The 66,870-nt window shown below is 32.3% G+C and overlaps 7 protein-coding genes and 3 non-coding genes across 10 annotated transcripts in view; 4 read left to right on the top strand and 6 right to left on the bottom strand.

Annotated features, from left to right (window-relative positions):
- Positions 1-3,487, bottom strand: part of LOC111624760 — a 107,762-nt gene extending 104,275 nt beyond the window's left edge. Inside the window, exon 1 of the mRNA XM_023367699.1 lies at positions 3,331-3,487. Within this exon, the coding sequence (XP_023223467.1) occupies positions 3,331-3,439 (109 nt within the window). The 5' untranslated portion in view covers positions 3,440-3,487. The remainder of the gene's footprint in view (positions 1-3,330) is intronic.
- Positions 3,488-25,512: 22,025 nt separating this feature from the next.
- LOC111624752 lies at positions 25,513-26,618 on the top strand. Its single transcript, XM_023367691.1, has one exon. It carries the CDS (start codon positions 25,528-25,530, stop codon positions 26,548-26,550), a length of 1,023 nt encoding a protein of 340 aa, XP_023223459.1. The 5' UTR covers positions 25,513-25,527; the 3' UTR covers positions 26,551-26,618.
- Positions 26,619-30,232: 3,614 nt separating this feature from the next.
- On the top strand, positions 30,233-31,590 carry LOC111624759 (zinc finger BED domain-containing protein 4-like). The gene has a single exon (XM_023367698.1). It carries the CDS (start codon positions 30,397-30,399, stop codon positions 31,588-31,590), a length of 1,194 nt encoding a protein of 397 aa, XP_023223466.1. The 5' UTR covers positions 30,233-30,396.
- Positions 31,591-33,282: 1,692 nt separating this feature from the next.
- Positions 33,283-34,432, bottom strand: LOC111624738. Its single transcript, XM_023367662.1, has 2 exons — positions 34,336-34,432; positions 33,283-34,077 (listed from the first exon to the last, which is right to left on the bottom strand). The coding sequence occupies exons 1-2, from the start codon at positions 34,389-34,391 to the stop codon at positions 33,723-33,725; spliced, it is 411 nt and encodes a 136-aa protein (XP_023223430.1). The 5' UTR covers positions 34,392-34,432; the 3' UTR covers positions 33,283-33,722.
- A 6,869-nt stretch (positions 34,433-41,301) lies between these two features.
- On the bottom strand, positions 41,302-44,759 carry LOC111624758 (protein kinase C iota type-like). Its single transcript, XM_023367697.1, has 10 exons — positions 44,745-44,759; positions 43,806-43,973; positions 43,552-43,731; positions 43,191-43,285; positions 42,976-43,112; positions 42,809-42,894; positions 42,664-42,739; positions 42,451-42,588; positions 42,299-42,378; positions 41,302-41,412 (listed from the first exon to the last, which is right to left on the bottom strand). The coding sequence occupies exons 1-10, from the start codon at positions 44,757-44,759 to the stop codon at positions 41,326-41,328; spliced, it is 1,062 nt and encodes a 353-aa protein (XP_023223465.1). The 3' UTR covers positions 41,302-41,325.
- A 2,302-nt stretch (positions 44,760-47,061) lies between these two features.
- Positions 47,062-48,039, bottom strand: LOC111624737. Its single transcript, XM_023367661.1, has 2 exons — positions 47,606-48,039; positions 47,062-47,464 (listed from the first exon to the last, which is right to left on the bottom strand). Exons 1-2 carry the CDS (start codon positions 47,715-47,717, stop codon positions 47,088-47,090), a joined length of 489 nt encoding a protein of 162 aa, XP_023223429.1. The 5' UTR covers positions 47,718-48,039; the 3' UTR covers positions 47,062-47,087.
- Positions 48,040-52,014: 3,975 nt separating this feature from the next.
- Trnaq-uug lies at positions 52,015-52,086 on the bottom strand. Its single transcript has one exon. It is a non-coding gene; the product is annotated as a tRNA-Gln (tRNA).
- A 666-nt stretch (positions 52,087-52,752) lies between these two features.
- On the top strand, positions 52,753-52,824 carry Trnaq-cug. Its single transcript has one exon. It is a non-coding gene; the product is annotated as a tRNA-Gln (tRNA).
- A 305-nt stretch (positions 52,825-53,129) lies between these two features.
- Trnal-caa lies at positions 53,130-53,246 on the bottom strand. Its single transcript has 2 exons — positions 53,209-53,246; positions 53,130-53,175 (listed from the first exon to the last, which is right to left on the bottom strand). It is a non-coding gene; the product is annotated as a tRNA-Leu (tRNA).
- A 10,837-nt stretch (positions 53,247-64,083) lies between these two features.
- LOC111624751 (serine/threonine-protein kinase Aurora-3-like) lies at positions 64,084-66,348 on the top strand. The gene is made up of 10 exons (XM_023367690.1): positions 64,084-64,141; positions 64,213-64,267; positions 64,400-64,564; positions 64,640-64,840; positions 65,059-65,153; positions 65,231-65,367; positions 65,451-65,536; positions 65,615-65,690; positions 65,773-65,910; positions 65,985-66,348. Exons 1-10 carry the CDS (start codon positions 64,128-64,130, stop codon positions 66,260-66,262), a joined length of 1,245 nt encoding a protein of 414 aa, XP_023223458.1. The 5' UTR covers positions 64,084-64,127; the 3' UTR covers positions 66,263-66,348.
- The last annotated feature ends 522 nt before the right edge of the window (positions 66,349-66,870 follow it).

The following is a 66,870-nucleotide window of genomic DNA, read 5'->3' as shown; positions in this document are numbered from 1 at the left end:
ATACAGTCGACCCCCCTATAATTACGGTCCCTATAATTACGATTCCTATAAAACTACGAAAAAATATACGTATTTTGGAAATGTTGAGTCGGATTAGTCTAGAATCGATTAATTTTATGGAAGAAAACCTTTCAATCAGCCGTAGTCCGTAAACTTTACACGTGTCGGGCTGTGATTGGAACGACTCGTAAGAAATCGGATTCCTAAAAAATGGAACGTATCTATGATCTTATAGGGGGTCGACTGTATTGAAAAATATAAAAATAAAAAATACACTTTAGAAGTTAATCTAGTATCAAAAACGCTCGATTCAGCATAACGCAGTCCTCAGAAAAACACCACACAAAAATGACAGTGCTGCCAGCTAAATCACATACACAAACATAAAAAATATTGGAGTAGCTCAAGATATAGCCAAAGATTGCAGCGCCACAGCACTAGCAAAAATTTAAATTTTCCAACTGGAATTATTTCGGATAATTGACGTTTCGGATAAACGACGCTCTACTGTATTGAAATAGAGTATAAGCCTGTCACTATATTTATATATACACTGGCGGAAATTGAAAGTGTTACACCCAGCCATTATTGTTTAAGACATATGAAATTGGCGCAAAAGAATCTCTTTTTGAAGGGTATTGAATGATCAAAAATTAGTAGTAGTGCCTAGCGGGACCAGGCCATATGTAATATACATGTAAAAAAAAAGAAATATGATCAAAAATTAAATAAAGTACATACAGTGGTATGGAAATTATGGAGACACTTGTTATGCAAAATTGCTATAGTGTTTAGTTTATAAGTTGTGAACTGTGTTAGGGAACATGACTTTTATTGGTCCACAGGTTGTTGGTGACCAGCTATGGCATATCGACAAGTGAGAACTCCGTACACCCAAATGTCTGACGTTGAAATCGAATAATTGGATCAATTGAGATAATCGGATAAGGTCGAATAGTTGGCATTTCATAAATGGGAGCATCATACCGTGAAATCGCCCAAAGGACTGACCGTACTGCCATGTCAGTACAAAGAGTAGTCACAAGGAATGGTCCAATACTCGCAGACCTGGCACAGGTCCATGCAGAAGGACGACGCTACATGAAGACCACCATGTTGTGCAGATGGCAGTTGCTGACAGATGGGCGACGGCAGCACAGGTTCAAGCAGTAGTTACTGCCAGAGTCACCCCACAGACAATTGTAAACCGATTGCTTGATGCTGGGCTGAGATCTTGGACCCCCATGCAATGTATTCCCTTAATCAGATTTCATTGCCAACAACAGCTGACGTGGTGTGTGCTATACGTAATTGGACATATGAATGGTGTACAGTTGTGTTTAATGATGAATACCAATTCTGTTTACGCCAATGTGATAGTCAGCAACATGTTTGCCGGCGTGCTGGAGAAACAGCCCGCCCTGCTGTAATTTCAGAGTGTTACTCATGTCCAACTCCTGGTGTCATGGTTTGGGAAGCAATCAGTTACGAGAGCAGGACCGAGTTGGTGGTTGTTGAAGGCACAATGACCGCCCGCCAGTGTGTGGACAGGGTGATCCAACCAGTAGTCATACCTTTCATGAACACAATCCAAAATGTATCTTCCAACAAGATAATGATCATCCTCATGCTGCTGCCATCACAAGACAAGCCTTGCAAAGTGTCGCAATCATGGATTGGCCCACCCAGTCTCCAGATTAATCCCCTATAGAGCATGTTTGGAATGCCATTGGTAGACCGATTATATCTCATAGCCATCCAGCGCGCACTGTACAATAACTGACTGCACAAGTTGTGCAGGCATGGAGGCATATCCCAACAAGTTGTGCAGGCATTAACCACAAGTGCAGGCATGCCCACAAGTTGTGCAGGCATGCCCCAACAAGAACACAAACATGCAGGCATACCCCAACAAGACATTCAAGCAGTTATTGATTCAATGCCTGCAAGGATCCAAGAGTATATCGATGCTCAAGATGGGCACACCACTTACTAAAACATGTACCAAACAGCGCTAAAACCTTGCTTAATTCATTTCATTTTGTGTTCATTTCTTCTAGGTATGCCCGTATACATGTTTACCAAGTTTCGTGAATTTCCACCAATTCCATCTGGGTGTAACACTTTCAATTTCCACCAGTGTATATGCGTGCATATGTTTGAGTGTGTAGGTGTATTTGAAGAAAACAGTAATTAGGAAGAAAGTAAAAAATCAAATAAATATATTACTAAATTGGTTTTTATTATCATGAAAGCGTAAAATAAGTTCTTAAGATATCTTCACAATATAAAAATGATTTACAAATAGAAATATCGTAATATTATAAAACGTTTTTATTCACGATTTCTGTTTTTAAAAACTTTCTATAGTAGTCGACTTTAAAATTCGTAGAAAATTAATGATTTTGACTCTGTAAATGCTGAATCAGGCCTTAATAAAAAAAATAAAAAGAAAATAAGTTCGATTGTTAATTGAGCAAAGATACTTTCCCATGAGGAAAGTATTATAAATTAAACCGCACTTGACAGAGATCGTGTGCATAACCAAAGAAATTAGAATCTGACAAATTCTCTAAAATTCCAATATTTATTGTTTTCGTATTATAATGTCATATTAGGCCTCGATATACGATAATATAAACGCGTTGTTTTTATTTTGCCAAAATGTCGCGTAAATGACAACATAAGCAGGTAAACAATACGATACACTTATTAATACATAAAAATTAATTATGAAAGTAATTTTTATTATAAAGCGATAAACATTATCTAGAAAATGTTGACTTATAAGAAATAACAATCAATGTTTTCTCTTAAAATCTTAAGATAAAATAATCTAAATCACAGTTATAATAAAAATGTTATTTTAAATATTTTTCTAACATCGTCAGTAATGTAATAAAATATTTAATATAAAATTCTACATTTTCTAATGAACGTTGCAGATAATGTTACGTAATGTTTAAAAATAGATAAAAATATTATTTACAGTATTTATCGAAGAAAATTTTTTGTTTTGTACTTTAAAATGAGGCGTGTTAACTAATATTAAATAATAAATTTTTTATTATAGTTTTATGTAGTAGTTTTCTTAAAACGCATGTACTAGAAATTTATTTTATATATATTATTATTTTAAAAAATTAAAANTCTCGAGAATTGAGTTAAACATATGAAAGACGAAACCAAACATGGAATGCTTAGAAGGTAATTAACTATATACAAACGTCCGGTTTGGACCAAAACTTTCGCTATTTCAATTTGATATTGTTACATTTATATTATTTTTTTATAATATTTAATTATAATACTAATGAATATATTTCTTACCCCATGCATTTTGTAGAATATTCTGAGTTTCGTTAATTTCGATTTCCTTTGCATTTACAATTATGTAAATGAAGCAGAGAAATGAACTTAAGCGCAAAATATTGCTCATGATGCACTAAGACCGAATCTAATATTGATACAACATTCACTATTTATAAGTTTATTAGTTTCCTTTTCGTAATCTTTCGTTTATTTATCTTATTTTTAAACTGTGATATTAAACTGTTATCTAAACATAGATTATAAATAAATTACTTCTATCATTTTTATTAATGTGATGAAATTTTAGTTGAAACATCAATATCCATTCGTGTTATAATACTGATAAAAATTTTGCCATTCAACTGTTTTATAAAGACTGAAAGTAATAAATGTTTTGTTTGATAATACTGTACAAAATATTGTAATATAGCACTAGTTTTTGAAGCGCCAGTTTGTCCAGGGCTGTCCTTATCATATTTGCTGTTTAGATATCGTGTAATTATGCCGCCTTTCAACTTTAATCTAACGTAACCTTTAATCAATCCGAAATTGAAGTAAGAAAAGAGAAGAGTTTAATATCAAATTTTATCGACAGTGAATCAACCGTTCAACATGGTTTTCATAATTACACTTATTGGAAGTAATACAAGCAGGAGGTAACATTGTTTTGAAAATTGATAGTAAATTCCCATTACACTTCGAAATATGTATAAAAACACAATAATTTACAAGATATTTGCTGTTTCTGTGCTTGTACATTAATTTTCTTTAGGTAAACTACTACGTTAGTTTATTTTAATATATTCTGCGTAAGATAAAGAACAAAGGCAGTACTTAGCTATTGAGAGAGGGTAAGGGTCTACAGTAAAATATACTACCGAACGACGATGTGAATTATTATAAAATTTTCTGCATCCGTTTGTTATAAACATTATTTTATGATTCTGCTGCTATCCTTTACGTAAAATTTCAATATGTATCCGGTTCAGACACCGTTATTTTCTAGGAATTATCACATCCACAGACTACGATAATACAAGCCAATTAACAACTTTATTTTACCCAGATGCATTTCGGAAATCACAATATCTTCTTAATCAGTGGATTTTTACATACAAGCTAAACAACGCACAGACACTTTTTTAATACTCTCACACAATTGTTCAATATTCCAACAATTTTTTTACTAATTTTTCACAATAAAGCCATTTTTCCTGTATTTTTTTAACCTGACTCAACGTCTTCCAATTCGATTAACGGTCGACCGTTGACCACCAACTTCTGGTTCAAACTCACCTTCCAACTAACTTGTAAGAGGGTGAGTTTCAAAAATCCAAATTACTTATTGTAACATCGTCACTATGTCGGCTGCAATTTTTAATCACATTTTAATTTAAATAAGTAATATATGATCACAATTTTAATCTATCTATCTTTATTCTCGATACAAAGGATTCTCTTTAAATAACCGGTGCATATTTGGCAGAGAAACGGAGATCTTCCAGGTGCCTAGATGCCATATTACACTTTGAAGGACCTTTCCATACCAGCCATAATGCTGCTCTCCATAAGAAGATCCCGGATACAACACGAACAAGCGAAAATTGGACACAGAGGTATTTTTAGATTGATGTAAACTCTCTCAGAAATAATCAAATAGAAATATATATTTAGTTAGGCCTTCGACTTAGCTTTTATGTTTATAACCATCAAAATTTTGATCTATGCTAATTATATTTTATCCCTGTTTATTTAGTTTATTAAACATTTTATTATTTGTTAATTTGAGCTCGAAGTCGATTTACGTCATGTCGGACTCCCGTTACAGTACTTATGCACGACTCCGCCACTCAAGTTTAATACGACCGTCCTTTTTGAACGACATTACTTTCTATCGCTAGTTGGGACGTGATATTAAAATAATAAATTTTAACTAGTGTCAGGAAATAGACCCGTAAACTCATAAGACTTCCGGTCATCTTAAATCTTTCATCGTAGCCAATCACCGACCTGGTGAGCAGGTCTTAACGTCCCGACGGATCTAAGGATTCGAGTAGAATTCTCGAACCCCCGTATTCTCACATAAGCCCCATTTAACAATAGATAACAGATTATTTACAGACTTACCGTTTAACATTGTATTATTACTTTCTCGGCGACCGATCAAAAGTGACCTCCAAGATGTTTACATTTTTGACACAAAAGATTTTGAAACGTCAAGAAATGCAAAAATAGAAGAGAAGGATTTTTCTATACGTATGGAGGTTTGTTTGTGTGTGGGGAAGCCACGATTTTGTTCATCCAATTTGAGACTTAATTTCTGTTTCTTTTCTAAAAAATTTCTGAAATTTTGAGGGAGACTTCACGGGGATTTATGCTATAGTTCAAACACTGTAAGGTTAGAATAAGGTTGTCATTAAAATGCATTTAGGATTTATATTTTGTATTTTTTATGATCTATGCAATTAAATTTTTATGGTTAATGATCGAGGATGTGGAAAAACAGAGAGAAGTTGTGTCATATTTCCAATAGAGTCAGACNTAGTCTGACTTATAGCTTTGAAACCAATGGCAGAACTGGCATCTCCATTCGGACCTGGCCGAAAATTGATCTTAATGAAAGGCGTGGACTTCATAGTCCATACTATTAATTAAATCATATATAAGACATTTTTAGTAAGCTCATACTTTACAATTTCTTTCAGTGAAAAGTTTAGCTTTTATTAAATTTCTACTATGAAAATTTTCAATTATTGTTTACTTTTCTCTTTTTTACACTGATTTCTAACAGTGGAGCGATTTTCAAAAAACAAAAAAAAAACACTCACAATCGAGTGGTAGCTCACAAACTGTAAGCAATCCGTATCAAGTTAACTAAGGTAATATATACAACACAATTTTTAAACAACTATTGTAACACATAATTAATTAATTTTTGACGATATTACACACAAATGACACGTGTTGAATATCAATTATAATATATCCGACACATGACATTTGTCGAGTTATATAACGTACTAAAAGTAAATTTGTTACCTTTTCCAATTTGAAGAATATGCTGTGTTTCAATGATTGGGATTCCATTTACATTTACGATTATGAAAATGAAGCATATAAATAAACGAAAACTAACATTATTGTTCATGATGTACTATGAATCTAATATAATATTGATTATTTACGAATTTATTGAAGTTTCGTTTTATTACACTTTGTGTTTCTTATCTTTTTTTTGAATTGATATTTTTTACTTATCTACACGAAGTCAAATTATTTCTACAATTGTATCAATGTTAAGAAATTTCAGTATGAACATTAAAATAGATTTGCATTTTAATCGTCATAAAAGTAAAATTACATTGATATACCAGTGTTTTGTCTGTAGAAATGGCCACTAAATACTACATCCTATATAAATAAATGAATTTTAAAAAACCTTATATAATATTAAAATCGTTATCTGCACACAAAATATCTTTTTATCAGTCAGCAGCATATAGTTTCAGTTTCAAATTTAATTAAAAAACAAATCGAGAAATCCTTTACTGTATTTTACTGCACATTACTGTAGTCTTAGCTATATTTTAAATCTCAAATATTTCAGTGCAAACTATCATCATATATACTAATAATTTAATGTTTAAAATTGAATTTTTTTAAAAAAAAATTAAAGGTAGCCTATGTAAACTAAACATTCGTAATATAAAAATAAATTTATTCTGAAGGATGTGCGGATACAAAAAGTAATTAATTAATTTAAAGAAATGTAATTAATAAGAGTATTCTGTCCGCTTAAGAAAATCGAATCTACCCCCATTGTCTTTTGGTTTTTCAAAGATCTGTCTTCTCATGTATTAAAAGATTCTACAAGTTCTCAGTCGTAACTTAGCGAATGTTCTAAATTTTTTTACGAAGTTCTGCAATGGAATTAATTTCCCATATTTCTTTATACAATTTCAGCTTTAACTGGTGCCAAGAACATTCTACAGGCGTCAGTTAACATATATAAGACATATTGTTTACACAAAAAAGTTAGGTTTTGTTATGTATGTCAATGGCAGCAATTGTCTCTGGAGAGTAGTGAGTTGTTTCCATATGCATAAGTTTAGCTTTTATTAAATTTCTACTATGAAAATTTTCAATTATTTTTTACTTTTATCTTCTTTTACACTGATTTCTAACAGTGGAGCGATTTTCAAAAAACAAAAAAAAACCCACTCACAATCGAATGGTCAGCTCACAAACTGTGAGCAATCCGTATCTTTGTCAAAACAAACAATCTCTATTCGAACTAGTCTCTTCTTGGAGCACTCCGTGTTAACCGTGAGAACATTGCGTTACTTATGAACCTCAATTCTGGAATAATGTTTTTTTCATAGTACAAAGTGTCACGTCAAGCACATTCATTGATCATCTGCAGACTCAAAGTACTCTACAGCAAATTTATTGTGACTAGTATATTTAGTCTGACTTATAGCTTTGAAACCAATGGCAGAACTGGCATCTCCATTCGGACCTGGCCGAAAATTGATCTTAATGAAAGGCGTGGACTTCATAGTCCATACTATTAATTAAATCATATATAAGACATTTTTAGTAAGCTCATACTTTACAATTTCTTTCAGTGAAAAGTTTAGCTTTTATTAAATTTCTACTATGAAAATTTTCAATTATTGTTTACTNTGAAATATACGACATTTAAATAGTCATTATATTTCCCAAGAATATACCGGTAACAAAATCATTATAGTCTAGCCGTAATATAATAATAATATTTAAGTCAATAAACTAATTTTAATTTATTAGACTTAAGATCAGAGTTCAAGGAGAATAAACAAGATAATTAAATTTAGATTACTGCCGTCCAATTTTATAATGGAAGTAATTATGCATATGCATAAGTAAAGAACAGACAGAAATATGATTAAATTCTATTAACGAAATTAATGAGAATTGTGTATTATAGCTTTATTACTGACATGTTAAACATCATTATAACCCGTTTATTCTTTCTTTTTTTAAAATTAGGAACAGTTTAAATTTAAAAAGGGTTGTACAGTACAGTTCAACTGCTTTGAAATGAATGCATCTATTCATTATATCACGAATCATCAATAATGATGTTAAATAATGTTTTTACAATATTTTCAACTTAAAAAACATGAGAATTAATGTAAAGTTAATATTAAAAAATTGATTTTATCAATTTCTTACAAATTAATTATATAAAATTATCAAATAATAATGATTAATTTCGAATTGTCTCAGATTAATTGAACTAAATGCACATTTTAATTCAGACTAATTTGTACGAAGTTATGTCAGTATTGTTTATATATAATGTATATTCAATAAGAAGAAAAATCAGAAATTTTAAATTATAAAGTATTTACTTTTAAATGATAAAAAAAAATGCATTATTATATGAATAAACATTTATTTTTCCAAAATGTTTTGAAATGTCAAAGAAAAGTCTAAAATATAACGGCATAGTTCAAGAATATATAATTACCGTAATAAAGAAAGAATTCTCTAACTGAAATCAATGAAATCATTTCCGAAAGTTTCTATACATTATAAAAAGATCGTTTCTAAAAGCATCTAAAAATGCCCGAAAATGACTATTTTCGTTAGTTCGAGTTATTTATATGTTGACATTTTTAGGCTAATACTCTTACATTATCAGAAAAGATACTATCATTACTTGGCAATCGCATCACGGTTGTGTCATTTTATCGATATAAAAGCTCTGCTTTGTAAATATAGATATTTTATAACAATAAAATTTTTAAGATCGACTGACTTGCTTAAAAATATAAATTCAGTAACTATTCCAGCGTTAGTCATTTCACTGTACTGTACGTCTGGTAAGACAAAAAACATTTTTTTAAATTTGCCAATATTAGATCAACAGCAAAGAATGGCGATTTTAATAGAGAAAAACGGTAGGAAGTTTTTTATTTTCTCTGTTACTGATATACTTTGTTTCCCAGATGACCTCTCTGTCTCTTTCGCCCAGTTAACCGTGTTCCCAATTTTTCAAAGAAAACCCTCCTGAGAAGCATTTTTATTGAAACATTGCTCAATTGTTGTATTCGCGAATCCCATTGAATCAATCTTATAAATATTTCTTTCGAAAATGTCAATCAAACAAACATGTTCACAGTATTTTTACATTTACGATGTTAAAAAAGTTGTTAATAGCATAAAAATTCAGATATATATTGAAAAAATACAAATATAAATGCATAAAAGTGAGTGTCAAAAAAATTTTAATACCCAAAGCCTCTCACTACAGTTCCTCAGAGCATAGTCTCAATATTGCTAAATTAGTACGTTTATACACAATAATTAAAATATGTACTAATATAACCTATACCGAATATTCGAACTAGGAACGACCACAAAAAATAACCAAGTAGACATTTGTTGCAACAAAACTTTGAGTGCTTATCATTATTTCCCCCCTTTACATTTTTTAAATAAAAATTTTTTAAAACAAAGGCCATTTTGTAAAGAAAAGTTTATTTTAATAGTCATGATCATTACACTGAAAGGAACTGCATTATTTGAGCAAGGAGATAATTCCTCTAGCTCACTTTAAAATTGTGGATATTGTTTAGAAAATTTCACAATTTTTAGCATAATGACATCATGTTTAATATTTACTCCTATGAATATAATTGTAGATAATATGAGTAGAGAAAAGCCTTTTAAAAAACATGATTTTAGTGAAACAATTACTTTATAGTTGTTTCATGTTTTATAACTTATGATCCTTAGATCGAAATTTTGCTGTTTTCTTACATTTAACTTGTTGAATTATTAATTACTAATTTTTGCAATTCGGTTGCATTTTTAAATTTCAGACCTATAAATTCCCACTGGCGACTGTCTGTCTGTTGTCCACCTATTCTTTTTTAATCTCGAGAATTGAGTTAAACATATGAAAGACGAAACCAAACATGGAATGCTTAGAAGGTAATTAACTATATACAAACGTCCGGTTTGGACCAAAACTTTCGCTATTTCAATTTGATATTGTTACATTTTTAGAATTGAAAGATACATTAAACCAGAATACAGTATATTCATTACGAAAAATATTCAGTAAATTTCTTTTATAGTGACTTATTTATAATTATTTATTTCAGCATTCCAGTTTTCATTTTTATTGATTCGTTGAAAAACAGTATTATATTTTGCAGAAGATAAGTAGAAATTAACAATTACAAAATTAGAACAAATTATTTCAAATTAATAGTCTATGTCAGTGTTTTTCAACCTTTCTGAATACGCGACCCCTTTACAAGTTAAAAAATTCTGGCGACCCCCGTAGGGCCATATTAAAACACTGTATATCAGTGATTTTAAAAATTATGTATTTAATTTTCTTTCTGTTGAGAGAAATTATTGTTGCTTAAAATGAGAATTTAAGAAGAATCGACAATAACTTAAGACACGTATAGTATGATACTTCCTTTTCATAATAACATTGGGTTCGGAATGCTGTTGACCTTTTTTTTTTTTTCATGAGAGTTCTCAACTTCTACTTATTACTTCTTTTTACGAGTCAGCTCAACACTTTTTCAGCAATCATTTTCTAAGGTGGGCCGTACCCACCTAGGCCCCTCCCTGGCGACACCCTTCGTTCAGACCTAAATGTCAATCAAAAAACCAACTGTACTGTATAATAAACAGGTACAGCCTTCTCGCTGAAATTGTAGTTCTTTTAATGTAGTTTAGGACCTACAAACACTTGTCTTTTTTTTTACCCGCGACCCCCCTGGGGGTCGCGACCCACAGGTTGAAAGACACTGGTCTATGTATTAAGGAAGATCAGATGCGTATTGATATTTAATAAGTTTAATTCATTATAACATTCATAACATTATAACATTTAATAAGTTTTAACATCTTTTTATAAAATAATGTTTAAAAAACAATAAAATGACTTTTAAACCACATGCAAACGCTTAATTAAAATCTCATTCCGAGTTTCAGTTTATCCTACAAATAATCGCAGAAGGTTGAATGAGATTTAGAGTTCCTGGATAAGAATCTTCTCACAAAGAATTTAAACTTGACCAGGCTAATTATGTAGTTTTTTCTGAAGAACTCAAGAAGTTTTATTTGCTAAGCCATTTTATTTTTTTCAGTCATCATAAAATTCAACGAGTTTACGGTGAATGTTTCTTTTCGCTAAATCGCAAAAATCAACAGATAAGCAATGATCTATCTTATCTTCCACGTATTTTCCGAATTAGAAATGCTCAAAATGTCCATAAGAGCAGGCCGGCTAACTTTCTCTAACTCACTAGCAGTTTATCTTTATATTTATTCTTTATCGACATTTATCAATTCACAAGTTCGTCTGTTTCTCCTATAAATGTAGACTATACTTAATACATTGTCACTAAGTCTCCCCTGAAATTTAATTAATTCAGTATTGCCATCAACATTCATCGGAACGTTTCTTATGAATGCCTTCTGGCCAAGTTATTTTTCATGCGGCATTTTCAATTCATTTCCCGATTTCCAAAACTGTGTAAATATTAAGAGTAACATCCAGTATATTATACAAACCTCTAGAACACGGTCAGTGTAAAGCAAATTCAATACTATTTATAGCAGTTAACATTGCTAATGATAAATAATTCTAATGAGGAAACTGAATAGCATTAATGTGTAATTCAGCTTCTTCATTAGTATTAATATTTTATGTGTTAGACTCTTTACGAAATGTTCTCAATTATCCTGGATTAAGAAAAACTCTAACGCTACTAATAAATTGCAGTTCAAACAGTGATACAGTTGATGTACAATAGCGAACAATAGAAAAATAGCATTAAACAAAACTTATCTTAACTACAATATATTCATATTCTTTCTTATTGTCTTTATAATTTTACGGTTAATTTCCTTAGTTTCAAGAAAACATGCATCTTATTCTCTGCTTCCATATAACTTAGTTCATAAGTATTAATATGATAATGATGGTTACATTTCTTAACTATTAATCTTCAATTATTATTAGAATTGCTGAATTGATATAAGATTATAAGATAAGTACAGAGAAAACTCACGAGAGTCAGAAGAAGAGTTTTGTTTACATTAAACATATCCCAAGCAGAAAAACACGGTATTTCTTGCAAAGATTTTACGTATATTCGGAACATATAGTCCATAGATTTATCATCGTGCAAATTACACACGTTGAACAATGAAGAATAAAAGTCTTTTGTTTCCTTTGAAACACGAGTAGTTGAACAACAAATTTTGATGAAAAGGTAAACTGGCAAGCAAGAAATAGTAAATGACTCTGAATATTGAATCCAAGTTAAAGAATCAGATAAATACATCACACATTGAATGGGTATTACAATATACCCTACTATTACAATTGTCCACAAAAATAATGGAAATGAATAAATGTTTTGAATAACATTTATACATTGCATTAATTTGCTAGCTGTTGAGATTGCACAGAAGATGTTTTCTCTTTGGTCATTTCTTTTTAGTTCATTTTCATTCAGTCGCTTGAAGGCATTTTCTAACTCTTGACAAATCATATCGAAATGTGTAAACAGCAAATTCTGCGGCATGGTAAACAAAAAATTAAATATAATACCAGAAATAATAAAAGCAGTGATAAAAAAATTGTTATTTTCGAAGAGTTTTAAATTTTGATTATTTTTAATTTTGCTGTTATTAAAGATTGTTGAATAAATGCAAAGGATACTCCTTAGAAGAAAATGAAACCAAATTAAGCCGATATTTATGATTAATTTTTTATAATTTACTCCGCTATTAGACGATATCTGAAATAGTATATCCAGCTGCTTAAGAAGTGTTCGTTTATTGAAATGAAAATGATAGAAATTGATGATGATAATAATCTTTACAGCAATAATAAATATAGTAAAACATACAGTAATAAAATTAGTTTTTCTTATTATAATAAAAAGAAATATGCAAATATTAAAAAATATTATTGCTTTCATTAATATCAACACTACAACACTATGAAACCGAAAACCTTTCTCGTATATATTCAATCCAAAAAAACGTAAATTCCACAATAATGGATTCCAGTTCTTTAAATACTTTTTTGTTACGTTCCTGTTCGGTTGAGAAAATTCTCGAACTATTGAAAAAGAATTGAAGTTATTCATTTTAAAAATTTTAATTAAATGGCCTTTACACAGCAACATCAACGTTAAGGTAACTGCATAGTCCCGACGTCTTTGCACAATACCAACAGTGTTTACTTTTTTAGCTATAAACAATGCTTGCGTGACCAAATTCAACATAAGTCGATATTTTTTTAATATTGTATTATTAAAAACATATTAATAATATTCATTATCCTCGTTACATATTTGCTTTATAATGATGATCATTTATACTTGTTTGCTATCAACAGATCGAATTTTAGGAAAAAAAATTATAAACGGATATGAACATTTCTCAAACAATAATTTGGTGGAGATATATGTAGAGGTTAGAACATATTAAAGTAATAGATTATAACCTACAGCCTATATTCCAGTGCATATAAAAAGATAAGTTTTAAGGCGTTTATTAATAAAATTGTAAAACAGCAAATAACTTAGTTGATCGGGAATCAAAATTAAATATCGAATAATAATGTATTTTTTAAATTAATTTCCTAAAATGTTTACAAACATATTGGCTAAATAATTTCAAAGTGAGCCTTATACATTACAAAATTAATAATGTAACATATGTGTGCTTTATATACATTAAAAATTAATTTGAAGAAATAAAAAAAAATTATTAGACTATATATTATTGTTATTCCTGATTTAAAAGTGAATATAGGGTTGTTATTGTCTAAAATTAAAAACAAACAAATAATAATATTGTTAGCCTACAAATAATGGGAGTTGCTTGTATTTTTAACTATGACTGTAACTCAACTTACACCTATGTAGGCGAAACAGGAAAATTTTTAGGAATTAGAATTGTACAACATATTTCATTTTTTTTTTTTTATTTTCATTCTTAATGAATTTGAAGAAAAAATAACAATTTTTTTTGTAAAAATTGTGAAAAAATTCGTTACGATTTCCTCAAATTCATGCGACAGAAGAAATATTGGTAGAAGTTATATTTACATATTTCCACATAACCACATATATAAATGTAATAACATTTTATTCTATTAATTAAAATAGCATGTAACATGGCATTCGAAGGGCTCCTGGCTCTGAAAACTTTCTCTGGTCCCAAGATGGAGTAAAAGCAATGGAATTATTTGGCTAGACGAGCAGGATAATGTTCACGCAACGAGAAACAACGCCACACTGAGCAGGAAAACGCGTGGGTTGCCATGTTTTCCTAAAATTAGCAAGAGGTTACGTTGGCACTCCGACGAAATCCGAGGCAACCGACGGAACCGAGACACATTTTTCGCGAAAAAAATCGACGAAAAATCGAAACCGACGATAACCCAAGTCAATGAAAACCGAGATATTACTGTGTTAGTCTTTCTCATTTAATTAATAATGTTTTCTTTTTCATTACATGGTCTTCAGTCAAAACTTTTAGAAATAAATCTTCAATATCATAATTACATTCTGAATCGCTAGCTATGGTATAAGGACTAAAATTAAAAATAAAATTATAAAAACTTACTTAGTGATCTAAAATGTGTGATGGATATACTGTTTACACCCGGTACAAAATATTTTTCAATTGTATAAATATACTTTTATAGGAAATTATAATTAAATATAACTTTGTAAAGAAACGTGCATAAAAATAACAAAATATTCTTTACTTTTTAAATCTCAAAACAATCCATTTAATCAAATAGCTTCGTACGAGTGACTCATTACTGTAGGAACAATTCGCTCTGTAAATAAGAGAATCATTCGAAGCGTTATACGATATTTTGTTGGATTCACAAGTTAAATCACGTGGGGTTGCTGCTACGAACGATTGCGTATAATCTGGCTGCTTTACACGATTGAAATATTTTCGCCTGGAAGCTGTCCAGTATTCGAAAATTCAGCTCTTCTATTGGGAATATGCATATACGAATTTATATTCGAATATACAATAACAATCTTAACATTGTTTTTCACATGTAGTATATAAATTCGTAATACAATACATAATGCTGTTATAATAAAATATTAATTTTAATTAATTAAAAGTACGTTAAAATATGAAAATAATCGCACAACATGCATTTATATTTTAGAAAATACAAGGAACGGCTCTTCCACAGCTTCTGTGGGTTGCACGCCATCGAGTCATTGGGGCCGTGCATAAATTACGTAAGGTATTTTGGGGTGGGTGGGGATCAAGGATTCGTTACGATTTCTTACTCAGGGGTAGGGGGTAATAAATCTCGTCGTACGTAATATTCTTATTTTTATTTTTTGATCTCGTTGAGTGGTGGCATTTTGAATTTGGCTTCAATTTGGAGGTTTCTATTAAGAACGCTCGTTGTCTCGTGTGACGTGATAGACTAATAACGCTAGCAGAATCACGCTCTACACATTTTTTGTCACGGGAGAATGGCCGTGTGATGGTTTCTCTCGTTTTTTATTAGAATAAGTGCACCACTCCTATGGATGTATAACAGTAAGAATACATAAACCAAAATACATGATACAAAGTAAACATAAAATTAGTATTCGGCTTTTAGTGGAAACTAAAATGTAAATCTAGAAATTAAAAATTATAAATAGGCTTTTTTTCCATATTTTTTGAACCTAATTGTAAAAAGTATCAAACAGTACTTTCTGAACAAGCTTATCAAGTGGACATGGCCACCTGAAACCAAGCGTTAAAATTTCTAATTTCGGAATAAGTCTATCTTGATCGTAAATTATACAATGATAGATCGTATGATCGACGGTGTCTGACGGTTTTCTGTACAGCAAAAGCGAGAAGCGGTTTCTGCCCGGTTATACATCGCCAGGTAGCTTCTAAAATTACCATGCTCGGTAAGTAGTTGAGCAGATGCAAACGTTAAATCTCTAAATAGTGATAAGAACCTATATTCAACACTAGGAAATTAAAGTCTTGTTATTCTACCAGTTTTACTGCTCAACTACTTTTACTGATTCCACTTTTGCATAGCGTTGTCATGAATATAATTTTCAAGGCTGCTACCTGAGAGAGGGATGCGAGTATAATCCAAATCAGTGTCCTTTACAGCTAACTTAGCCTCAAAGTCGGTTTTTTCATTTCCTAGTATGCTAGTATGACCAGGAACAAATATAAAAGTTATCTTATTTACAAGATTTTTAATATGGTGCTGGATATATGATGGATATGCGATTTTATTGATATTGAAATTGGGATTTAATAGAGCTTTTAGGACAGACTGAGAATCACTGTAAATGTTGATAGACACAATATCGTTTGGTAATAAAGTAGCCCATTAAACAGCTTGGTAGTCAGCATCTTCTTCAGCATGATAAATGTAGGTATGTGGGAGGTATCTGTATCTTCTAACATATTTTTGGCAAAATATGTCAGTTTGGAAGAAGATACAGATACTTGAGCCGACAATAAGGGAGCTTTTGGACCTATCTGTGTAGATATTAATGTCTGCATGATTATGCATGGAGGAAGCAGATGACACCAAATAACCTTGTTTACAGGATGATGATCAGAGATAGGGTAATTGAAATGTTGTAGCATATGAACAGCCGTAGATAGAAATAGAGACCGTTGTTGAGCCTTGACGTTTGTAGTTCTGATGTATTAGTTTAGAACCTTCTCTATTAATACAATACATAGTGGCAAAGGACGGAGCTATGCTAGTATCAAAGAGGCATTAGTAAAAACAGTTTTGCAGCACTCTGAAATTCTGATGTTAAACTGGCTTTGAAGAGAGAGTAATTTACTTGCTAATGAATTTTTACTAGTTACATGACCACAGCCAGAGGCCGCGTAAAGTAGCATTATAGAGAGTTTTATAAGCTTTATTATTTAGTCTCCAGGTGCACCTAGCACATTTTAGCAGCATGTAGTTTATTATTTTGGCCTTGGCCAAGATGTTATCAATATGGCAACAGAATGTGGTTTCTCTCTAGTCTCTCTTGTTTTATTTTGTATGACGTTTCTGTTTACATGTTGGTCAATCTGGGAAAGATTTTTGCGTCTTTTGCAAAAATTAAAATTAATACAAAAATAAACATTATGATGTTGATAATAATAATATTAGTGTTAATAATTAAAAAATAAAGTTCTTAAAATAAATTGTTCGTTCGAATTCATTAAATTTATATAATTTTAAATTTCTTCACATAAAGTCTTTTATAAATATTAGTACATATTAATTAACTAATTAATAATTATATATTTTGGACCTACAGTTTTTAGGGTTTCACAAAAAAAAATTTTGGTTAAAATCTTTCTATAAAATCATGCCAAACTATTACGTAGGATAGGGAAGGGGAAGGGAAAGGGGAAGGGGAGGGGAATCAAAGAAAATATTACGGTTTCTTACACAGAAGAGGGTGGGGCTCTAGAATGGCCGAAATCGCCCTTACGTAATTTATGAGCGGCCACTAAATTGTAATAATAATTTTCGTCCGATGCACGCATGTTGTGTACTTTTAATCATCTTTCTGGAAAACATTCTACTTTTATATAATCATCGATAAACAAGCTTAAGATGAAATAACTAAATAATATCTACTCAGCGATTTTCCTTCAGTTATATTTCGCTCGAGTACCGTTCCTATCGCCATAATTCATTACTGTAAGGAACAATTCGTATTGAAAATAAAGAATTACTTTTAATATAAGTTCTGTTTGATAACTGACACAAATTTGCATGGAATAACTTCACTCTTAATTTTATAAATTACAGAATTAAACAAACTCGGTTATGGATAACAATAAACATGTTGGAAAAATTAACCAGAAGAATTGGAAACTGCTATTGAAGCATATGTCCCTATTTGGAATGAAGTTGGAAAAGAAAAGATTTACTATTACCAACTGCATTTTTTTACTGATTGCGAGTTCGTATGTTATAATTCGAGCAGTCAATGTATTTTTGCATAAAAATTTCACCCTTAGATATACTGATATTTTCCTAAAGTCTATTATAATATTCTTTCAGTTGATAAAGTTGATAACACTTTACCATTATCATATAAACAAAAGAAAACTTTGGCTACTTGTGAAAACAGTATTTAAAACATCGTATTCCAGTGCAACTACAGGAAAAAGTATTGTCGTGAATTTGTTACTAATGTGGTGCAGTTTGCTGCTATTTAACATCTATGCAATTCCACTATACGCGTATGGAGAAGAAGATGAACTATATCGTGAATTACTTATAAATGATATCGTTGGAATAAATATACCAAATAACGTTTCAAGAGTAATTTCATATTTTTTGGACTTGTTCATTTATATCTTCATATCAATGGGTTTTGATGTTGCTTTTCTTTTCTTTATTTTGCTTTGTAATGAAGTTGAAAATGCATTTAACTGTTTGCACGAGAGAATCATTGCACCGACAGATCTAAGCGAAAAAATATATTCGATATCTTCGATTTACTTTTATAATTTGAAAATAGTAAATTCCATAGTAGATATTTATTCTCCAGTTTTATTTCTTTGGACAGTTAATACGGGATGCGGTCTTACTCTAGGTTTTTCTTCGATAAGTATAGAAATTACTAAAAAGTCTATCATTAAGTTTATGTGTTTTATCTTTTTTCCATTTTATTTATTTTTTCAAATATGTCTGAGTTGTTCGCGAGTAACAGCTGCAGCAAAAAATATATCCAGTGCTATATACAAAGTTTCTCTATCCTCCAGAGATAAATGGGTTCAAGAATGGTGCTTTCGATTCTCAGTCAAATGTTTACAGGATCTACCAGAAATTACGGCTTGGAAAGCATTTTCTTTGGACATTAATGTCATTCTTAATATTATTAGCATTGCAGTCGGTTATTCTATATTACAATATCAAATGAGAAATTCATAGATTTAAATATTGGCTACCCATCTTATTGTTATGAACTCTAAATTGTAAAAAAAAAAAATTTTTAATTTCTTTGTTCTCTACATTTTAAAATAGAAAAAGAAATTTTTAAATGTAAGTACGTTTCACTCACAAATCACAATTCTGAGTATTAAATGTAATTTAATCACTTATACATTATATGATATAATAATATTACATTATCTTATTGTAATTCAAATAAAAGTATTTCCATTAAAAACTGCTGTTTAATTTATAGAATTGTTTGTATTATCTATTTAAAATTGAAATTAAATCAAATTTGTTACTGATAAAAATGTTATCTTCGTATTTTAAAAATATATAATATAATTTAATCGTGTATTTATCAAGGAAATTCGCATGGATACTGAATTGATAAGTTTTAATATGATTTTATGAAATAATGCTAAAAAAATCGAAAGAAAAAATAGCATTAAAATCACATGCAAATGTTTAATCAACGCCTTAATTTAAGTTCGATTTTTTCTTTCAAATTATCATAGAAAATTAAATAATGTTGATTTTCTGTTTATGAATCTTCTGAAAAAGATGTTGGTACTCGAAAAAGCTAAGGTTTACGATTGGTTCGTATGAAGAACTTAAGTAGCATTTACTGCTGTGCCATTCTTACTTTTCCTTCTGTTATATATAACAGAAGGAAAATATGGTGATCGACCATTCATAAAATATAGAAAAAAACTCTCGAGTTTCTGCATTTCTCGATGTCTTAACGTTCCTAAGTGTAATGATGTAAAAGTATTTGGGGGGATAACTTTTTGACGAATAAAAAAGTTTTCACTCTGTTATGTGCGCTATAACAGAGCCGGAAAAGTAAAAAGATAAAGGAAATCTCCGGAGCTATTGTCTGTCAACAGTGTTGTAAGTAATATTTTGTAACATGATCACGACATTTACTTTATTTCCCTATTTTATCTTTTTATTTTGTAATTCAATGCATAATGTAACTAATTATTATTACACTGACATTACTGTAATTTTATGTATGTTCTATTTACTTAATTGTACATAGCGGTACTAGGTATGTACTTACTTTGTTGTACCTAATAATGAATACAACACAATATTATTTATTAGTCGGTAAAAAATAACAAAATAACATTTATTGCAGTGAATTTCGGTACTTTTTTGGTACCTTGTTCAATATGTCCTTATAAATGGCTCATGATGAAACGTGATTCAATTTTGCATCTAACACGCACCAATTAATTTACTTGAATTTCATTATCGTCATAGAATTAAATGTCACAAACGACAGGACAAAAAAGCAAATTAACGTGACTATGTATGTACATATGTTTTCTTAATAAAGTCCGATTTTTTAACCGCAAGTGATCATCTTTCTAAAGCAAATATGTAACGAAGATAATGAATATTATTGATGTGTTTTTGATATTACGATAAGAAAAAATTATCGATTTATCTCGAATTATCTCACGGAACCTTAATTTATAGCTAAAGAAAGTAAACATAATTAGTAGTCTCCTTTCGCAAAGACGTTGGAAGCTAAGCTATTACATGGACATTAGTCTTGATGTGGAAAGGTCACTTATTTTAAATTTCTAAAATGAATAATTTCAGTGCTATTTCAACAGTTCGAGAAATTTCTCAACCGAATAAGAACATAACAAATATGTATTTAAAGAACTGGAATCCATTATTGAGGAATTTATGTGTTTTTGGATTAGAGATTAACCAGAAAGGATTTGGTTTTCGTGGAATTTTAGTGTTGATATTAATGAAAATAATGTTATTGCTTGATCTTTGCATATTTATTTTTATTCTTAAAAATATGTACAGTTTTATTATTTTATGTTTCGCATTATTTTATATTGCAGCAAAGATTAGCACTATCACAAATTTCTATCACTTTCATTTCAGCAAACAAAAAATTCTTAAGCAGCTGGATATAGTATTTCAAATATCGTCTAGTAGCGGAGTAAATAGTACAAGATTGAACATAAATATCGGCTTAATGTGGATTTATTTTGTTATAAGAAGTACATTTCATGCTTACTCAAAAATCTTTGGTAATAATCAAAATTTAGAACTCTTGGAAAACAAAACTTTTATTATTTGTATTTCTATTTTTACAGACATAATGCTTAATTTTTTGTTTATTATGCCACAGAATTTTCTGTTTATGTATTTTGATGCCATTTGCCAGGAGTTAGAAAATGCTTTCAAGCGACTGAATGAAAATGAACTAAAAAGAAATGACCAAAAAGAAAACATTTACCGTGCAATCTCAATAGCTAGCAAATTATAATTATGGAATGTATAAATGTTATTGAAAATATTTTCTCATTTTCTTTATTTTTGTGGACGCTTTTATTTGTAGGATTAGTTGTAATGCCTGCTCAATATGTTATGTATACGCCAGATTTTTTAACTTGGATTCAATCTTTAGATTCGTTTACTATTTCTTGCTTGCCAGTTTACCTTTTCATCAAAATTTGTTTCTCGACTACTCGTGTTTCAAAGGAAACAAAGAACTTTTATTCCTCGTTGTTCAACGTGTGTAATCCGCACGATGCTGAATCCATGGACTATATGTTCCGAATATATGTAAAATCTTTGCAAGAATTGCCATGTTTTTCTGCTTGGGATATGTTTAATGTGAACAAAAGTCTTCTACTGACCATCCTGAGTTTTCTCTTCACTTATCTTGTAATCTTATATCAATTTAGCAATTTGAATGGTAATTAATGATAATAATCTTAAAAATGGCAAAATCTTAACAGTTGTGCACCAAATACGTTTGCAAATAAAAAATACAAAGAGGATATTCTTGCAGCTGAAGATGTAAATCGTAATAAATTATACAGATAAATAGAAACGAAGATGAATAAATTATAGTTAAGATAAGTTCCTTTAATTTATGCTATTTTGATTGTTTGTTGTTGTACAGTACATCAACTGTATCACTGTTCATAATTTGTTTGTACTTTGTATTTAAAGTTTTCGTTCATTCAAGCTGATAGAGCACAGTTTGTAATGATATAACGTACACTATATCAAAACCAATATTAAAGTTTAATTTAAGTTACAGCTTACAGATTACTCACAGAAAAACTAAGCTGTGTCTATACCTCAAAGAAAATAATTAATGTTGAGTGTATGAACCTTTATTATAAAAGGTTGCCAGTAAGAACTTTTATTTAAAAAAATAGAAAATGATACCAGAAGAAAATGAAGATACCTTGCAAGATATCTTCATTTTCTTCTGGTCCATTTGTCAACTAAGGTTGAGCGTGTATTTCTGGATAAATTTCTTATGGTTCGTTTAATCTTGCTCAGGTACCATGAAAAATAAACACACTTTTGAATATAATTGGGTCAGTTTGACCTCAGCAAAAACCATGCTATTTGACCATAATAACAACACTTTATTACAATAATTTTTCCACGAAACAATATGGTATGACAATGTATTATGAAATCCTAATAATACTGCACAAAGCTCTACATTTTGTAGGCAAAATGGTGCAGTTAACATTGGTTGCACAGCCGTTTGGTATGCTCTTCGCACACAAACTTTGCATATTTTCAATTCTTTGGTTGGTCCATGTCACAATCTCTGTTATCATGGATTCATGTTTTGAAGGGTTTGTCTACTTGATAGCCATTCCCTTTCTGTCCTGATTTCTGTTTGACAATATTTTCCATCGGGGTTCTTCTGACAGTTTTTGGCTTCTGTGACTCCACATACCCAACTTTTACACGAATATCACGACTATCATTATATTTCGATTCATCTTCCGAGTATGAATTATTTGAACTTACTTCACTGTTGACATCTGTCTCTTCATTATTAGGTTCGTGGTCACTTTATCCAAGCTCAAATCATTTTTAATGTTATCCTCATTTTCACTGTCGACACCACTGAGCTCACCTTCACTGCAGTACATCTTCGCGAGAAAGTCCCCGTGGTGTCGCCACATTGTTATGCTACGCACGCCACACAACCTTCAAATATAGAAAAATATCTTTATCACATTGAAGTAATACAGGGTCAGTTCGACCCAAGAGAAAATAAACCTAAATAAAAAATAAGCGAAAAGATTTTGAAACTATCAAACATGTGTCACATATTTAAAAGTGCCTTACAAAAAAATACGTAACAGGCCAGGTCACTAATGGGTATCATAACATGTACGACATTTACCCGACGATGATTTTTAATACAATACTATACATAATGTTAACACGTATCGACTTCTGCACGTTCACATAATATACTTGATGTTATTCTTAATATTCAGACAGCTTGGGAAAATTAGGAAATCAACGAAAGATGCCGTTTGCAGTTATCCTGAAGAAAGTAGATGACAAAGCCGACTTAATTATAATTGAGAGCTCGCGTAGTGGTAAATATCTCATGCATATATGTGATATGAGAAACAGATTATGGTTGTGGAATTGATAAGTGTCCATGAAGAATAAATATCAACAAAAAATATTGAATCAGAGAAAGTTAGTTGGCTGAAAAGATTAGACCAAGGGTGGCCAACCTTTTGCATACCATGCGCCAATTTTTTGAAGACGAGTTCAGATGCGCCATATAACTCGAACACTTTTTATACAGTCTTACGTTCAATGTTAGAGGTTGATAAATAGAGATAAGAATAAATCTGTTTCGCTTAGGGGAGAAAAGGGAATAACTTAATCACACAGTTGAATTAATTAATTTACGACAGTTTATTGAAGCACCAATTTACAATAGTCAGCAATAATCTCCTGTACGAGAGGGTGATTGCTTGATGATGGTGCTATAGCTGCCAGAGTCTCGTTTAGTGAAGATTACTCTGCACCACAATTGTTGGCACTGAGAACGAGATCAATTTGGAATAACTTTAATCACAATAAATGTTTTCGGACATTTACACGCCTGTAAAGTGATCGGAAATAAAGATCGCAAGACTCAAAATACATGCATACACTGTAATTTACTATGTGGAGAACACTCATTTTATCTGCAAAATAGACTGTAACGAATTGTGCAACAAAGGAACTTGCCAAGACAGACTATAAAAAATTTATTTTTTTATATAATATTCTTAATTGCAAAAAGTCAAATCTGGCAATTTTGCTTAGAACTTCCGAAGCGCCACTTGTAATCGTTTAATGCGCCATGTTTGGCGCATGCGCCACGTTTTGGCCACCCCTGGATTAGACTGTGCTTGTAAAACTAAGTAACAAATCGATAATTTGAACGAAGTTTTGCACGTTAACAGAAGTAATATAATGGCGTGTTTTAACGGAGGCTGAATTTTAAAATTCGACCTCGAACGAGAAATATTGGGAGTCAAATGTTTCCATTCCCATGTTGTCATTGGGAAAATTTTGTTCTTTTCTAAGCTCATCTTGTTGCCTAAATATTTAGAAATTGTCATGCATTAATGACAAGGCTTTTAAATAATTAAATATATTCAAATAAAGCTTTAACATGTAGTATTAAGAAACAATTCAAATAAATAAAATAAAATCAGAATGTATGAATAATATAGAACGAGCAAATAAGTTTTTGAATTATAACAACTTAAAATTAATTAAAGCTGATATAATAAGTAATACTAAAGTTTTTTTGCTCTTTCCAACCTGTGGGTACTAAGTGGGCCTGTTATAGCAAGCCCATAATGGGACAGCTGGGTGGTGAGGAACAGACCATTTCCCGAAAAAACCTGGGGATTTCTTCAGGATTTGATCCCAGGTCACCAAGAGCAGTAGGCTACCACCTTGACTGCTCGGCCATCCAGCCTCGATAAACGACATTAAAAATTACATTTTTATATCCGTTATTCACATTTATTTCTCGGATTTCCTGAAAATTATGTGCCTGTGCACGCCAGAGCTGCTCAACGTAAAAACAATATACGCCGATTGATATATTTACATTGAAAAATTATCAAACGAGCCAACTAAGTAAATAATTTACTTAGTTTTAACACATTGTAATGAATATAAATTTCAATCTGTAATTCGAAAATACCACCCTTTTGAAAGTGCCCCCTTACTGCCTCACCTCACGCGCTGACCCTGATCACCAATGTAAACTTTAATAATTCATTGTCAATTAATTAAACGAATCATTTTGTTATTAATTGTTAAAATCTTTCGATAAATTATTGTATTGTTATAACATTTCTACATTGTTTTATCAATAATATTATAATTAACAAATGAAGATGGATAAGTCCTTAAACATTATGAAAACGTTACTTAAAGGAATGAAGTTATGTATTCCATGCCTTACAAAAGAAAATAAATGCAATTCTTTTAATAATGAAACCGAATTTCGGATGGCGTTTTATTTGAAGCAATTCAAAAAGTGGACACCAAACACGGGCAACAGATCTTTCGATTATCAAGAAAAAAGAAAGACCATTCGATATTTATCCGAAATTTGTTTTAAATGGAATATACAAGAAAAAAATACAATACTGGAATTATTACATCAATTATTCAAGCATGATATATATTTTTATAACCTTTTTACTAATGTTTCCACCGTTTTACAGTTTAAAAACGATCCAAATGAAAATGGAAAATATGAACACCTCAATTACTTTTTGTTGCAAACTAATAGATTACGCGTAACTTTTGGAGATGAAAATTTGCGAATAGCCGATATTGCATTCTACATCAAATACCGTTCACGAAATCCGAAATTTTGTCTCGGAGCAATTCTTAACTGTGATCCAACCCTCCTCCTACTTTTGTTGCAACACGGGGCGTTAATTAAATGGATGCTTACTACAAGACAGTGTAATATAAATCATAACGATTACAAATATCTAATTTATTTGATACTTTTATTATGGAGAGAAAAAAGATTTGGATACGATAATGTAGAATTAGTGAATGTGAAGAAGACATCGGGCATCCTACCTGAACTCATTTCTAATGCAAATTTGTTACTAAGAGCTGTGCCAAAGTTGAGGAATGCGTGCGGAATACGTGATACAGAAAAATATAAGCATAATTTTCAGTACGAAAAAATAATAGTGCCACATATCCTAGATAAATTTCATAAATTGTTACCATCGTTAATAGAAAGATACTTGAAGCCTGCTAAATTACAGCATTTATGTCGGTGCGTTATCAGATATCGTCTTTGGTTGAATTGGAAACTGCCACGGGGAATCGAATTATTGCCCTTGCCAACATTTTTAAAGAATTACATCAATTTATTAATTGATTAATAAGTTTTTATGCAAATTTATTTTTTGCGATGCAATAAGTGGAAATTTCTTTTTGTATGTTTGAAGTAACTGTTACCTGATGTTTCTGATGATGAAAATTTTTAATTTAATGAAAATAATATTTGTTTATGAAAATTCTGTTGATTCCTTATTTAATAAATTTGAATAAATTAAGGAATAAGAATAAATTAAGCGTTGAATGTTAAAACAAATAAAAGGTATCATTGTATAATTATGCTTATTTTTATTTTGGTGACTGAGATTTCTCTAAATATTTTTTGTATTTCCTTACAATCCATCCTGCTAAATATTATAATCTATCATTTTTTAATTAGGTAATAGATTTTCATCTACATTTTCCTGATATATTACACAAATCATCATGTACAGTTACACTGCATGAATTTTCAAATATTTATTGTTCTAGACGTATCTGAAACTTCTTGCAGTAAATTTGATTCTTCAAACATTTCATTCATTAAGTAATTTTCAGATATCTTTGGTGTTTAATTTATTTTGTAATTGTTAAAATAATGATTGAACGGTATTTAGAAAATTTTAAACTAAGTTCGAAATAAAAATGTAATAGATTTAATAGATATAAACATTTCTTTTGAAATGTTTGACGTGATTGTTTAAATACACGCCTCATAATTAAAATTATTTTATAAGTATTATCAAGTGTATTATTTTGTTCGGTTATGTTAATGTCTTAAGCAAATTTAGGAGAATAATCAATTTTGTGATGAAAATTGGGAGTGTTCAACTCCCAATTTTCATTGAACTATTGATAACATCAAACTATGCATTAATTAATTATATAAATTCAGAAACTGCTAAGCATTCATTTTTTAATATATATTTTAATAGTAATGGCAGTAGAATTAAAAAATAATTCACAAGCTAATCTAACATTTTGTCGTTAAAAATTTTGACATGTAATATGCTCTTTTTTCAGTTCAAGAAAAACTTTAGTTCATTGGAATCTATTTGATATAACTGTTGTAAGGAGTACTTGTTTATTGACTTATAATCTGAAGTTAGAAAACCCAATTTCTATTGAGTTTTTACAAATGAGGTGCATCCAAAAAATAGTATATATTATTTCCATTAGATGTATGTATAAATTTGCCATTAAATATATTTATCCTCAATTTCTTCCATAATCCTATATATTGTCCACCACAGTCACTAACAACAGCAGCAAACAGCATCAAAAAGTTTTGAAATAACGTTAAATTAAAGTTGTTTTTTCATTTTAACATCAAAATTCATGTAAACTGATTGTTTGCATGATACAAATAGTCCTCTTGCTATCATTATTATAACTTGATTATTGTTTATCACGCTTTACCTGAAATATCAGTAAAACGTTAACATAGAAAATTAAAATAATTATTGAATTGTGTGGTCATCAATATGAATATAGTATATACATTATTTACCTTCATCTCATTAAAAACTGAAAAACTGTAAGTTGTTCTTCTTCTAAAAGTATAAAGTTTTTAATTAATTTTTGTGATATTGATAACACCATTTAATATGCCTTAACAAAAATTCATTTTTGAAGCCCATCGTTGAAATGTTGAAACTGCAGGTAACAGGATATTCATTTGATTTTTTAAGTATAAATATGTTATGCATAAATATTTTAAAGTAAATGCCAATTCATATTTTATTTCTTCCATTTGATTTTCCTTCTTCTCTCTAGCAGATTATATACTTATGTTTCTGTAATGGTACCGTTCAATATTGATATAACAAAATCTTTTTCAGTTTTTTTTCAATTTTTCATATTCTTCTTGGATGATGACAGGTTTAGATTTCCAAGATTTCAGATTTTTTTTAATTGCTTACATTCTTATATCAATATTTTTAATCTTATTTTTAAAAGAGAATTTTCATATTTTAATTTGAAATTACGGTCTTCTAAAGTTTTACAATCATTAAATTTAAGAGATACTTCTGGTTTATCCTGTTTATTTAAATTTAAAAGTTTTCCTATTAGCTTTTTTCTATTTCTTTCCAATAAACGATTCTTTTTATCATTTGACTGATTAATATTTTCATTTTCTGTATTTCTTAAATTTACTGTTGGTAATAAAAATGTTCCTTTAGTTTAGGTTTTGCCAATAAACCTAATACTGTAATTCAACTTTTAAATTTCTCTCAAAATCATCCTGTAAAATGATCAGAGCAAACATAACAAGAATCAGAATTAAATTTGTCTTTTCTTTTACAACTATAAATTCATTTTCTTCTTATTATTGGACTTTTCGTATATCTAAAATAAGTAAGTTTTCTCTTTAATGACTTTGTTTAATGACAGCTGTTATGGCAAGTTACAACAGCAGATATTGTTCAAACATCTGAAAATAATAATAATGAAATTTAGCTATTCTATTTTTTCCAAATAAATCTACTCAAGATATAACATTCTAAAGTAAAAAATGTACTATTAAAATTTTTTATATAAAAATTAATATACAAATAAATAACACTACAATAAATTTATACAATACATAAACATTTTTATGTTTTGCATTAAATATGAATATTTTAAAATGTCTTCACTTGTCGCCATATCCAATCATTAGGAACAACTTTTCATTAAATTGTAAATTCGTCAGCCCTTTTTTTCAAAAGACTTATTCGATTTGTACATGAAAAACGGTAAAGTATAAAGCGTTTTTACTATTCTGAGAGCGACTACAACTGGTAGGCTAGATATTTATTGGTCAAAAGTGCTTGGCTATTGTAACTCGATTACACAATAATTATTAGTGATGCCACGAATAGTGATTTTGCCGAATACCGAATACCGAATATTCGGCTACGCTCTCGACCGAAGCGCCGAATGTTCGGCAAAATATGTTGTTAAGTTCAATTGTAACATGTGTCAGGTGTGTGGATGTTATCAAGTGTTGATGGACAGTCCACAGCTCTGTCACATATGTCAGGTGGGTGATGTAATCGTATCTCTAAGAATGTGGGGTGAGATTGTCCCGCCTAGAGAGAGAGAAATTGTGGGAGAGGGTTTGTTTCATTTGCGAGTAGATCGTGTCACGACACGCGTTATTTGCTCATTGTTACGTCAAATTGTGTTAATAATAGTTTTTATTACTAAAAAATATCACTGTTTGTTCGCCAAAAGCTTTACAAAATGGCACTATTTAATAAAAAATCGCCTATTTGGAAATATTATGAGATTTGTAGTGAAGATAATAAACTTGCTGTGTGTTTGCTGTGTAACAACAAGATCTCGCGTGGCGGAGAAGGAAAGAAAGCAAGTAAGTAAAATCTTATTACGTATTAATTAAGTGAAACAATTTGTCACATTTAGTATTTAGCGCTTGTAATTTTTTATTTCTTGTTTTTTTGCCCGGTACTTTATTTCACACGTGGTATTTCGTTGATAAACTTGATATAAATAAGTCCTACTTTTAAATATAGTCTACATTTTATTTATTATCTTTGAAATTCAGAGGCTTAAGTGATGCCAGAATAATACAAGTTTAAGCTAGTAGTGTTTGGGAATTCCCTTCTTTGATGTCAGATTTTTCATTGCTTAATTATTGTGTTCGTTTTTTTATGTTTACAGCTACAACTTCTTTGAAAAACCACCTTAAAAGCAAACATGCCGAGCAGTACGCTATGTTAACTGTTGTTCCCTCAGCAAGTGGCAGCAAAAATGATGGTACTCTTACTTCTACCGATTCCAAGATACTGGTAGTACCAGGTACATCAGAAAAGAAACAGTTAACTCTGAAGGAAACAACTGAAAGGAAATTGTTATGGGATATTAATGATCTGAAATCAATAAAATATCATTATTTAATCGGTGAAATGATTGCCTTAGACAACGAACCATTATCACTTGTTGAACGAGTCGGCTTTAAAAGGCTTATGGAAAAGGCAGTACCTCAATACAATATACCTGGTCGCACTTACATGACCGAGAAAATTATTCCTGATATATATAATAGAATTTGCTATAAAATTGAATCTAGTATTTCACGAGCAACAGCAGTATCAGTGACATCTGATATGTGGACATGTCAGCACAATAACCAGAGTTTCTTGAGTTTCACTGTGCATTGGATATCTCCAGAGTTTATTCTTGAACATGGTGTTTTAGCAATGAAGCCATTTTCTGGCTCACATACTGGTACCAATATCGCAAAAGAACTCAATGCTATTGCAGAAAGATGGAATATTCCTCATAGCAAGATCCATTTACTTGTCCATGACAGTGGAGCCAATATGATAAAAGGTGTACGAGACGCAGAATATGATTCTGCCAATTGTTTTATTCATTCACTGCAACGAGCTGTCAAGGAATCGCTAAAGTCTCAAACGGAAATAACACAGATGGTAGTTGCTGCGAGACGAATTGTTACCCATTTTAACCACTCTGGTATAGCACAAGAAAAGCTGAAATGCATTCGCCAAGAACTTAACTTGCCAAACCACCAACTAGTACAGGATGTAAGCACACGCTGGAATTCTACATATTATTTAATGGAGCGATTATTAGAACAAAAGCGAGCTGTTTCTTTGTACATAACTGATCACGAGTCTTTAAACAATTTAACACCTTCTCAGTGGGAGCTAATGGAACAATGTATCAAACTTCTCAAACCATTTGAAGAGATTACGAAAATAACCAGCTCAGGTATTTCCTGCATCTCTGAAGTGATTCCACATGTTGTCACATTGTTGAAATACCTGGGAAAGGAAGAGACTGCAGATAGAACACCAAATTTATTGAGAATGAGATCTTCACTACAAGTTGAGCTTGAAACACGGTTCAACTTTGATGAGAATGACAAATATCTGGTTGCCACTTTTCTTGACCCGCGTTTCAAAACCAGTTTCCTGGGATTAGTTCAAACGCAAAGAGCAAAACAAAAAATTCTTTTAGAAGCTCTGAAAATTAGTCATGACGAGTCTACTAGTACGGGTGATTCTTCTCCATTTCGTAAGAAAAGAAATATCAATGAAAATGATAAAACCATTGAAATACACGACAGTTTTTGAAACTGTTTTGACGAAGTCGCTACAGAAAATATGCAAAATGATGAGGATGTGGAGGAGAAAAGTGCTATTGCAAATGAGATTGATTTTTATATGAAAACTGTTCGCCTAGATCGGACGGCAGACCTTTACAAGTGGTGGTCAGCAAACGCAAAACAGTACCCAAGCCTGACAGAATTTGCTAAGATTTATCTATCGTCTCCCGGCAGTAGTGTATATAGTGAGAGGCTATTTTCAGAAGCAAGTATAGTTTATGAGGAAAAGCGCAATCGTTTGCTATCAACAAATGCTGAAAAAATTGTTTTCATTCATCACAACTTACCACTGATAGATTTTAAGTATTAAATGTAATAATTTGTGATTAAAATAAATACATTTTTTAGTAATATGTGCGTTTTTTTCCATGATTTGGTATTTGGTATTCGGCCGAATAGTATGCAACATTCGGCCGAATACCGAATATTAAAAAATGTAGCTGAATAGGCCGAATACCGAATAGTAGCCGAATATTCATGGCATCACTAATAAATATCACAATGAACATTTTTGATTGAGCGCAATACAGTTGGATATACACGCACTGTTTGCTATCCTGCGGCAGACTCTTCTACACGTTCTAAGGCGTCATAATTGCATAGCGTAACTTTACGAACTTCGACGACAGAAAAAGACAAGTGGTCTCACCGAGATTCGAACTCGATCGCTGGATTCAAAGCCCAGAGTGCTTACCGTTACACCATGAAACATCCATAACTTTATTCTTCTACAGTACACAATTTATAGAATTTTTAAAATGTGTTAAAGTGGGCACTCGATGTGATAAACTCTTACGTAAGATAACCTCTTTAGTTATATAAATCAAATACTATAATATAATATAAAAATTAGAAACATGATATCACCCTAACGTTTGTTTTTCTTTTGTTCCCGGGCAAAGATAGGCTTACTTACCAGTAAGTAGCTGTTTATTCTTGCCTTTAATTCAATACAAATTTGTAAGTTTTTTAAATGAGTTTTACTTCTTTTATTTTTATATTTTTCTTTCGTTATGAACCGTATACGTCTTCTTCTGCTCGGAATGTCGGTTTAATTGTTAAAAAGATTATTTTAACTTTAATTATAAATTAGTCCGGAAATATAATGTGCAAATATAATATTTAAACCGATACACGTAATCAATCAATGTAAATGTAAAAAGTTTTATTAAGTAAAAGTTNTAATTTTTTATTATTTCACTGTACACAATTTTAAGAATTTTTAAAAAATGTTATAGTGGGCACTCGATGTGATAAACTCTTACGTAATATAACTTTTGTAAGTATAAATCAAACACTATAATATAATATAAAAATTAGAAACATGATATCACCCTAACGTTTGTTTTTCTTTTGTTCCCGGGCAAAGATAGGCTTACTTACCAGTAAGTAGCTGTTTATTCTTGCCTTTAATTCAATACAAATTTGTAAGTTTTTTAAATGAGTTTTACTTCTTTTATTTTTATATTTTTCTTTCGTTATGAACCGTATACGTCTTCTTCTGCTCGGAATGTCGGTTTAATTGTTAAAAAGATTATTTTAACTTTAATTATAAATTAGTCCGGAAATATAATGTGCAAATATAATATTTAAACCGATACACGTAATCAATCAATGTAAATGTAAAAAGTTTTATTAAGTAAAAGTTTATATACACGTTTAACTGTTCGACATAATTATAATCGTGGCTTAGACATATGCTAACTGCGATATTTCCCTTTTGTTTGTATTCGGGTGTCCAGTGTCGACACACGCGTTGCTGGCGAAAATCCATTATTTTCGATCAGAATTTCATCGTCAGTTGAGAGATTTCAAACGACCGAAGACAGTGCTAAGTTGTCACCGTCGACTTTAATTAACTGAAGTGGAAGAACACGTCCCTCGTAAGCGATGACGAAGGACATGTATCATTCCAAAAATTCCCAGCAGAAAAGGGAAGACGCCAAACCGCCATTAAAAGTCACATCCGGTCATTAGGTCAAAGCCAGGTAAAAGTCCACATCCGAGTAAAAAAGTCACAATCGGGAATAAAAGTCACATCCGGGTAGAAAAAGTCACGATCGGTGGAAAAGTCACATCCGGTAAGAATACCTCGGAGATTTATTTCTTCCAGAAGAAGAAAATCTTCTTCCACCAAGGCTTCTTTCTCCTCTTTTTCAGGATCGATTTACACTCCCCTTCGACTCCTTCCTCGCGTGCCTCTCTCTGCACCGACCATTCCGGAACTTCTGGATATCTCTGTTCCAGGTAGTCGATGACAGACGAGGTGCTCTCATCGGGAATGGTGACAATCACCCGTTTCTTGTCGGGTTCCTTCGCACCCTCCAGCACTTCTTTCGGACGCACGCGAATCACTCGAATCGAAGAGGACGACGATCCTGATGTCGAGGAGCTTTCCTCCGCACTCTCTCCTCCACAGTTGTTCCAATTCTTTAGCGCTTTAAAATTATCCATCCTGCAAACAATAAAAATCGAGTATTAAATATTGTAGAACGAACGTTAAATTAAGAGAATATTAAAAAATCATAATGTAAATACGAGAGAAAATTATAGAAAATGATCGTTTTAAGTATAAGAAAAATTCTAAACAAAAATGAATATAAAAGTTGTAATGGAATATTTGTTGTGGCAAAATTATCGCTGCTAATTGTGATTTAGTACCAAGCAATGCTAAAAAATATCTAAATCTAGAACGATCAGGGACTAAACTTACTTAAAACTGTCGCAAAAACTGTAGCAAAACTCCGAAAACACTAGAAACAAACGCATTCGAACAATGCAACAGACAATTGTCGAAATTCTATTGTTGCGTTGCGTCTCAGTTTAATGCTAAAAATTTCGATATTTTGACAGGATTTCGATTTCGGGGTTTCTAACTCTCTCTGTCTATAGAAACGGACCATTCTGCTTTTTGTCCGTAGTCTTTCACTCACGCCAACAGAGACGAGGTGTAATCCATTTTGTTAGAGTTAGGATGATCAAAGACGCTCATAAACTATGTCGATTCCACTTAAATTGAGCAATGGTAGAATCTTCTGGAACTGTTGTTTCTATATTGTTGTTGGGCTGCAATTTGAACCCGTTGTAGATATATAAATGCCGACTGTCGTTCATTATCCTCAATCTCGAGAATGCAGTTTGGTAGATGAAAGTGGAGATCATATATGAATAGATTAAGAGAATATATGAATTTCCGATGCAAGGCGGAAGTCACGTTATTTCCATTCAAAACATTTCCCCTGAAAGGAATTAAATAGATGACAGGCACGACTTCATTGCTGACAGCAAAAGTGTGATGTACAGGGACGAGACACTACAGTAGTAATTTGAGATGGACGGCATATATTTTAAATGAAATAAATTAAAATATGATTAAAAATTACCGCCCGGCATTGTAACCGTGTCACAATAAACAATTGCCCGTTAATTTTTTAATTGCAACTTTAAGAATTTTGAAAATAAATGGCTTATAAATATCGTTCTTCTTTTCTGTGCGGGTAATTTAAATATTTCGTCTACAAGAACTTACGATATTTCACCCTAACAAAACTTGCAGGTTTTTGGTGTTTTCGCTTAACACGACGAACACTTTAATTAAAATAAGCATTAAAATCTAATAACTTTGCTACGTTAAAATTACCACAATTTCTACACTTGTTTGATTTGTTAATGAAAAAAAGTAAAGTATAAAACATTATTACTATTCTGACAGCGACTACAACGGGTAGGCTAAATATTTATTGGTCAAAAACGTTTGGCTATTATAACACAATAAATATTCCAATAAACATTTTTGATTGAGTGCAATATGGTAAGACATAGGCACTGTATGCTATCCTGTGGCAGATGTTTTTACAGATGTTGCAAATTTCACTTGTAGGTCGCCAGAAGAAACATTAAAAACAAAAACACAGAATAATAGATTAATGGAAGTAACTGCGATAGAAACTGCGATAGAAACGCTTATATTGTTCTAAAATTATAAACATTTCGACTTATATTACAAATGAATAACACTAATAAGTATTTACTGTAAGCATTACAATTATGATTCGATATATTTTCGAAAAATTACACGTTCGAAATAGCACTATTGAATTGATTATATTTCTTAACGTTTTACTAATTACGTACGTACAATTGTCATTATTATTTACTATAATATATATACACAGAATCGAAATAAAGTGATAGTCCAATATCTCACCCTATGGCTTGTGGAATACATTTCTTTTCGGCCCCAACAAAAGAAAATAAATCGAACACATCAATGATCTAATATATCAAGTTTCCTAAAACACTAATCACAACACTTTCTTTTCCACCAGATAAAAAAACTTTCTCAGCGTAAATCCTGAATTTTCCAACACAAACTCTACTATTTCTAACCCAAGAAATTATTCTTAAACCATGACCCAATTACTGAAACAAATGGATTCTGTTGTATCATGTCTCTGTTCATTTGTTTAAATGAATGTTTATATCCTATTTTTAATTCTATCTGAAGCAATTATTATCTACCAAACAGGAAGTTTTTTAGGTCCACATGTCGGAGATTTATGTAAATGCGACAACGAGATTTTTTATCTATTAATTAACGTTGAAACTAATTTCGCCTATTTTTCCGACTTTACAGAGTCTTTTTTTCAAAACTTTTGGTAATATCGATTTAAAATAATTAGAGAAACAAATTGGAACGAAAAATTATCAATTCATTGTTATAAATCTCACAACATGCGAAGGACAAGACAAAGGGGATGACTGTCGTTTCCCCCTTTTTCGATGGTGTTGGATGATCGATGTTAAGCTATCCATGTCACACGGACCCATGGTCTTCACAGAATGAAGGACTGAGTAAACAAGAAAGACGACGAAAAGAAGAAGAACACAGGAAGAGAAAGTGGAAAACGAACAAAAGATAACTCTTTTCCTGGTATGCTGTCAGTCGTGCAGTTCGGACACCCCGAAGTTGTTTGTGTACATATTTTGTCAGAAAAAAATGAGAGGACCTTAGAACTTAAATGCACCACATAATATTACACATTAAATTTCATACTGAACAACGCCTTTTATGAACAAATTTTTTAAACTATTTTTCTTTCTTTCTTCCATTCTTCTTCTTCCTTCTTAATTAAATAGTACGTGTACCAATTTCGGTTTCATTTTAGTTATTTTTTCAAGCTACCTACAGCTAAAAGATACTACTTTTACAAGTACGCGGTTCTTCCTATTATTGGTGCAATCTGTTCGATCGCTTTTCAAACGATTTTTCCCGTTTCTGCTATTTGCCCATTCTTCTTTTGCTGGTAGAACATCTGAGTATAATTTAACCGCAAATACTTCCAAAAAGTTTCTTCATTCGTAATTAATTGAACTAAAATTTAAAAGAATTGTAGACGTATATTTTCCCAGTGTCGTCCGTCTGTCCGGCTACGAGAACGTAGTTAAGACCAGAAAGAAATAACGGAGCAACATTAATAACTCCAATTTACTATACAGAAACTTCGAAGAGAACCGAAAGTAACGTAATATCAATTCCAAAATTTTCATTGGATAGATGATGGCACGAATCTTTTTTTAAAGGACAATATAATGCACATAAACAAACAACTATTCCAGATTGTCTTTCGAAACTCTTCTTTCATTCATAAGTTATTCAATGATCGTAGTGGCGTGCGGCGACCTCAAATTCGTCGATTTTATCAAAGTATTTAAAATTTCCTTTTCTATTGAAAGCAATGCTAGTGACCTCTGACTGACTGTTCCTTGCCGATGTATCAATTCGCTCATTGTTGAAAAACTGCACTGAACACACGCACTCGTAGACCGTATTGGAAAAATTAATAATATTAAGTCATATAATTCTTTTGGTACGTCTTTGTTCAAATCGTCATAAATTATAATATGTTTTATGTTCTAAGAAAGACTTGCCAATATAGTCTGAACATCAGTATAAATATTGCAATTTTTTACGTAATTTAGATAAATCAAAAAATTCTCCAGAAAATTGTGAGATCCGGGAGGAGATTGAAAAGAATTATAACTACTATTTATTGATACGTCGACATGTAAACAATTACACTGTGAGAATCTAGTCGTTCAATTTAGTCTAATTCTCACCGCCCTGGCCGGCCCAGTGATGGCGCATTCAAAGTGTCATCATTAGAAAACATATGGTCATCTGATTGAATTTCCACACCGAATGGGGATATAACGACTGTGCACCCGATTTTGGCGCGGACATACCAGGAAGAGTCGAATCGAGCTGCCGTCTGGCCAGCGCCCATCTCACGACTCCTTAGTAACTGTTACGGGAAGATCTGGCAACACCAGAAAGAGAGGGACGTGCAAGACAGACGGCCCTGACCAATGTATAAGAGTGGAGATCGTCCGGTCCAACTAGGAATAAAGCATTCCGGTTCTGAATAAAACATTCAGAGTGTCTGTATTCCTGTCTCACGGGGGGGTCTTAGTGCGTCACGAAGGACGTATAAACGCTAAGTAAACCACATAAAACATGGTGGCAGCGGATACTTAAGCCAGTAAAGGAAACGAGGATTAACGAACACGCACTAGCTTAACTAAACAAGTAATCAGACACTTCGTTCAAAGATTAATGCTGCGCAGACAGACAGTCTCCTTGGTATATTAATATAACGATTACTTTAAAGCAACAGAAGAAATATATCTTACTACCGCCATCTTACTATCTATCTATCTTCTCAGCAATATTAGCTACTTATATTAATAAACAAACACACCTGATTTGTATTTGCCGAGTTATATAAATGGAGAAGTATAGAAAAAAACCGAATGTGAAGTTGTAAATGAAAACATAATTTCAAGCACGGATAAAAAAGTTAGAAAGATTGAAAAAACACCACTGGCGTCCGTCTTAACGTTCCTAAAAAGGGCACATAACCCCAATCATCAGATGCCTAGAATACTCGCATTTGCGAAAACACACAAAGAGGACAAAGAAGTCAGGCCTGTGGTAGAGAAGTGTAACGCACCAACGTACACACTGGAAAACGTTTAAAGGAATACATAAGTGTAAAAATGGAAGATAATAGTTTTGTGACCCATGATCCAACTAAGTTAATAAAAGAAATACAAAACTTAAATTTAATGAACGATGAAATAAGAACTGTGATGGACTTTGAAAGTCTGTACCCCTCCATAAATCTAACATCGTGCTTCAACGAATTAATTGAATTCTTAATACAACAAAATCAAGGAGTAGGGAAATTCATAGAAAACTTGCAAGATTTGGCAAAACTGACTTGTTTTCATTCATTTTTCAAATTTAATGGAACGATATACAAACAAAAGAAAGGAGTTCCCATGGGAAGTCCTATGTCAGGGCTCCTATGTGAACTTGTAATAAGGAAATTAGAAAAGAACATCCTCAAAGATTTCTCCGATAGCATTGTAATATACAAATGCTACGTTGATGATATATTAATAATTTGGAAAGATGACCAACGCCTTAATGATTTCTTAACAGCAATCAACAACAATGAGCACGGATTGAAGCTAAAATTAGAACAAAAAATCCGAAAGAACATCCATTTGTTGGATATTAACATGGAATTCAAACTGGGAAACATACAAACGAACGTATATTTGAAACCAACACACGCTCCTTTATACATACCCTCATGGTCGAAACCCGCATAAATATAAATTATCTGCGTTTTAGGCATTGATCAAAAGGGCTTTCTTGTACTGCACCAATGTACAAGACCAGAATAAAGAAATTGATAGAATTCAACAGGTAGCAAGAAGTTTAGAATACAGAAGGTCCACAATCAAAGGCCCTGTAAAGAGCTACGGTAAACAAAAAGCTACAAATGCAAAACATAACAACAGTACTACATTCAACAAGTTCACATACAATGAACAAACAAGGAAGGTGGTGAAGGAATTAGGAAAATACAAAAACTAAAATATAATCTATAAACGAGCACCCAATATTTATAGATTATTAAGAAACGACAAAGACAAAATTAAGTTGGAAGAGCAACCGGGTGTGTACAGTACAGTATCTCCTTTGAGAACCAACAGTTAGGTATTGAGAAAGAGTATATAGGAGTGACCAGATGAAACCTTAAAGTACGAGTAAAGGAGCACAAATATAGTGTAAATAAAAAACTTAATAATACGATATTAGCAAGTATGGCACAGTCAGACGGAGCAGTAGTCAAATGGGATGAAGCCAAGATTATTAGAACAGGGCACTCACCTTCCATCGCAATGGAAATGGAAAAAATAGAGATTTACAAAAGTAAGATGAGGGACAGAGGCCTAAATGCAAAAGATGCAAAAGCATTACCAACGGCTTGGAAATATAAAATTGAAAAACTATGGGTTTTAATAATCCATAAACATTTTTATGATCTGGAGTTTATAGGAATTAGTAGTTCAGACTCAGTTAAAGTTGATATAATTTTTGTTTTTTGTTTTTGTTTTATTTTATAGTTATGTTGCAACGCGATTTTAGATTATATTTTATTATATATTTATCTTTAATGTACGTGTTTTTCATGTTATTGTTAAGTTGCAACACGTTTTTGATATTATTGTTAACTATTTATTTATACACATAATTTGTTAAAAGTTCAAATTCAAATGAATTTCGAACTATTGGTTCTATTGGAACGAACAACGTTAAAGTCTGAAAATGGCCTATACAAATAGGCCGAACACGTTCGAATAAAGAAAATAACTTGTCAAATACAAATCAGGTGTGTTTGTTTATTAATATAAGTAGCCAATATTGCTGAGAAGATAGATAGATACTACTTCGAATAGTTCCACGATCGTCTTTTCCACCATCGCACGAGTTTGGTGCTCTGTAAAGCGCGCGAATGCCTGTAATCTGCTGCTCTACACTAATCAGATATTTTCGCCCTGCAAGCTGTTCCGTATTCGACAACACAGCGCTTCATTTAGGAATATGCATATACAAATTTATATTCGAATATACAATCTTATCGTTATTTTTCACGTGTATAGAAGTTTGTGATAAAATACATACTGCGGATATGATAAAGTGTTAATTTTAAGTAATTAAAATTACGCTAAAATATGAAAATAATCGCACGATACACGATACAGTGATTCTCAACTACTGCAAATATCCATACATAAGCGACGTCAGACAAGTAGTTTAATCGGTTTTACCTTCCTAGAGCGCGTTTGTACCAGTGTTACGGGTAATTGCCGGTAGTTACCAAGGCGTTTAGAAAATACCTAAATAAACAACTTCGTTTAAAAATCACAGTTATGACGTCACTGGTTGTTTTGCGATAATTACCAAAGTAACCGTGTGTAAAACCAAATTTTTAAATTATTAAAAGTGAACCGTGACGATAAAAAGGTTGAGAATAACTGGCACAATATGTATTTATATTTAAAATAAAACGAGGGAAGCAGAATTTCCACAGCTTCCATGAACAACGTGCCACTGAGTGATTCCTAATTACATATCATTTATAATAATGTATTTAACATGCGGATCATATAAAAGTCAGACCAGTAACACAATCAAAATGTGCGGAAACCATTAGTAATTAATTAAGCTTTATTTCTAATAAAGTATGAAATTAATTAAACGAAAACATTTGTGTATATTTAAAATTAAAATAAAAGGACAGAAATAATTCATTCGAACATTTCTGTGCATATCTTAAATAATAATTTAATTTTCTGGCATTATAGGCCACGACACATCATCGAAAAATTTGTGATTTTTGATGTTTTCTTCTGTAAGACGTTCCTCGGGATTCTGAAATGGTCAACAATAATAATAGTTAATTGTCAGCCCGGGCCTGACGAAAAAATTTATTCAAACAAATTTTTCGAGAGAAAAATCATCCAAGAGATAATATAACCTGTTTCTCACGGACTTACTTCCTTATTGTAGGTGACGCATTGAATGTGCCACCCGAAACCAACGAGTCAACATCTGAATATTGGACCTAAAATACTAAAAATCTTAACCAAGTCATGGGAAAAACCCAGAAGAAACCCCTAAATAAAAGGGATGGGTGATGACAACCAGGAGCAGTCGTCTTCACCTTTTCTAAAGTGTGTGTGAGTGTTCCGACCCACCGTTCCAGCGGTCGTTGCTCGCCGCCGCCCAAGAAGACAAAAACGGATTGCTCTCTGAACTGAGTTTCCGAACTTTCACATCTACGTCGCATCGATACGTCTAGGACTCACGAGTATTTTAAGGTATTTATCATCTCGCGAACTTACTGCTAGCTCTCTCTCCCGGTCAGGGTCGCGATAGGTTTATCCCTGTCTTTTTTAGCAATCGGGCTAAGCATCTATAATAGTTTTTGTAGCCATTGTGCTAAGCTTCTGAAATTAAATAATAGCTACCAATAAACGAGTATTTTTTGTTAAATGTTAATCTGTGGTGTGTACTTCTTTCGGTAGTCTCCTTCTGCTTCCATTCCGAATCCGGAAGCCTACAAGCGCGACCGCTTGCGCTTGTAGGCTTAAGTTGTATGGTTTAAGTTGTATGGTTTAAGATAATATAAAACGTGTAATGTATCAAAATAAACTACACAACATATTAAAAAAAATATTCAAAAAAATTTTTCTCTCGTGAAATGTATAGTAGAAAAATCAGAAAATTAATTACATAAAATGCATTATAAACTTACTTTCTGTAACAAATCCTGGATTATTTCTTTGGCATCCTGCGGTAGTTCAAAAGGATACGTCAACTCCACTTCTTCAGCAACTGCAATGACATTTTTATATTAATTAATCATCGCTTTCTTTATTTCTTAACCACTTTTGAATTGTTACTTACTTTGCAATTTTTCGGTTATCGGCAACGACTGGAAATCTTCAATGGTCATAATTTCTTCCAGATAAACGTCCATTGGAGTTTTGCCAACCAAAATCTGATATAATACAACTCCAAACGCCCACCAATCGCAGTAAGCGTCTGTAAACCATACATTGATTTTACCAATAAAAGAAAGAAATAAAAAATCCATTAAATGTAAATAACATTTCTTACCGTATTCCTTCCGTTGAAGAATTTCTGGGCATAAATAGAACAGAGTGCCGCAGAAGTCTGTTGGACGGCGTTCGAACTGAAAAACATTAAATTATAAGAAAAGTACAATTGAAGAACAGTAAGAGGCGTATAGTACAGTACTTACTGTGCACAGACCAAAGTCAATCAAATGTGCTTCATTTTTCTTATCTATTAAGATGTTGTTCGAGCTTATATCTCTGTGAATAATTTCTATCGGAGAGAGTAAAATAATTTATCACACTGTGTATACGTAAGAAAATTTATATGTATAAATATATTTAGATAAAGCACCTTTATTGTGAATATAAATAATAGCCGAAGCAAGCTGTGCACCGATCGTCTTAGCTTGGGTTTCCGATAATATTCCATTTATTTCCAAGAAGTCGGTCAAATTCTCTCCATTCACATAATCACAGACGAAACAGTGACTGAAAAACACGAATAGTTTATTACCCGAAACACGTAAGATATTACAAATCAGTAATATTAAAAAACGTAAAGCTTACCTAATATCAGTTTCGAATAAGCCAATAAAACCGACAATGTGAGGATGACTGGATACTCGGCGCCAAGCAACTCCTTCTTTGTCAATATTGAATTGCTGAAATAAATAATTAATATATGCAAAATATGACATTAATATATTATCTGTTAATTGTTTATAGAATATTTTTGAAAAGTATTAACAACATTATTATATAAATGAACTGTGTTTCTTCAGTCAATTGTACAGTACATACTTCATGTGCCAAATATGAAATAAAGTACTGTAATACATTGTTGGATTCTACCAACTCCTTTACAGACATTTTATCGTTTTTAGCACCATACATAAAAAGAATATGGAAAACAATGCTCAATACATACCTGATTAACAAAATACCGTCGTTTCTTGATGGCTTTGACAGCGATTGTTTTGTCGGAACTTTTAGACCGACCCACATAGACTGTGCCAAAAGATCCTTCACCAATTTCTTGGAATTTGTACTTGTCTTTTGTATTGATTAGACGTTCAAGTCCAATTTGAAAACCCTCCGATTCGCACTTCTACAATTATAAAATATTTAATTGCAAAGTTCGTTAATTGAAAACAGGGAAAAGCAAAGAAACTCGAGTGTTACCGGTGAATCGGAAGTTTCTCCTTTTACGCAACAACAGCGCAACAGTTTACAAAATATACTTTTGAAAAACTGCTTAAATCCTCCAATTTTCTTAGGCTTGCTCACCTCGAATCGTGAATCTCCTTTGTAAGCGGAGAAAAAATCATTGACGGGCAAATCATTGTATTTCTACGGAAAGTCAAAGTAATAATATTTGTTACTCTTAATTCATATTACAAATTCGAGTAAAGACCTATTAAATGACTTTTAATCAAAAAATTAATTTTTAAGTCATTAATGAAATTGAATAACTTACATTATTAATCCAATAATTCTGAGATGAAATTTTAAATCAATATCAAAGAAATGTCATTCGTAAACATTACTTTTGATTAAATTTACCTTTCTCTTTTCATTTTCTCACTAGAAAATCGCAAACGAATTTTTTCGAAAGAACGCTTCATTCGCTTCAACAATTGAAACAATTGGAAATTGTTACATCGACAACATTGTTGAAAAATGGCATTAAAATTAATGTTGTTTTATCAATTTATATGAAATGTTGTCAAACACGTAATTGTGTATGAAAAAAAATTTAAAATCTAGTAAGGAGTTTCTTAACTTTCTCGTTAACATTTACAATCTCTTATCGAATTTTATTGAAAATCTTTTACATAAAAGATACAAAACAATTTATTATAAAATGTCGAAAAACTCTATTTTCTGGGTATAAATGAGTTTTATATGATAAGAATAACGATGAAAATCTTTGTTAGGCCCGACCCTTTCGAGACATTTCTATCACCTTACACCATCAACCTTTAACTAATAAAATTAAATAGCATCAATCTCGCAGTACCCAAACTTCTCTGCAAAACTATAGACATTTTCTATAAACGCACAGGAATCGTTTCCATGAAAGTGAACCAATTTCTGCTCTTTTACACGTACAAAACAAACCCAAAGTTTTCCCATTTCTCGACGATTAACGGTGTCCCGACTCCAAAAAATGTATGCAAAATTTCGGGAATTGCTCGGTCTTTACCCATCATTATTTTTTTTTGTTCCGTTATATATGACAGAAGGAATATGAAAATGGTTCAAAAGAATACGTGTCTTTACAGCGAAAAACTTTTATTTTTCCGGACGAAACACTAACGCCTTTGTATTTATTATAATCTTGACAAGTGGCTCTGTTATATATAAAATAAGCGCTTCAGTGTCCGAGTGGATTAAACCATCGAGCACGTGGTTACCGACGTGGAAGATTTCGGATTTTCTTCACTTGTCTCGCACCCAAATAAAGACTAATTTTCTGCAGAAAAACACCTTCCTTAAGACATTCCTTTCGATGTTTATCGATGGCGGGTATGAATAAATCAAATCTGTCATAACCTTTCGACAAAATTTGAAACACTGACGACCATGAGGGTCAGTAAATGACCCCTTTAATAAATACTTTAATTAACGTATAATATAAAATAAAACAGAACAATTAGCTTCATATGCATTTATATGTTTCATTTTATTTCCTAGTGTAAAATAGCTTCTACCAGGAAATAAAGTGAAACAGTTAAAAATAATATGAACGAATAGATGTTAATTTCAAATTAATCTTTTTGGTTATTGCATGATTTGAATATTGTTGTTTTTATGACAATGAGACAATTGCATCAAACAATTGCATGTATTACACATCTTGGCAGATTTTGTTAAGTACTCAGCAACACCCAACGGTCTTGGTTTCACTGCAGGATCATAGAGTTGTTCTGCAGTTTTGCTTAGCAACATTACTGGTATGCCTTGTCTGATATAGTGTACTCTCCGTTCAATTTTTCGGGATGTAATTAACTTGAATTGTCAATATATACAGAGAACAGAATTGAAAAAAATTATACCGTTAACGTAATACAGAAAATGCAAAAGTTAATAAAAAAATACAAGTCTTCACTGCATACAAAGTTAGTTTGAGACGTTGGGAAGTGTATAGTGTATAAACTAAGTAGTACAGGTAAGGAAAACGATAATTTTATTGGTGAAACGAGGAGAAAGTTACATACGAGATCGGAGGAACACGTGACATCAATTAGATTAGATTATAGACAGTACTCTTAGTTTTTGTGTTGCGCGGACACGGTTGTACGATAAGTAAAAAGAATGTTACGATTGAAAAAATTCTATATAAAAAACTGTTTTAGAAACTGAATTATTATAACAGTTAAATTCGATTAATTTAAATAAAAGAATGGAGGTAGATGTCATTTGGCAAAATCTACTACATAATTATTGTTATAAGAAAGAGCAGTCATAAAACGTCTTCGCAATCATGGCATGAACATGATCCAAAAACATTGAGTTATTGTACTTAAAACTGTAATTAGAATTGTACACTCTCTCGGTCCAAGTACATATAAAGTACGGTATATATAGATATGTATTATCCCATCAAGCAGATAATTGTAGTTGTATGTAGATTTAGTAGCTTCTACGTATCCCTTACTTTAGTTTATTAAACATTTATTATTAGATAACTTATCCTAACTCAAAGAACGATCACTCTATCGGCGGACTCATGTAAGAAAACGTCCTCCTACTACATTCTAATCCGATAATTATCAGCAATCCAGTGACGAATGAGAGCAACTTGCCGTCCTGATATCGGAAAATGGTTTAGAGCTTTATTCTTGTCATCACCTGTTGATAAGAGGTAACTAGTTAAAATTATACGAATTTTTCTCGGCACTTTTATGTGTCGGTGTATTTTTTTATTTAATTTTTTAAATTTTTTGCATCATTTTTTTTATTTTTCTTTTAAAACAGAGAAGTTTCTACTAAACGTTTCGAAGAACGTATTGTGATGTTACTGTGATGTGTTTAAGTAAGAATTCGAGATTGATAATTAAATGTATATTATATTTTCCCCCGTCGCTTCAGGTAAAAGCATATATTTTTAATTAAATAATTTTTTAAAATAAGATTAAAAATTGCAGCCCCGCATTGTGATGATGTCACAATAATTCATTGCTTGTTTTACTTAAATAACTTTTATAAGATTGTCTTTCGAAACTCTTCTTTCATTAACACACTAAAAATAAAAATTTTTAGTTAAAACAAGTAAAAATTATTCTCTTTCTATTTCCGACTTCGAGGATTCTATGAGCAAAAACAAGACAAACAAATGGCAAGGAACAATCATCACTTTATTAATTTTATCCATAAATGCATTTCGCCATCTAGGCCTACTCAGCGGATACATCAAGATGTTATTCGCTGGTTACGTTTTATACCCAACAGCCGTTCCCATCATGCATCAACAATCATTCCAGCATTCAAATTAAGCAAATTTACATGTTCGGCGATACAAAAATGTTCTACAATTTTTCTTTCTAAATTATTTTCTATTCTATACAATATTTTAGTATTTTTTATATTTATATTACAATTAAATTCTCTACAATGTAAAAACCATGCTGATTCCATTCTTCTCAGTCTAATGGCCGCCTCATGTTCCTTTACTCTCAACTCCAATCTTCTTCCGGTTTCTCCAATGTAATAATTTGGGCTTCCACATGTACATGACATTCTATATACGACACCGGCGATCTTAAATTGGTCTCTGGGCGAATTTTCACTATTTATTATGTTGATAATGTTTGACATCTTATTCTTTTGATTCGCAACTATGCATATAGAAAATTCTTTAAATATCGGTTTATATTTTTCAAAAACATTAGTAACATAAGGAAACTTTACATAAGAAATATCTTCTATGTTGTTTTTAACATTAAATCTACGTTTTAAATATAAATTGTACCACTTACAGAGAATATACTTCGGATAATCATTTAACTGAAATTTTTTAAACAATTGTTTTACTTCGATGTTTATATTTTCTTGCTGAGTTGTTCGATTTAATATTTTTCTCAATTCCATAATAAAGACATTCTTTTATTTTCTAAAGGACAGTAAGATTTAAAGTTAATAGTTTTACCATTATTACATAGTTTTTCATACTTACTAAATGATACACTTGTTTCTTCTCTTTTTTTATGGTGACATCTAAGAAATTAATTTCATTTTGTTGTTTATCTTCACTTGTAAACTTTAAGTTTTTATGTAATCTGTTTGCACTGATGTGGCCCTCAACAACACCATTGAAAAAATAAAATTGTTCAGCAGTTTAACTGGTATGAGAATCAATGAAAATAAAAGTAAATTGTAAAAGCCTAACCGTCCTTAAATTTTAATATTTTATTGTTGATTGTCTACTTGGATTTTACTTATTAATAAGACTTTATACTGGTGTCCAAAGATCGGCACAGTACTGAGAGTTAGTTCATGAAATAACAAAATTTCTTTATTATATCACCTGTAGTAATAATTTCTGTTTACAGAAACAGAAACAGAAATTATTACTATAGGTGATATAATAAAGACATTTTGTTATTTCCTGAACTAACTCTTAGTACTGTGCCGATCTTTGGACACCAGTATAAAGTCCTATTAATAAGTAAAGTCCAAGTAGACAATTAACAATAAAATATAAAAGTAAATTGTTTAATATTAACGGCAACATTACATGTGATATCATGAACATCAGTACTGTCAACAGTATCAAAATTTTAGGTGTATGGTATGGTAAAGATAGCAATCAAAACAATTTTAAGAGCATGTCTCATAAAATTAAAAACGCGATTTCCAACTGGGAAACCGTTTGGTTTTACCTACCTGACCGTGTCACTATTGTAAATAAATTCTTAATTGGCAGAGTAATGTTTAACCTTTATATCACTGATTTAAGAAAAATAAGATATCAAACATCTCGATAAAATCATTTTTAGATATATTTGGAAGAGTGATTTTGAGCCACTTAAAAAGATTATAATAAGAAATAATTTCAATCAGGGAGGATGGAAAGTGTGGGACATTAAGAGTCTGGAATACTCCCTCCAACTGGCTAATATGGTTAATGCTATAAAAAATCAGAACCATGCTCTTGCTCTCATTGCCCATTATATATTAGGTCCTATTGTTAAACGTGTTACTAAAAATGATAATTTCCCCTTCCTTATCAACAACTGTAGTAAATATAAAATATGGAGAGAAATTGTTACTACCATAATTAATAATGACCAAATCGGTAATAAATTAAGGCCCAGTACAGTCTACACGAACATTCATAAGCAAAGTATCAACAAAAATCTAATGGATACTACGATCAATTGGAATGAGACCTGGGTAAATGTTGGAAGGCTCCCTGCTGACTGGAGAGAACTCGCGTGAAAAATTTTGAACAACATCGTGATGAACATCTTCACACCTACCAGCGTGTAATTACTGCTCGTTGTCCTCGGTGTGACCACAATGAAAGTATCTATCACGTATTTTTTGAGTGCCACATCGCTGAGCAAACTTGGCACTGGTAGACAAAATTTATAATATATGTATCTGCTAGCAAAACGTAAAATTCCATTCCAATTTCCCTGTTAAAAACCAAAATAATTACTTAATTAATTGGGTTACTGCTTTGACCATGAGGGTCATCTGGAAAGCGAGATGCGCCCTTATTTTTGAAAATAAAAAATCAAACGCAACTTTTGTAATAAATAAAATACGTGATGAGGCAAACTTCAAACTAAAAGCTAACTATAAGAACTTTACTGACAGGGAACACAACGCTCTATACTTTGGCACTGAAAATATTATATGGAAAAATGTTAATAATAAATTTGTATTTAATGATCAGTGGCAATAAAAATACTTCTGCTTCGATTGTAATTTTAATCACCTACACATTTGTATGTAAAAATTTTATTGTAACTGTTATACTTATAAAATTATTTCTGTATAATTATGTAAACTTTGTATCAACTCTATTTTATAATATTTCGTAATTGTACAATTTTATATAAATTTTCTGTAATTATAAATAGCAATGTTTGTAAAATGTAAAAGTCAAAATATTAATAATTTAAATAATTTATTTATAACTCACATAAAATCTATACTCCGTATAGAAATATTATTTAACTTTTTAATTTTGATTTTTTTTTTATTTGCGCCTGTTCTGTATACCTTTCTTTCATAATACCCACTATGTATATAATTGTATGTATGTGACTACTGTAAATATTCTTGGGTATTATGGCTATGTCTTCTTATTTATTATTTAATTAATGGGTACGTCAAATAATACAATGTACAAGGTTTCTTGATGCTCTGCATGTTGCTGATTTGTAACAACTTATAGTTATGAATAAACTTTAAATTAACCAGTAATCTGTGGAAATTGCGAAATAGTTATTTTTAAAAGTAAATTTTATAAAGTCTATAATATGGTTAGATAAATGAACTTCTGGATATCGCTGTTCCAGGTAGTCGATGACAGACGAGGTGCTCTCATCGGGAATGGTGACAATCACCCGTTTCTTGTCGGGTTCCTTCGCACCCTCCAGCACTTCTTTCGGACGCACGCGAATCACTCGAATCGAAGAGGACGACGATCCTGATGTCGAGGAACTTTCCTCCGCACTCTCTCCTCCACAGTTGTTCCAATTCTTTAGCGCTTTAAAATTATCCATCCTGCAAACAATAAAAACCGAGTATTAAATATTGTAGAACGAACGTTAAATTAAGAGAATATTAAAAAATCATAATGTAAATACGACAGAAAGTTTTAGAAAATGATCGTTTTAAGTATAAGAAAAATTCTAAACAAAAATGAATATAAAGTTGTAATGGAATATTCGTTGTGGCAAAATTATCGCTGCTAATTGTGATTTAGTACCTAGCAATGTTAAAAAATACCTAAATCTAGAACGATCAGGGACTAAACTTACTTAAAATAATCGCAAAAACTGCAGCAAAACTCCGAAAACACTCGAAACAAACGCATTCGAACAATGCAACAGACAATTGTCGAAATTCTATTGTTGCGTTGCGTCTCAGTTTAATGCTAAAAATTTCGATATTTTGACAGAATTTCGATTTCGGGGGTTTTTGAGTCTGTCTTTCTATAGAGACGGACCATTCTGCTTTTTGTCTGTAGTCTTTCACTCACGCCCACAGAGACGAGGTGTAATCCATTTTCTTAGAGTTAGGATATTCGAAGGCGTTCATAAACTATTTCGATTTGAGTAGGATTCGACTTAAATTGAGCAATGGTAGAATGTTCTGGAACTGTTGTTTATATATTGTTGTTGGGCTGCAATTTGAACCCATTGTAGATCTATAAATGCCCACTGTCTGGCCTTCCTTAATCTCGACAACGCAGTTAGGTAGATGAAAGTCGAGATCAGATATGAAAAGGTTAGGAGTTGATTGCATCGGAAAGTTCATATGTAGTTAATCGAGGCCTCCTCTTTCGATTAATTATATATGAACTTTCGATGCAAAGCGGAAGTCACCTTATTTCAATTCAAAACATTTCCCCTGAAATTTCAGGAGTTAAAATAGATGACAGGCGCGACTCTATTGCTGACAGGAAAAGTATGATGTACCGGGACGAGACACTACAGTAGTAATTTGAGATGGACGGCATATATTTGAAATTAAATAAATTAAAAATATGATTTAAAATTGCCGCCCGGCATTGTGACCGTGTCACAATAAATAATTGCTCGTTAGTTTTTTAATTGCAACTTTAAGAATTTTGAAAATAAATGGCTTATAAAGAAATAATATCGTTTTTTTTTTTTCGTTTCTGTGTGGGGATGATTTAAATATTTCGTCCACAAAAACTTACGATATTTAACACGAACAAAACTTACTGGTTTTTGGTGTTTCTGCTTAACACGCATACTTTAATTAATATCACGAAATATCGTTAGCATTAAAATCTAATAACTTTCCAAGATTAAAATTACTGCGATTTAAAATGTCTTCACTTGTCGCCATGTCCAATCACCAGGTACAACTTTTCATTAAATTGTAAATTCGTCAACCCATTCTTTCAAAAGACTTATTTGATTTGTAGATGGAAAAAGGTAAAGTATAAAATGTTTTTAATATTCTGCCAGCGACTACAACGGGTAGAATAGATATGTATTGGTCAAAACCACTTGGCTATTGTAAGTCCATTACACAATAAATGTCACAATGAACATTTTTCATTCAGTGCAATACGGTTGGACATACACGCACTGTATGCTATCCTGCGGCAGACTTTTCTATACGTTCTAAGGCGTCGTAATTGCATAGGGCACGAACTTCGGCGACAGAAAAAAACAAAAGGTCTCACCGAGATTCGAACTCGGATCGCTGGATTCAAAGTCCAGAGTGCTTACCGTTACACCATGAGACCTCCGCGTGAGCAGCTTCTCGAAAGCCCGTTTATAAACCAAACAGCGTGCCAACGGACATTTCTTGGTTCGTTCGTCACATGCAACGGAGATTTGAGTGTCGCAAAAGAGTTATCGTCCTCCGTCGTATATCGCGCAGGGCGGAACATCCTCACCTTTCTTCGCGTTAACTAATTTGATGGGCGTCGTTCAACGATTCGGCTGAAATTCGTTAAGTATTTTCGATCGCACGCTGTCTTTCGTAGTGGAAATCGCGACGTTCTCCAACTGACACTTGCATTGCACGATTTGGTGCAATGCAAGTGTCAGTATTGTGCCTCTGTGGTGCGAGCGCCGTGACCGCTTCCGATAAAAACACGCTTGAAACGAATTAGTGATTCGATTATTTAGACACCGATCACGGACAGCCATCGACAATTTACGATCCGTTTGCTTTCCACACGACGAAACGAAACACGTTTCTTAAATTCTTTTTCACCATGTCCGCCGACCTCAACCGTCATTCTGTTCGCGACAGATTTGTGGCAACAGCTTCGCTTTTTAACGAGAAAGTGTAGACGGAGAGACTTCCATTATCGGCAACAACAGATGCGGCGATATCTTTACGCGATAGTCGATAAGGCAATCTGCAATGCATTAAGGTGATATGCGGCAGGCGGATCTGGCGAGGTCCCATGGTGTAATGGTTAGCACTCTGGACTCTGAATCCAGTGATCCGAGTTCAAATCTCGGTGGGGCCTTTTTTTTCTTGGCCCTGTCATCGTTCACGCAATTGAAGGCGACAGCGACAGTAGAATTCACAAACTTCTTTTGCTTTGAATTTAGAACAGAAACTGTGCTTCACGCAAGTGCAGAGTTTCTGCTCGACGCTTTGCAACGTTTCCATATGTTTATTCTACTTCAGCGACGGTTTCAAAACGGAATTCAACATGTTGCAAAGTTGTGACCCAATTAGCATTATAGTTTCGAATCACAAAATGTCTTCCGGGCGCTTACGTCACACTAAAATAGACATTTTCAATCAACCGCTCATAACAAAAGTTCGTGTCAGGAGTGGGATTCGAACCCACGCCCACTATCGTGGACCAGAATGCACGCTCCCGAATTATACAGGAAAGGTCTACCTTGAGTCTGGCGCCTTAGACCGCTCGGCCATCCTGACGTTATTCTGCGATTACGATTGATGCCTAAACAATGGATAATGTTCATTTCTCGTTATGTTCAAGCAGTTTTATGACAGGCCGACGTTTAACTAACTAAACGACGAATCAATTGCAATTGTTTAGTTTACGGAATCTCGAAGAAGTTATGACATGTTTTGTCTCTTACAAGAAATGAAATTTCCCCCGACTCAGTGATGACGTCGACGTTAAATTACGAGTCGTTTTTCCATTTTGACACCAGAGAATTGGAATTAGAGACGGGAGGTCCCGATTGGCGTACTTCTAATGCAAGACAGAAGTCACTTTATTTCAATTCGAAACTCTTTTCTCGAAAGGAGTTAAATAGAGGACAGGCCCGAATCTATTGCTAACAGGAAAAGTACGATGTACAGGGGCGAGGCAGTACATTACTAATTTTAGATTGAGAGCATATATTTTAAATTAAATAAATTTAGGATATGGTGAAAAATTGCTTGGTGTATGTGTAAATTTACATCTTTATTTTCAGTTGTTAAATATTATAAAGATTTGAGAACTTAGGAACAATTTTAAAAAGTTGTTAAAAATTGCGTTTTTTTTTCTTTCTTTGTTGATTGTTTGTGTTTTATATATGTATTTTTTACAGTTGGAAAAGGCCAATGGCCATAGTGTCGTTTACTTTACATATATATATGAAAGTCACATGACTTATCAATAACCAACTTTTAAGATACTTTTAAGTACCTTAAATTAAGACAATATTACAAAAATTAAATGAAAATTTAATAACATAAACACGATAGAAAATGGTCGTTTTAATTACAAGAAAAATTCTAATAACAAATGAATATAAAGTTGTAATTGAATAATAAACGAAAACGTTAAAATTCAATTATTATGTATTAAATATATTATAATAATAACAGTTCTATGCTTCATAAGAGTTCTGTTGATTGTCATTAAAACTAATGAAAATATTCTAGAAGAAATTAATGACGAATAAACTCATTTATTCTAATTCATTAAAGGTCAGATTCATTATAATAATATCATATGGGATGTAATGTCTACGCATATGTAACATACACACGCAAAATTATAACGAGAAACGACAGAATTTATTATCCGAGTTGGCTTTAACAATTCGATTCGATTGACGAATATTGACAACGAAAAGATTGAATGCACTTTTCCAAAATAAGTCAAAGGCTCGATTCTTCTCTTTGAAGAAACCACACAACGGTTGTTATCGAAATATTCGTTGTGGGAAAATTATCGCTGCTAAATGTGATTTAGTACCTAACAATGTTAAAAAATACCTAATTCTAGAAAAATCAGGGACTAAACTTACCCAAAAAAATCGCAAAAACTACAGCAAAACTCCGAAAATACTGGAAACAATCGCATTCGAACAAAGCAACAGACAATTGTCGAAATTCTATTGTTGCGTGGCGACTCAGTTTAATGCTAAAAATTTCGATTTTTTGAAAGAATTTCGATTTCGGGGGGTTCTGAGTCTGTCTTTCTGTAGAAACGGACCATTCTGCTTTTCGTCTGTAGTATTTCACTCACGCCCGCAGAGACGACGAGGTGTAATCCGTTTTGTTAGAGTTAGGATGTTCGAAGACGCTCATAAACTAAGTGAATTCGACTTAAATGGAGCAATGGTAGAATCTTCTGCAACTGTTGTTTCTATATTGATGTTAAGCGGCAATTTGAACCCATTGTAGATCTATAAATGCCCACTGTCTGGCCTTCCTTAATCTCGACAACGCAGTTAGGTAGATGAAAGTCGAGATCAGATATGAAAAGGTTAGGAGTTGATTGCATCGGAAAGTTCATATGTAGTTAATCGAGGCCTCCTCTTTCGATTAATTATATATGAACTTTCGATGCAAAGCGGAAGTCACCTTATTTCAATTCAAAACATTTCCCCTGAAATTTCAGGAGTTAAAATAGATGACAGGCGCGACTCTATTGCTGACAGGAAAAGTATGATGTACCGGGGCGAGACACTACAGTAGTAATTTGAGGTGGACGGCATATATTTTAAATGAAATAAATAAAAAATATGATTAAAAATTACCGCCCGGCATTGTGACCATGTCACAATAAATAATTGCTCGTTAATTTTTTAACTGCAACTTTAAGAATTTCAAAAATAAATTGCTTATAAATAAATAATGTCGTTCTTCTTTTCTGTGCGGGTGATTTAAAAGTGTCGGGTGATTTAAATGCCGGGCGGTAATTTTTAATCATATTTTTAATTTATTTCATTTAAAATATATGCAGTCCACCTCAAATTACTATTGTAGTGTCTCGCCCCTGTACATCATTCTTTTCCTGTCAGTAATAGAGTCGTGCCTGTCATCTAATTAACTTCTTTCAGGGGAAATGTTTTGAATGGAAATAATGTGACTTCCGCCTTGCATCGAAACTTCATATACAGTATACTCCTAATCTTTTCATATGTGATCCCGACTTTCATCTCCCTAACTGCGTTCTCGAGATTGAAGAAAATGGACGACAGTGGGCATTTATATATCTACAATGGGTTCAAATTGCTGCCCAACAACAATATAGAAACAATAGTTCTAAAAGATTCTACCATTGCTCAATTTAAGTGGAATCGACTTAGTTTATGAGTGTCTTCGATCATCCTAACTCTAACAAAATGGATTACACCTCGTCTCTGTGGGCTTGAGTGAAAAACTACAGAAAAAAAGCAGAATGGTCTGTTTCTATAGACAGAGAGAATCAAAAACGTCGAAATCGAAATTCTGTCAAAATATCGATATTTTTAGCATTAAACTGAGACGCCACGCAACAATAGAATTTCGACAATTGTCTGTTGCTTTGTTCGAATGCTATTGTTTCGAGCGTTTTCTGAGAGTTTTGCTGCAGTTTTACGATTATTTTAAGTAAGTTTAGTTTTTGATCTTTCTAGATTTAGGTATTTTTAAACATTGTTAGGTACTAAATCACAATTAACAGCGATAATTTTCTCAAAACGAATATTCCATTACAACTTTATATTCATTTTGTTTAGAATTTTTTTATACTTAAAACGATCATTTTCTAAAACTTTCTGTCGTATTTACATTATGATTTTTTAATATTCTCTTAATTTAACGTTCGTTCTACAATATTTAATACTCGGTTTTTATTGTTTGCAGAATGGATAATTTTAAAGCGCTAAAGAATTGGAATATTTCTAAGGGAGAGAGTGCGGAGGAAAGCTCCTCGACATCAGGATCGTCGTCCTCTTCGATTCGAGTGATTCGCGTGCGTCCGAAAGAAGTGCTGGAGGGTGCGAAGGAACCCGACAAGAAACGGGTGATTGTCACCATTCCCGATGAGAGCACCTCGTCTGTCATCGACTACCTGGAACAGAGATATCCAGAAGTTCAGGAATGGTCGGTGCAGAGAGAGGCACGCGAGGAAGGAGTCGAAGGGGAGTGTAAATCGATCCTGAAAAAGAGGAAAAAGAAGTCTTGGTGGAAGAAGATCTTTTTCTTCTGGAAGAAATAAATCTCTGAGGTCTTCTTACCGGATGTGACTTTTATTCCCGATTGTGACATTTTTCTCCGGATGTGGACTTTTACCTGACTTTGACCTAATGACCGGATGTGTCTTTTTGGCGTCTTCCCTTGCCTGCTGGCAATTTTTGGAATCATACATGTCTTTCGTCATCGCTTACGAGGGACGTGTTCTTCCACTTCAGTTAATTAAAGTCGACGGTGACATCTTAGCACCGCCTTCGGTCGTTTGAAATCTCTCAACTAATGATGAAATTCTGACAGGAAAATAATTGATTTTCGACAGCAACGTGCGTGTCAACACTGGACACCCGAATAAAAACAAAAGGGAAATATCGCAGTTAGCATATGTCTAAGCCACAATTATAATTATGTTGAACAATTAAACGTGTATATAATCTTTCACTTAATAAAACTTTTTAAATTTATATTGATATTACGTGTATCAGTTTAAATACAGTATTATATCTGCACATTTTATTTATGGACAAATTTATAATTAAAGTTAAAATAATCTTATCTTTGTAACAATTAAACCGAAAGTTAAAGCAGAAGAAAATGTCGCGATTCATAACGAAAAAAAAAATGTAAAAAGTCATTTTAAAAACTTGCGAATTTCTATCGATACAAAAGCACGAAATAAAATGCTATAAAACAGAGATTATAAAACTGAAGTGTGTCTCTGCGAGTACTTTGTTAAGTATAATTCTCTAAAACTTAATAGCAGAAAAGTTGTCAATAAATGAAATTATAAAGTCTTTGTAATTTTATTTTTTGAGAATTTTTCTGGTGTACTGTACTATTGGCCTTTTCCAAGTGTGATAAATACATTTATAAAACAGAAACAATAAACAAGGAAAGAACAAAAATCACAATTCAATTTTTTAACAACTTTTTAAAATTGTTCCTAAGTTCTCAAATGTTTATAATATTTAAGAACTGAAAATAAAGATGTAAATTTACACAAACACCAAGCAGTTTGTCACCACATCTTAAATTTATTCAATTTAAAATATATGCTTTTAATCTCAAATTAGTAATGTACTGTCTCGCCCCTGTGCATCATACTTTTCCTGTTAGCAATAGATTCGGGCCTTTCATCTATTTAACTCCTTTCAGGAAAAGAGTTTTAAATTGAAATAAAATGACTTCTGTCTTGCATTAGAAGTTCATGTAGAGTTAATCGGGACAACCCACCTCTGATTCCAATACGCTGGTGTCGAAATGGAAAAACGATTCGTAATTTAACGTCGACGCCATCACTTAGTCGAAGGAAATTTTATTCCTTGTAAGAGACAAAACATGTCATAACTTCTTTTGAAATTCCGTAAACTAAACAATTGCAATTGAATCATCGTTTAGATAATTTAACGTCGGCCTGTCATAAAACTGCTTGAACATTCACCATTTATTAGCAATCAATCGTGATGACAGAAAAGGTCAGAATTGCCGAGCGATTTCAACGTAGACCCTTCCTGTAGATGCGGGAGCATTCATTCTGGTCCACGATTATCCGTCAAATACAGAAAAAGAGCAATGTCTAAATAAATTTATAATCGTATGGATACAATATGAATTTATTCATCTTTTCGATATCAATCGAAGTAGTAGCCGAAATAGAAAGTGCTATTCGACCATTTCCAGGAATACAGGAAGTCAAAATGCAACTAAGATTAAACTTTAGTAGAAATTTTCAGAAATTCAAAGGATAAGGTCTATACAAAGATTGCAAAGTAGAAAAAACCTGATGATGGCCCATGAAATGGGTTGAAAACGTTTGTTTAGCCTTCAGCTAAACGAACGTTTTCAACTTATTTCATGGGTTAAAACGTTCTTTCTCAGTATTAAGGTGTGTTGACTTTATAATGTTAAAGAATCTGAGTGTGAATAAGAGAGTAATAATGGCATCACCGGGCTGTTTTTATAAGAGTTACAGAAAAATAGCAGTAAAAATTGTAAGGATTTATTCCAAGTTAGAATTCTTAAAGGAGTGTCAAGGTAAGAGGAAATTACCCAATGTCTATATTTAGAATCAAGATTCCTGATGAATGTATATTTTAGCGAGGAAGAATACGATGTGTTTGCTTGAATAAATCAATTAGACATATAAAACATTTAAAGTTCAAATCTATTAAATATCTTGTGAAACTGGAAGAGAAAATGTATGAGGAAAACCCGAGTGCTTTGGTGAATATCAATTTAAGGGTCGTTGGGTTAACTGACCGGATAAGGCTTTATTTAAGAAAGAAATACAAGAAGAAGCTGCATTGGATATCTTCATAGCAGCCGACCAAAAAAGCGAATAATAGGAAGCCAACCCCTTATATAATATGGGACCAGATCCAACTGCCGCAAGACATCAAACGAATTCTTGAAAAAGGACCTAATTATGCTTTGGACAACACTAGAAACTGGCGAGGCACAATAGCTGAAATTGAAAGAGGGCTCATAGGTATTAATGAGATTGACAAAGACTACGAGGTCTGTTCAAAAAGTATCAGACTTTTATTTTTTCCGCGTAAACTAATGATGCGCGGGAGGCCTCCTTCGGTGGAGTTGTGGAGGAGACAGTCATGCACAGCCCTGAATTTTTTCCCGCCTGCAGGAAGCGTTAGTCGTTAGCAGTCGGCCTATGAGTGAGGACATGTAGCGAGCTCTTAGTTGAATTCCACTAAGTTGGAAAATGACTGAACAACGTGAGCAGCGATATTACATCAAATTTTGCCAAAACCCTTGGCGATATTCGAGCGTAAACCATTCGCAAGATTAAACAGGCTTTGGGGGACGATCCTCGAGGCCAAAAAAACGCGGCAAATCCGCAGCAATATCAAGGTCATGTTGACAGTTTTTCGACTCTCGTAGGGTGGTGTATCGTGAGTACGCACCACGAGACCAAACCATCGCAAAGGAGTACTACCAGGAGGTCCTTCGTCGTCTTTCCGATGCTGTTCGACGCAAACGACCGGATCTGTGGTCGAACAAAACTTGGCAGCTCATCGTGATAACGCATCCGCCCATTCTGCGCATCTGATTCCGGCTTTCGTCGCCAAACACAACACTCCTGTGGTTCGTCACGCTCCGTACTATCCCCATATGGCTCCGTGTGACTTTTGGCTATTTCCCAAGCTGAAAATGCCGCTAAAAGGAACCCGATTTTAGTCGAGAGAAGACATCGTACGGAATGCGACGGTCCGGCTGATGGCCATTCCAAAAGATACGTTACAGCAGTGTTTCCAGCAATGGCAGGAACGCTGGGAGAAGTGTATACACTACCAAGGAGACTACTTTGAAGGGGATTAGGGTTTTGTACCTCAAAATCAACAAATGTATTTTTGAGGACCAAAGGTCAAATACTTTTTGAACAGACCTCGTATTTCAGATGAAAAGCAACGTTCAGAACCGAAAAATACACAAAGAAGCATGGCGAGGACGCTGGCATTAACCACGCAAGAAAATGGTTGAAGGACAATAATCTAATAGTCACTAGGGCTGATAAAAGTAAACATTTGGTGATAATGAAGAAGCAAAGATATAATGAAGCCCTAGAAGACTACATAAGAAAAACAGAATGTGAAAGAATTGACCGTGGTATAGTAGATAAAATCGATAGAAAATTAAGGAAACTGGAAAAATCGCCCATAACATCAATCTTCCCCTTCCTGAAAGTAGCTCATATCACCAGCCCAAGTGTACCCAGGTTGTTTGGGTTCGCGAAAACGCATATAAACAACAACGAAATTAGGCCAGTTGTAGAGAAATGTAAAAGACCCACCTATAAGCTGGAAAAACGTATGCATAAGTACTTGTCGGAGCTGATTGAAGACTACCAATTTGTAACAAAAAAAAACATGTTTAACTTGATAAATAATCTGCATGAGCTATCGTTAATAAATAACGAAGTTGGATTTGTTATGGACTTCGAGAGCATGTATCCATCGATAAATCTGGCTTCATGTTTTGATACTCTGTTAAAACTATTATGTGAGTTGCACCCGAATGCATCCAAGTATCGCAAGGACCTCGAGATGATGACAGATCTTGTATGCTTTCAATCATTTTCAGTTTCGAAGGTAAAACTTTTAAACAGTTAAAGGGAGTCCCGATGGGCAGCCCAATGTCTGGCCTGCTCTGTGAGTTGGTTGTAAGAAAAATGGAGCACAGTACAATTATCAATTTCAACGAAGACATAATCTTATACAAAAGATACGTTGATGATGTGCTTATTATATGGAAGAACGACACAAAGATAGAACAATTCTTGATCCAAATGAATTCCAACCAGCATGGTTTAAAACTGAACCTGAATCAGATTAGTAGCAACGAGTTATATTTCTTGGACATTAACATCAACTTTCGGAACGGATCACTGTGCACAAATGGGTATATCAAGCCTACTCATGATCCGATATATATACCATCAACATCTAATGATCCAATTGCATACAAACACTCTGCCTTTAGGGCTCTAATCAGAACAGCGTTTTTGTATTGCTCTAACATGATGGACACGATAGAAGAGCTAAATAGAATTAAAGAAGTGGCGAAAGTGTTGGGATTGGGAACAGGATCTTGTGAAACGCCTAATTACCGCATACAACGATCCTAGAAATAGCAAGAAGAAAAAACCAGATGGAAGCAGTAACATTACAAAATTCACATATAATAAGCTTCTATCTCCGGTTACGAAAGAAATCGACAACTACAAAACACCAATATTGTATACAATAGAGCTCCCACTTTATATACGTTGCTAAGAAATAACAAAGAAGAAATTAATGAAAAAGAACAACCAGGAGTGTATCCAATACCGTACAAGAATGACCAATTAAAAATAGATAAAGAATATATACGAGTCACAAATAGAAATCTTAACGTAAGGATGAAAGAGCATAAGTACGATGTAGCAAAGAGCCGATATACAACAGTGTTATCGAAAATTGCACAGACAGATGGATCCATAGTTAAATGGGAAGAGGCCACAATCATTGCAAATAAGCACTCGCCAACGCTTGCATCCACAACACAGAAGTGTGAGATCTACAGATCTAGCTTAACAGAAAAATGTTTAAACCAGAAGCATGCGACCATTTTCCCGTCGGCATGAATATATATAAACAGAAAGAACTCGTAAGATGATACATTTACCAGGTTCAATAAATACCTGAGTTACTATAAATAATTTTTTACATGTATTGTGAGAAATTACCGTATTTTGTATTTTATTTTTCTTAATTACGTTTTAATATAATTTAAATTTGAACGCGTTATACAAAAAGCCATTAATTCGAATGACTTTAACATGATGATGTCCCATGGAATAAGTTGAAAACTTTTGTTTAGCTCAATAAATGTGCTTTCTCAGTATTAAAGTGTGTTCAATTTATAGATTTTAACACGANGTTAATAAATAACGAAGTTGGATTTGTTATGGACTTCGAGAGCATGTATCCATCGATAAATCTGGCTTCATGTTTTGATACTCTGTTAAAACTATTATGTGAGTTGCACCCGAATGCATCCAAGTATCGCAAGGACCTCGAGATGATGACAGATCTTGTATGCTTTCAATCATTTTCAGTTTCGAAGGTAAAACTTTTAAACAGTTAAAGGGAGTCCCGATGGGCAGCCCAATGTCTGGCCTGCTCTGTGAGTTGGTTGTAAGAAAAATGGAGCACAGTACAATTATCAATTTCAACGAAGACATAATCTTATACAAAAGATACGTTGATGATGTGCTTATTATATGGAAGAACGACACAAAGATAGAACAATTCTTGATCCAAATGAATTCCAACCAGCATGGTTTAAAACTGAACCTGAATCAGATTAGTAGCAACGAGTTATATTTCTTGGACATTAACATCAACTTTCGGAACGGATCACTGTGCACAAATGGGTATATCAAGCCTACTCATGATCCGATATATATACCATCAACATCTAATGATCCAATTGCATACAAACACTCTGCCTTTAGGGCTCTAATCAGAACAGCGTTTTTGTATTGCTCTAACATGATGGACACGATAGAAGAGCTAAATAGAATTAAAGAAGTGGCGAAAGTGTTGGGATTGGGAACAGGATCTTGTGAAACGCCTAATTACCGCATACAACGATCCTAGAAATAGCAAGAAGAAAAAACCAGATGGAAGCAGTAACATTACAAAATTCACATATAATAAGCTTCTATCTCCGGTTACGAAAGAAATCGACAACTACAAAACACCAATATTGTATACAATAGAGCTCCCACTTTATATACGTTGCTAAGAAATAACAAAGAAGAAATTAATGAAAAAGAACAACCAGGAGTGTATCCAATACCGTACAAGAATGACCAATTAAAAATAGATAAAGAATATATACGAGTCACAAATAGAAATCTTAACGTAAGGATGAAAGAGCATAAGTACGATGTAGCAAAGAGCCGATATACAACAGTGTTATCGAAAATTGCACAGACAGATGGATCCATAGTTAAATGGGAAGAGGCCACAATCATTGCAAATAAGCACTCGCCAACGCTTGCATCCACAACACAGAAGTGTGAGATCTACAGATCTAGCTTAACAGAAAAATGTTTAAACCAGAAGCATGCGACCATTTTCCCGTCGGCATGAATATATATAAACAGAAAGAACTCGTAAGATGATACATTTACCAGGTTCAATAAATACCTGAGTTACTATAAATAATTTTTTACATGTTGTATTGTGAGAAATTACCGTATTTTGTATTTTATTTTTCTTAATTACGTTTTAATATAATTTAAATTTGAACGCGTTATACAAAAAGCCATTAATTCGAATGACTTTAACATGATGATGTCCCATGGAATAAGTTGAAAACTTTTGTTTAGCTCAATAAATGTGCTTTCTCAGTATTAAAGTGTGTTCAATTTATAGATTTTAACACGATCGAATAAATAATTAAGAATAAACTATATAAGTTTATATTAAAACTACGAGCAAATTTTTATAAATACAAAGTCGATTGTAATTATAAACACTTCATATTGGCAGTATTTAACAGTAAAATGAGATGACGAGACATTTATCGAACGATTAAAGGTGACGATTCCAATTCGAAGTAAAACCCCAATATTTCTGGAAAACGGTCTGTCCTGCATATGAAGAATGCAGTCTTCCATTACTTTGTCCCATTGCGGGTCTAGCCGCACCCACAATGAACTTCATAAAAAGATCTTCTTAAAGCATATAAGAAAAATATAAAATTTATTAATATGACGTCATTAGAATGAATTTTTCAACAATACTTTCGAGTTCAATTGTTGAGTTGCTATTGTTGAGTGGAATGTTTCGCTGCGCCGAAAAAGTTGTTTCGCGAATTTCGAGAAATAATATGAAGAAGAAAAGGTAAATTTAATCAGAAATTGTGTTTAATTATTCTATAATATTATGTAAGAATTAATATAGTTTCTCTGTAGTAGGAGAGAAGATTCTGAACCGAGTGTTCAGGAAAATAAAGATTGCTCATTTCAGGTAAACCATTGATTTCTCTGTAAGAAAATCACAATTTTTCTTTGAGTAGATTAAGATAACGAAGATTTTTTGATTAATTTTAAAACGATAACGTTTGCAAACATCGATAATTTTTACCTTGATGTTTCGTAGAATGGCAAAGTTTCGCCTGCAACAAAATGTGACTTCTCGAATCTAGACGAGTCGCAGTTGCAAGCAAATAAGCAGAAGAAAGGAAAGTTTATGGGATTTTTAACTAATTTATTCCATAAATTTTTGTTGTGTTGTTGCATTTCAGGCGAGATTTCTGGTTCCGAAGTAAGTTTTCGTTCCTTCTGTCTTCCTTCCATTAGCAAATTTTATAAATAAATAATCATTTTTATAATTTTGTAGACTTACGAACCGGAAAAGAAACTCGCAGATTCAAAGCAAGAACACGACCGTTTCGATAAAGCCAAATATTATATTGGCAAGTACAAAATTACTAAAGAAATTGGACGTGGAAGTTTTGGGACTATTTATTTGGCTAAGACCAAATATTCTAGAAAGAAAAAGGCTTTAAAAGTCGTAAAGAAAGTCTCTTCTTCTAATCAGGTATTTTTTAACAAAAATTATCAATATTAAGGGGATTAAGAACAATTTCCGGAATATACACACTAATCACTAAATATATATATATATTAAAACAATAATAATTTTTAATAGTATATTGAGAATAAGAGTAATCAGTGTTTTATGAATTTACATTAGTAATATTTAAACAATATTTAAAATTTATATTTCGTGTGTAATCATCATTAATTTATTTATAGTTTGGTGAAATCCGGAGAGAAACAATCGTTTGGAATTGCGTGTCCGCCCATCCAAACATTGTCAGATTGATTCGATTCCTGCAAACTGACACAGCGTAAGTGTTTTTTCTCTTTTCTCGTGAGTTATTTATAATAATTTGTGCTCTGTGAAGTAATAAGTTTTATGTTTTAGCTATTGCTTTGTCTCGGATTTTGTCCAGGGAGAAACTTTGACCGAATTTATACAAAAGAATGGCCCTATACCGGAGAGAAAAGCAAAAGTGTTTGCCGCTCAAGTGGCCTCTGCTATTATGTATATTCATAGTAATGGTAGTTATTCGCTGTAGATTTATTTGCTTGTTTAGTCCAGAAATGTGTAAAGAGTGGCAAAGTAATGTTTTTATTTTGAATAGGAATAATACACCGAGACATTAGTTCAAACAACGTTATGTTAGATGTGTACAAAGGTGCACAAGTAATTGATTTCGGTCTATCCACAGTAAGCATATACATTGTAATATTCTTGAACTGTAGCTTTTTAACGATCTCTTAACTATTTTATTATTATTTTTTTCAGTACGAACAAAATCCAAGAGATTATTGTGGAACTTTATCATTTATGTGTCCGGAAATTCTCCAGAGGAAGCCTTACGGTAAAGACTTGTACTTTCACATTTGTACTTTCACATCATTGGATCATATTGTTGGATGTATTAATGAATGTATTGTTTGTAGATTTTTACTGTGACTGGTGGGCTTTCGCCATCGTGTTATTTCAAGCGTTGGTTGGACGAACTCCTCTAGAGATTTATGTGAAAGAAGCTTTCGATATTGATAACGTGTATTTATTGCCCCGTTACGACCGGATAAGAGGTAATGTATCAAAATTATTAATTCAATAATAATAATAGCAATATAAGATAATTAATATTAAAATGCGTTTGCAGCTGCTCTAAATGTGAAGGTGTCGTATCCTCCTGGGTTATCGGATGATGCCAGACATTTTATTTATGACCTATTGCAAAAGGTAAGATTATACTTAATTGTACTTAACAAATTCAGATTTGTCTCTCCCCGTTTTATGCACGAAATGACATTTATTTACAAACCGAAGCATGTAATTCTCTTATGTATCTACATTCGACTTTTCTCTGTTGCCAAAAACAATGATTATATACGGCAAATTTTGTGTTTTTTCTTGTATGAAAAGCATTCATTCAATTAATATCGTTAATTGTAATCATACGGTCTTTCTGTGGACTTTCATAAATCTGTTTATAATTAATTCACTGATGATATTCAATAAAATGTCGAAAACTCGTTTCATATCATTAAGTAAATGTTTAATGACGTGCTGCTAATTAGTTTAATAACATTTGTCTTATCGGAAATAACACACAGACGAAAATATAATCATTCGAATAGTAAATTTGAATTAATTACTTTTGTTTTCGATCATTTCAGGACCCGTACAGACGTCCTCTAGAAGTAAATATAAGGGAACACGAGTATTTTCATAAAGTGCCTTGGCCCAAAATTGTATGTTTTATTTTCCAATATCGCATTTGAATGTCACTTTACGAAATAAAACAACTGATTTGGTTTCGTATTTTCAGACTTAAGGTTTTCGGCAGAATAAACTGAAAACGAAGTTCGGATCTTTCTTGAAATCAATGTGGAAGCCGGTTAAATTAAGAGGTACGTATTTCTATGTACATTCAATCAAAGTTCGATTTTGCTCCGTCACTTTTTCGCCTCTCAAATTAGCATTAATTCGAGTGTGGCGGTAAACCAAAATTCCGCAAACATCAATATATAGTATTAAAATCTACA

The sequence above is a fragment of the Centruroides sculpturatus genome, unplaced genomic scaffold, assembly GCF_000671375.1.
Source record: "Centruroides sculpturatus isolate CEXI.00-Female unplaced genomic scaffold, Cexi_2.0 scaffold197, whole genome shotgun sequence".
Lineage (NCBI taxonomy): Eukaryota > Metazoa > Arthropoda > Arachnida > Scorpiones > Buthidae > Centruroides > Centruroides sculpturatus.
The sequence above is the reverse complement of the archived record's forward strand: the minus strand, read 5'-3'. Positions and strand labels throughout refer to the sequence as shown.

Bases quoted from the DNA above. Each gene is read 5' to 3' on its own strand.
- LOC111624752 (XM_023367691.1), top strand. From the start codon at position 25,528: ATGAAGATGGATAAGTCCTTAAACATTATGAAAACGTTACTTAAAGGA.
- LOC111624759 (XM_023367698.1), top strand. From the start codon at position 30,397: ATGATTGCCTTAGACAACGAACCATTATCACTTGTTGAACGAGTCGGC.
- LOC111624738 (XM_023367662.1), bottom strand. From the start codon at position 34,391: ATGCGTTTGTTTCTAGTGTTTTCGGAGTTTTGCTACAGTTTTTGCGAC. The intron at 34,078-34,335 runs GTAAGTTTAGTC...TATTGTTTGCAG, and splicing joins AGTTTTTGCGACAGTTTTAA to GATGGATAATTTTAAAGCGC.
- LOC111624758 (XM_023367697.1), bottom strand. The intron at 42,740-42,808 runs GTAAGTACTGTA...AATGTTTTTCAG, and splicing joins TTGACTTTGGTCTGTGCACA to TTCGAACGCCGTCCAACAGA. The intron at 42,589-42,663 runs GTAAGAAATGTT...TATGGTTTACAG, and splicing joins TCTTCAACGGAAGGAATACG to ACGCTTACTGCGATTGGTGG.
- LOC111624737 (XM_023367661.1), bottom strand. From the start codon at position 47,717: ATGGAATTGAGAAAAATATTAAATCGAACAACTCAGCAAGAAAATATA. The intron at 47,465-47,605 runs GTAAGTGGTACA...CTATATGCATAG, and splicing joins TTATCCGAAGTATATTCTCT to TTGCGAATCAAAAGAATAAG.
- LOC111624751 (XM_023367690.1), top strand. The intron at 65,537-65,614 runs GTAAGCATATAC...TATTTTTTTCAG, and splicing joins TTGATTTCGGTCTATCCACA to TACGAACAAAATCCAAGAGA. The intron at 65,911-65,984 runs GTAATGTATCAA...ATGCGTTTGCAG, and splicing joins CCGTTACGACCGGATAAGAG to CTGCTCTAAATGTGAAGGTG.